This window comes from Solea senegalensis, linkage group LG18 (genome assembly GCF_019176455.1).
Source record: "Solea senegalensis isolate Sse05_10M linkage group LG18, IFAPA_SoseM_1, whole genome shotgun sequence".
In the NCBI taxonomy this organism is placed as follows: domain Eukaryota; kingdom Metazoa; phylum Chordata; class Actinopteri; order Pleuronectiformes; family Soleidae; genus Solea; species Solea senegalensis.
Window position 1 is genome coordinate 15783863 of NC_058041.1, and position 72089 is coordinate 15855951.

Below are 72089 nucleotides of genomic sequence, written 5' to 3' on the forward strand. Positions count from 1 at the left end.
CCTGTTAATGTGTATATGTATATGTATATATATATATATATATATATATATATATATATATATATATATATATACATATATATATATATATATATATATATATATATATATTTATACATATATATATACATATATAATATTATAAGGTAATCTTTGTGGTAGAAAAATATAAAGCGGTGTTAGTCACGGGAATAAACAAAGAAAAGAATAAGAATGATACATTTCAGTGTAACTTTGCCCAAACGATCACAAAATGACGTGTTGTATATGTTATTGTTTGTTAAAAAGAAGTGTTTTCTATGTTTCACAGTGAATATGACGCCGTTCAAGGTTAAAGGTGAATACAAGTGACAGTAATCAGATTTTATGCAGTAATTCCTGTTGCAGTGGTAGAATAATTACAGCATTTACTGCTGCAAGCCTTCTGTGAAGTTATCGCAACTTACTTGGACTGTAAAAACATTCTATACGTTACATTTCTTCCTTAAAGTAAGTAAGGTTTGGTCAGAAAGTCACTTGATTTGTCCATCTACTAATCAATTCTTTTTTTTTATATGTAAATGTGTTAATTATATCGCTGAGTCGACACTGTTTGGTCAAGTTTCATCTTGGCAGCTATTTGCTCTCGCCTCCAACCCTGGTTTTGAGCGTGGAACTTTTAGTTTTGGAAGTTTAAGTTTTTTAGTTTAAGTGGGATGGGATCAGGCTACACGATATTTTTGTCTTTCACGGTCGTCACCATGTCAGAATATCAATCGCAGTGGCCTGGACTCTTGCCCCCACTGAAGTGTGGTGGGGTGATGCTCGCGGTTTTGTGTTCAGACTAGTGCTGTTAAATGATTAATATATTTAACCACAATTAAATCACATTAATGTCATAGTTAACTCGCAATCAATCACACATTTGTATCTATTCTAAATGTCCCTTGATTTGTAGGCTATACCTGGTCATATTGCTGTTGGTTATGTTTAACATGATAATCATATAGGAGAGTATAGGATAATCAAAAATATACATACTATAGGCTAATTATTGTGCCCCCCCATGCATTTCATATGCCCCCCTTAAGACGGAGATATGGCGACAGGTCTGAGGGTGTGACTGACCATCGTTTTCCACCCCCAACAACTCAAGCACAACACATAAAAAATTGATTTTATAAAAAAAAGCAACTCGCATACAGAAACACTAAAATTAGAGATTAAAAATTAGATTAATGCGATTAAAAAACAATATATGACTGTAATTAATACATTTTTTATTGAATTGTCACTAAATACATATATATATATATATCATTACTATGATCATATTGTTCTTTATCTGAAATGCATTTAATCTGTGTTTTGTGTTTGCGTTTAGAGCTTGTAGTTTTTTTGGCGATAGGGAGCAAAGTCAATACCTGCAGTATCTTTGTTGTGTTAGGTCAGCATAAGTAAAAATTCAGCTCCAGCTATTTTAGTCACTTTATCGCCACAGTGACGCTGCTGTGACGCGGGGACTTGAGTCTTGGATTTATTACTCAGATATGGCATCAAGGTCAGCTGTATGAGTGAGACGCTGCCTTGCATTTGTCATTTGTAAACCTGCCTAAAAACACAAAGTTCTCCCCCCCCCCCGGCACCACTTCAGTTCATTTACGTCAAGAACATATTAGCTTCTAATAAACCGATTAAAGCAAAGGTCACCCTTTTTGCACTCCACCCTGTTTTATTGGCCAGCGAGCGTCTGATAACAGTGTTGTGAGCGAGACGAAACACTTGTTTTCTTTGCATATATTCTTTCATGTCATTGCATCATCATGAGTGTATAGATATGGGTTACATATTCTTCCCTCTATAGCGCTGGTGTCAAACATACGGCCCGAGGGCCAGAACCGGCCCCCCAGGTGAATTTGTTATGAATTAGAATCTTATCGTAAAGCGAAAGGCTATATTTTTCACTTCCACATTACCTGTGACTAATTGTTTGTGCCTTTTTGTAATGCACATGTGTAAATGGTAAATTTAGGCATAATATTTCTGAAATTGCACTTATTTTCCTTAAGAAATGCTGTTTTGTAAAAAAAAAATATATATATATATATATATATATATATATATATATATATATATATATATATATATATATGTACTTCATTAAACGTACAACAACTGGGAAAAATGTGGAGTTCTTGTTGTTTATTGGTTATTATGCAATTATTTCACTGGTCTGGTCCACTTGAGTTCAAATTGTGCTCTATAGTGCTGTGTGCTGATTCAACCGGACCTGAAGAGAAACTGTTGGTTATAAACTTGTTGCAAAATGAATAAATAAAAAAGATAAAGTAAAATTGCTATTATTATACCACTCATAAATGACTGACAAGGGACGTCCTCAGTGTCCCTCTTTTTTTATTATGAGCGACTCCATCCGTCAGAAAACTCCTCATACTCAGAAAATGAATGTTTATTTGCTTTTAGTGTTCAGTTTTCTCGATCCGTGCACAGTGCAAACCTGGAAAAAAACAAAAGAATCCACTGAATATTGCCGTGAAGTCACGGAATAAAAAAAATTGGAACTGATTGTGGTCATGTGGTCATAAAGAAGAGCACTCCTGCACTCCATAGCAACATGCACAACATTGCCTATGATCACATATCCTTATCAAGGTCAAAGGTTAGCTATAATAGCACTTTAATAACACTGTTGCACATGCTTTAAACTGGTAAAGCACAGTAATATATATATATCAAATTATGAGTTAAGACAGAAAGCAGCCACTTAAGTCATGTAGAGTATATGTGGACCTGCTGAGGTTTAAATCTGAGCATCAGAATGAAGAAAGGTGATTTTTTCTTTTTTACCAGTTTTACAGAGAAACTGCTGATCTTAAACATCCAGTGAACAGCAGTTGTCTGAACGAGAAAAGCCCTTGCTGATGTCAGCGTTGTCACCATTTTCAGTTATGTAATTAAGTTTTAAAACGCTGTTGATGCGCGAGGATCCAGATTCAGCCGGTCAGCATGCAGGCCTAACATTACTCTATTTGCGCTCCATATTAATTTGTTAATTGTGAGTTTATGTTGATGGAGAATTATGACACAATTACGCTGTAAATTATTAATCTGTGTGAATTATTAAGTGAATTCTTCCATCCCATATCCCCATGAAAACAACTATATATATATATATATATATATATATGACATTATTGATCCTCGTCTCCTGTGTGAATCAGAATTGTGATTCAGGGTGATTTTGGATGTGAACCTCAGAGGATTTTCAGATTTCAAATCAGAGCCCAGCACTCATAAAGTTTGGGAACAGCTGTTCTAAGCAATAGAATATGAGGTGGGAAGGTGGAGCAGGTGGAACATGGCTTCTCCCCCCCACAAATGTTCTTTTTTCCTTCTAATCTACAGACAAAAATGTCAAATGTAAGAGATGTGTTGGATTAAAAAGTAACTAGAACTTGCCACAGAATGTTATTAGTGTCCGAGAGCAGAACTATGTAGGATTTTTAGCCTAAATGTGATGGTTAAATGTCTTGTTGCAATAACATCCAGTGGAAAAACCAGCCTTGCAAGATATCAGGGCCACCGACCGGAGATCAAGGCAGCGACGGCATTATTATAGAAAACTGTTGTCGGAGGAAGAGGAAACGACTGTCTGACCAAAGTGAGGGGCCACGCACACACACACACACGAGTAAACATCAGACGGACTATTTCATACAAACCGGATGCCGACTGAGAAGGAATCATTTCTCGCTCCATCTTAATCTCATTTGTGTGGAGTATATGTGAGGAAGAGGAGGAGGATGAGAGGATAAATCTGCCTCCTGTAGCCGACTTTGCTCTGTCTTTTTACACCACTGTATTTTAACGTTGGCGTTGGTGGTGACAACCATGACGATGATGTGCATTTGTACACTACACGGCGCAAAGTGTCTCCGAAACGTGAATATGAAAGAAGAACGAGGGAGAAAGCAGAGAACGACGAGAGGGCGAGATTAAAAATGCTTGAATCACAGAATTCCACCAGAAACATCATGTCATATATTACTTTATTACTGGCGTTGATAAAGGGCCACAACATCAAATCTTGCTTAGGGCCCCATGAAGTCTTGGGCCAGTGCTGTACTGGATATCTTTTCTACATCGGTGTCGCTTTTGCACACGGTCAGATTGCCTCGGATGGCCTCACTGTTGGAGAACGTGCCACACATCTACGTCTGACCCTGTCTTTGTCAAAACTCCTGTCAGGATCAAGTGTCGGGGCAAGTTCGCGGGAAACGAAAGTTCTCAAGTGGTCAAAGTTCTGGAGACGTGACAGGCCGCTGATAACAGACGAGTCTGATAAAGTAATCCGATTGTAAACCTTTAGGGTCAGACGTCAAAGGTATTTGTTCTTTTTATTTTTCTAATGTGAAGCCGTTGTCTGTCCTCATTGCCACATGAACCCTCAGGTACAGGTTTCAAGGATTTGTCCTTTCCCCCTGAAAGCGTCAGCTTTTACATGCATTTTCTTTTCTACTTAAACATACTTTGACTGGAGCGCTTCTCTAAATTTTACTGCACCAAGTTAACATGCATTTTCTTTCATTTTATTGATTTTGTCCATGACTTTTAATTGTCCAGTTGGGTACTTGTTTTTTGTGCACACTGCTCCAAAATTGTTTACATTGTGCGTTTGTTGTTGTGCTGGAAAAGTGTGAGAAAGGTGCTCGATAAAGAACGATAATTTTTACTCACAAAAACGTGCTCCATAAATGAGGTCATCGCTTAGGAAAGTGCTATAAACTATCGTTAGTCTGAATTATTATTAGCATTATTAGAAATGTGCTCGATAAGAGGTCATTACTTTAAAAAGTGCCATCAATCTAATATTATTACTTCAAATTAGCGAATGAGAAATGCTCTAAACTCAGATTATCATCAGTTTTATTAGAAAAGCACTTCAGAAATAATCATTGTAACTCAGAAAAGTGCTGTATAAAAACATGTTTCTTACAAAAAGAAGAAATAAATATAGCTTTTTGCTAAGTTTATAGAGCATTAAAGCTCTATATAAATGTCAGGTAACACTCACCGACTGTGCGTCTACCAGTGGATGCTGATGATGAGTCAACAGCTCCATCTACTGGCAGCTGCAGAGCCTCCACTGTGCTCAGCTCACACTCCCTGTGGACATGTGACATGAGAACACAGTAATGTGGATTAACACTCAGGAGGAGAAAAGTCTATTTTAATGGCAACATGACTCTGTAAAACTAAGTTGTTTTAAGTAGGAAAATGACTCAATGAGAATTAAGGCGTCTGTCATTCCCACTGCTAAAATGGGAACGCTCTCCTGGAAGAAGGCAGAGCTCGGTCTGAAACATCGTCCATTTTTGTGTACATTGACGACAGTAACGAAGTATTTGTACTTTGTTAGGAATTTTGAAGACCTCTTGAATGACACTTATAATTAAATGCAATACTACCATTACTATTTAAAGTATATAATGGAGGATCAGTGTGGATTCTTGGAGCACATTCTGATCGACCAAAATGCTACCTCTGAAATCCTGACTATAGCTATCAAAATAAAACTTTAAATGGGTTTGAAAGATCTGGACTGAGTCAAGAAACAGACAGTAAGTTTAAACCAACTCAGACTACAAACGTTAATGGTCTTTTAACGCAGATATCTTACCTGCAGACACACAGCAGCTTTGCCACACATCTACCTGGTGTTAATCACTAATTGCTCACACCTGTGCTTCTCCTAAGCACCGCCCCCTGCAGGCAGCTACAGGGGGCGGTACTTCTGACCACTAAAGACCACACAAAGAATGACAAAAATCGCCATGTTTAAACCATATCTTTTAGTTCTCATTATTGCATTAGAGCAGCGGTTCCCAAAGACTGGGTCGGGACCCACAGAAGGGGCATGGGATTTTTTTTAACAACTTTGCAGAATTTTCCCCAACATTCAATTTAAGATTTGTGTGTATATGCTTGAAATAACATCACGCACACATTTACTCTTGTCACGATTGATATCGTGATTTGACTTAAAAAGGAGGAGGTGCTATGTAGAATTGGAAAATGGCATGCCTAATACCTAATGAGAGACATTTCTGAGGGTTTAATGGTAGGAATTGCACGTTCTACTCATAAGGGCCGGATTTACATTTAGCGCTAGAGCGTTTAGAGCTCTGCTACGATCTGGGAGACGCACATTTTTTCATCTGCCCCACAAAAACATGCACACATTTCCAGTTTGATCCTGCAAGTGCGATACTCACTGACTGCACCCACTCCTATCTAGATTTCACCTTTTTATTATTTTATTATTTTATTATTGTCTTATACCCTTTACGTTGCTGCGCCTTTAACTCTTTAGTGTGCTCTAAAAATAAGGTTGACTTGGTTCCTTGTAGCATAGAACTTTTCCAGTCCACTCGGTGGCATGCTCCTTTTTTGGTAAGAAAAAAAAAAAAGACGACAAAGACGACGGTAACTATGGAAACTTGCTTTAGGTTATATGAGGACGTTCGCCAGTACCGACACACAGGTGCAAGTCAGCACTGGAAGTATACAAGGAATACAAAGGAAGTCCTGGTGGGAAATTCCCCGGATCATCGCTTGAGGGCCTGTACATGCCTGCAGAAGTCTGAAGCTGCTCCCCACGACACAGGAATACTTTGAGTATGACCTGGCTCTAAGGATGTTTGTATAGGTGCATGAACACATGATCCATTTTTGTAGCCATAGAACAAGTCGTATGTACTTGAAGAAAGAAATAATGATTTTGACAAGAACTAGTCGCCAAGGTCACCGAGCCTCGACCTGCTCGACTGACCTTTCAACTGTGAGCCGCTCAAACCAGACGTGTCCGAGGGAGCTATAGCATGGTTCTCTTCTTCTTTGGTAGGAATGCGTCCTATTTCCTTGTATCGCCACCTGATGGTGAAGTCAGATACTACAGGACCCTGAAGCGCAAGTATACCAGTGACTCACACTTCGGCATGTGTGCGGACATATACCAGGGCCTTGACAATGCTGCATTCCATTTACATCACAACTCGGAACTGGGAGTCATGTCACCCCACAGTTCACAGCATTCCAGGTGAAGAGCTGGAAACGCAAACCAGTCTCAGGATAGACATCGTTAGCCATTATTACCAATACTAGTTTGCTGTAAATGTTTTTGTACACTCCAACAGAGCAGCAACAGGTCTACAGTTAACAATTAAACAGTACTACGTTTTACTGATTTACTGTGAAACAAATACTGCAGAAGTGCTAAAACAAGCAGCGTTCCTGTAGTGGCAGCCATCTTTTAATCCCATGTCAAGGTTAGTGAGGTTGATCGGAGTTGAAAATCCTTGCAGAGTCCTCACAAATGGAACTCACCATCATATCCTACCCGCAGACTTGACTCATGAACTCTGGAAGCAGTCTTTCCGGGAGATTTAGTGCTTTGACAAAAGCAAACACTGTGTAGTTTCCATTTCTTTTGTAACAAAAAGTTTTTATTGGCTTCTCTAATCCGTTCATCATCTCAATAACAGGTACAGCCTGGGAAATCATATCACAAGGGGTCAAGAACAAATAAGACAAAGGAATGGGGAGGCTTCTGCTACAAAATTTGGTATTGAGGTGACAAGGGGGGAAAAAAGCCATACAAAAATGTCTTATCATGCATACTGGAGGAAAAAACTCAAGAAAAAAAACAAACAAAAAAAAACATTGAGAACACACATTTTTAGTGTTTTTGTACATTTTTGTAAACAATATCCTTCTAGAGATCATATCAAAACACATTATGGCAAGTAACAAAAATAAGGGATATAACATGAGAAGAATGAATGATCTATGAGGCATCTAGAATGCAACACTGCTTGGCGTGGATGGTTTTTGTACAGAAAGAAAAAATACATTTGCATTTTGAGTCATCTGCTCAATAATTGTAAACACAGTCAGTGTTAAATGATTATACAATATGTCGAACCTATACTACAAATATTTCCACTACATACATGAAACGCGTGTCCCTGCTTTCTTACTCTTTAGTGATATGAGGTATATTTAGGTCAATCTTATTGTCTTTTTTTTTTCTTCTCTCCTTTAAAAGCATAGTGTGTTTGGAGTGATGTGGCTGGTCAGTCTTTGTTCCCTGTGATGTGAGCAGCTTCAAAGTCTCTTGGCGGCGGTGGAGCTCACAGACATAGGAGGGGGGGAGGAAGGGGGGCTCACAGGAAATCAACTAAATTAAATATCAACCCTGGCTGCCGGGACAGAATGGCTCGAGCCACGGAAGACAAAGAAGGCCATTGTTTATTCTTGTGAGTGCAGGGCTCCATTTTTTGGGAAGCGGAGATCGGTACAACTCAGCTTTTCAGGTTTGAACATGTTTTTGTTGATGGTTCTTAAAAGATTAAAAACATGGGGTTATAAATAAGGAAGGGGGGGTGTGTAGGTCCGGTGATAACATGCCTGCCACTCGGTGTTGTTGTGGCTGGTGGAGAATAAATAAAAGGGTGTTTTGGGTATGCATCCGACACATCCAGGGGGATTAAAGATATAGGGGTTCCAGCATATCAGCCCGTCTCTCGAAACACTTAAATACAAAGAGGTACTCTCAAAATATTGTATAACAAAATTATGGCAAAAAAGAAAAACAAATCTTTTTACATCACCCGGCAAACCGTAAGAAAAGCATTCCCCCTGAGCCCTTCCCCTCTTCTATCATTGAAAAACAAACAAAATACATCAAATGCCCGTCATCATGCCTAGTCAAGCCCTATCAGACAATAATCCAGCCCTCCCACCCCGCCCCCCCATCACCCACCCAACCAACCTCCCTCCCCCATTCACAGTTTTCTCCTCTTAAAATAATATTAATGATCATTAGCATAATACTCATGTATCGCGTATGCAAATTGAATGGGTTGTTGTTTCCAATGATTTGCTTCATTGTTTGTTTTTTTTTTTCTTTAACAAAGTGCTTGTTTGATTCCATTGACACAAAAAAGGAACGGCAAGGAGTGGAGCAGGTAAGTGGTGACTTTTTTTTTTTTAATTTACTTCAACCACACTGCGATAAACCGATCACAGATATTTTGTTCATGCTGCAGCAGCCACAACGCTCACTGCGAGGACTTTTAGGACCTGCTGTTTTGAAGCCGTGTTTCCACAGAGTGGAGCGGTTTGTTTTCGGTACAGTACGGTACATATTTTTGGCGTTTCCATTAGAAATTGTACCAAAATAACCATCTCTAACCGTTCCACCCTTCCCTCGGGATACCAGAGTAAAATGGTGAAGTCAGGGTGGAGCTAGACCAGCTCCAACCACGACAGTCTACTTGGGCAAAAGAAAAATGGCCCTCCCTTACGATCGGTGCAAATATCCCATGGATGCCACAAACCCAGCACGAGGAAAAAAAAGCTGCTGGATGTCCTCCAATGTTGTCTTTTGTGTCGCATGCCTTGTGTCGCAAGCCTGATTGAGGGTTTGTTGCACACCATACCTACTGTACCAGCCCAAACCGTACAACGAAGGAAACACAGCATTTATCTACTGGCCACTGGTGGGCGTGAGAGGAGTGCACGGTAAGACGGACTTAGCTGCCCATCACTGTGTGAAAGTGTGTGTCGATAAAACAATCCGTTATGTTCGACTACCTCGTTTTATGTCCGTGACTCTCAAAAGAAATGTGGATGTCCTCGCGTTAACACAACAGTACCATTATCTTGACAAAAGCTGCTCGCAGTAGAGAACCAAACATCAAGTATTGTAATTTGCTGTTCTGTTGAATTTCTTTAAAAAACACACAAAAATAAAAATCAAAGCTTTCTACTCTGAAAATACACCTGTAAAAACTGTGCTAATTGCATCTCATAATACATAGTCTTATTACACAATTTTGCCTATTTTCCTGAGTTAAAAATGTTTCTTGTAACAGACAATATATACTTTTTTGCCATTTGAATTCTGGGCCTTTCCCTGCCACAACTTGTATTATTATTGAACGTATCAACATTATTTCATTATTACTTTACAATTAATGGTTTGATGATTGGTAAAACACAAGAGTTCAGGATCGATAGATAGAAGGAAGAGAAAAAAAAAGAAAACCAAGCATGTTCATAGCTACCCTCTAAATGTTTTTTTCTTTTTTTTAAATTACATTTAAATCTACGGTTTGTTCATGTCAAAAAATTCACTACTAAAAATTAAGCGACTAAATACATATTAAAAATGAGAATAGTTTAAAAAAAAATTGCATTTGAGGCCATGGAAGACCCTCCCTGGTCATTTCTGTATCAACATTAATGGCAGTGTTTAAAAAACAAAACTTTGCTACAAGAACAAAATTAGGATGATGTAGTGAGACTGGACAGTAACAGAACAGTCCCCTACTCTATTCACCTTGTTTGACCCTTATCTGAAACTTTGGCTTGTCGGGGTTTTTGATCCTGTACTCACTGGCGCACTGACGTCAGCTAACAAACTGGTATACCCTGAGAATTCTGACACTGGAGTTCTTAATCGGTGGTCGACCTCTGCTGCAGGATCGCTGCCGTAGCTCAGAGGGGTCCGCCGCCCTGATTTGAACTGGGAGCCAAAGGCCTGGGCAAAGTTCTCGATCTGGTACGTGGTTTCTTTAGGGGGGTTCAGCGGGGACAGATCGGGGTAGCTGGAGCCGTTGGTGGGTGCAGCGCTTCCTCCAACCTTGGGTTGCTGCCCCTTGGAACCATCTGCCTGGGTGGTCAGGTCCTGGGGAGGGAGGTTGTAGGCGCCAGGGGAGTGCTGCTTCTCCAACTGCTCGGTCAACTCCTGAGATGGAGTCAGCTGCTGGTGACTGGTGGATTCCAAGGTGATGTGGTAGCCTGCCTGAGAGGGAGAGCCCACCAGCATGCCATAGTGGGACTTTGAGGAGTTCGAGGAGGAGGTCGATGAGGGAACGGCGGTGATGGGCAGCGGGGAGGACACAGCAGGCGGGTAGCCACAGTCCAGCGGCGATGTGGAGTACACGTGTTTGTCAGAGAACAGGGGTCCTGTGGGACTGGAGCTGCTGGACAAGAGTGGGAAAGGCCCAGTGTGGCCAAGGGTAGGGAAGGGTCCACTATGGCTGGTGCGCTCCAGAGCCTGCAGGAGAAATTTCGAGTACTCGCTCATCACGACTGTCTTATCGCCGCCATTAGGCGAGTCGTCCTCCAACTCTGGGGTAACAGGGGCTGCTGGTTGGAGGTCAACATGGTGTGGGTGGTCAGGCAGGTCAAAAGTCACGTCATGGTGGTGTGACCCTTCTGGTTTATGGCTATAATGTTCTAGCAGGCTTTGCAGTACCTCATCTGGAATGCCAGACTTGTCGTGCTTGAGCTCCAAAGGAGACGAGTCCAGCATGGCCAGTGTGGGCTCTGGTCCGAGGGAAACCTGGATGACACTGTTGCCCTGGTTTGCCATGTGCAGGGGGCCGGCTCCATAGTCATTGTTAACTGCATGGAGGTAGCGCCGCTTTTTCACAAACTGCATTGCATCATCGTAGTTGCTGCTGGTGGTGGGCCCCTGCTTGTTGCCCCCGGCTCCCTGGAGTAGACCCATATTGTCGAGACCAGAACCCTCCACATGATCCATTGAGCCAGGCTTCTGGCTCAACAGTTTTTGTCCATCAGCATCGTCTTCCAGAGAGAGGAGGCCCTTATCAAGGCCCTTGCGGCCAGCTTTTTTGAAGACCAATTTGGGTGTGCGTCCCTGCATGGCAGGGCCCGAGCCTGAGGGGTGCTCCATGCTGAAGTCCTGTAAGCCCAGGTCATGGGCCATCCCCCGAGAGGATGAGGCTCCTGCCACTGATGCAGAGGCATTTTTCTTCCGCTTGCGCTCACCGCCCTCACCGTTCTTGGACCTGGCCTTTTTGCGTCCAGAGGTGTTCGAGTTTCCCTGAGTGAGTGAATAGCTGCCCTGGCCTAGCTCGGATTCGCTGAGCTCCAGCATGCTCGGGTCTAGGCCCTTCTTTATGGCTTCTCCACAAGTCCGTTTGTGCTTCAGTAACCGGTCTGTTCTAGAGAAAAACTGAAAGGAGGCAGAGGGGTGACTTGACAAATGTATTTACAACTGCTTACATGCTAATAGTGAGAATATATTACACTCATACACACTATTCCATAAAGCAGGGTGCCCCAAACTTGCCCCCCTGTGACAACAACATTTTATATTAGACAGCCTTTTCAATCGGGATAGTTAAGTTTGTAAGTTGCTCTATCACATGTGCCTTTTAGTTTGAAAGGACACGGGAACTGCTTTGTTTGGCAATTTTTTGTCACCGAGATAAATTTCAACATAGATTTGAACATGGAATTTGTTTTGATGTAAAACCGCTTATTTTCCTCGACAGACTTTGGTGTAAACAGCAGGTTCCAGTCAGAAAAGATTGTTTAACAGAAAGATAAATGGCAAACATAATATTAAAATATTGTACACTTAAGCTAACATAGGTTTCATTGAGTTGAGTCGAGAAAAAAGGACCAACTTAAAACATTATACAAAAGAGGAAAATATTCTAAGGGGAACACAACTTGGTTATAAAACTAAAAGTTGCTTACTTGTTGGCATGTATCACAGCGATATGGCTTCTCGCCACTGTGTGTCCTTTTGTGCCGCTCCATATGGTACTTCTGGATAAAGCGCATGTTACACTGGTCACAGCTGAAAGGCTTCTCTCCTGCAAAATACAGCAGTTACTCCAATTGAGTTTCTATGAAGGAGAAATGACACTGAATACTTGACTAAACACCAGAAACTCACCACTGTGGATCTTTTCGTGCCGCTGGAGCAGGTACTTCTGAATGAAGCTCATGTTACACTGGCTGCACCGGAAAGGCCTCTCACCTGTGCGATCAAGAATACAACCATCCCCATATCACATTAATATTTGCCCAGCCCATCGCTTAATTGTGTCCACTTCATGTTTAAAATGATAAGCAACGTCAAGTATTCTGTAATAAACTTTCTTTTGTAAGAATGGAAAATGTTGAAATGTAGAAAAATGTGGAAAGAAGGCAACACACAATATTTATGTCACTAATGCAGTGGCTACAGGTTTTAGCTTGACTATGCCATTAATTGGACTACTACTACTACCTTTTTCAGCTGACCTGCTTTATCACAACTTTGGGTGGTCTGCACCTTTCTACCATCCAGTAAGTTCAAAACATTTTGCCCTTTAAGGTGACTGAGCATAAATGCGTCCAAAAATACACTGCTCTAGATTTTGCAAAGATTTTCCTCACCATTTTCTTCTTTACCCTGGGTCAGAGTCACATGTACCTTGCTGTGCCGGTACCAGTAGTGGAAAAGCGTCATTAGTCTGACTTCGTGAAAGTGCCTTCAATTTAGTTCCATTTCAGTCAGACTACCATGTTTACATGTATTTTAAGTTTGGCTTTAATTGGACTAAGAGTCCAATTAGTTGAAGTTTTTTTCTAACCTGCTTAAAAAAGATGGTACAGGGGATCAAAATAAAGGTGGATGGTGGTGTTTTTCTATCAGCATTACACTGTGCAAAGACCTTTAACACAATAATGACAGGTTCAACACAGCAGGTTGTCTATTTCAGCATGAATAAAACAAGAGCTGCAATTGAATTATTAATAATTCCCTACTTAATGAACTGCCAATCATTTTGATAAGCAATTAATCTGTTTTGCTGTCGTTTTTTTGGCTTCCCTATGACAGGAAACTTTGGTTTGTGGACATAACCATGAATTGAAGAAAAATGTTTTACTAAAGAGCCACTTATTTCCAAAGCACATTATTATACCTATCCACTAGACTCCACAGACTTGACATACAATTAATTTGAATTAAATGGGTTTCTTACAAATGAGGACTTAAATAAATCAAGTGTGCAAAAATCTGAAAGTTCCTTATTTACAAGTGCAAATCAAAGAACCATGTGGGAATTTCCCAGCATAGGGAGTGACTAATATGCCTGGAAATACACGAGTCATCACTGACTCACACCTGGTTTCAGTAATTGTCTGGGTTTTTTTTTGCAGTAGTCTTAGGCCCTCATGGTGAATGGGAGATTAGATGGTGGAGTCACCATCATTTTTAACTTGTGTCTGTTATGTTATGTTAATTTCCTTTGTCAAACCTTGGAAGCATAAAATGGAGGAAACAAGAACACAATAACAATACCTGTCTGATTTATCATGACATGTGAGCACCTGACACCAACTTCTTTCCAACTTTCAGAGTTTGTATTGCTTATCAACCATTAACAGCGTCAAAAAAAAAGCAAGGCACTATCAAGCAGCGAAAGTCTCTTACCTGTGTGTATGAGCACGTGTCTGCGCAAGTGGTAGGAGCTGCGGAAGGCAGCGTTACAGTGCTCACAGATATGTGGTTTCGAGTTTGGGGACAAACAGGCTCCATCTGCATCCAACATCATGGCCTGCAAGATGTATACATAAAAGTTTTGTTGACTTGACCCCGGCACATTAGCACTGTTCAAAGTAATTTAAAGGCAAAGAGCATTACATTTTCTTAAGACCATTCATGTGTGCAGATCACATTTTTCGGTCTTAATAAAAGGAAACAATGGGAAAAAAAGAGAAATTAACCTTTGAAGCATCGCGTTTCTTTCGTGCTTTGCCTCCCTGTCCGTCCCCATTGTTCCTCCGCCCTCTTCTACCTGATGATTCTTTTGGCTCTTTACCCGGTCTTCCAGGAATCTAAGGACAACAATAGCAGATGATGTATACGTTGGCAGAAAGAAGCAGCTGCAAGATCAAACAACAGTCTATAAAAGATAAGAGAATGACCAAATTGAAAGAGACCGCAATAATGAGGAAATTATGAGGAAATTCTGCAGTGCTGCAGGAATTCAATGGCCCAAATAAAAAACACATTTTCTTTGTTGACACCAAAAATGTCAAATATTTATGACTGGTTTTTTTCATGAAAGGGACTCCCCTTTCATGAAAAAAATTTAAATTCATCCACTTTTAATGACATCGTCCGCTTATGAATGATATCTGTTAAAATATTGTCAATATTGTGGCCATATCATTCAAGTCAAAAAATTACAGCTACACAATGTAAGACTTACGACAACATTTAGACACTCACAGGTTCTTCCATGCTCCGAACATTGCTGAGGCTCAGGTCATGCAGGAGCATGCTCTGGTGGTTTTGGTGGTGGTTGCCGAAAGACATGTCCACCATGTCAGTGCCACTCTTCCCCGCGCCCCCTCCAGTACAGTTTACCCCGACTCCTCCACCCCCACCGTAGAGGGGCATGCGGTAATCCAGCTCAGTTAGCCGCTCCTGCTTTATGCCCATGCTGTGGAGGAAGCCCCCCGTGTTCGCAGCAGCGACGCCCTGGTGGTCTGGAGGGGAGTCACGTTCTTTCTTGAGGATCATCTCCTGGGGAAGTTCGCCCATGACGGACTGGGAGGCAAGCCGCGTGAAGCTGGTGACTGGCGGCAGGTGGCTGAACATGAGCATGCCTGGTGCAAAATTGGGGTCCATGCCACCGTTGCGCAAAAACTCATTGCCTAATTTGTCCTGGATAATACTCATGATCGTGTTTTTGCTTTGTGCAGGGGGAGAAGGAGGGCAATAAATCTACAGAGAAATGCAGCAGGAGAATATCCTGAAAGCAAAAAAAATGTCATATTAGTGTTATGTTTACATATAGGAAGAAGTTTGTAATCCAACATTGTTGTAACATCTCATCTCCTGTAATATGTTTTCTGGTAATGTATTTACATTCCTGGATTTATAAGGTTTTTGCACAAATGCCTACAATATAATAAATTAAAATAAATAACCAATAAAACAAACATACAATGAATCAATAACATTGTGAGTCCCAACTAAATGTATAAGACAGACCATAAAGGCACAACTCAATAGTTTTCTCATTTTTCCAAATCTGAAAGTGATTGTCTTCTGAATGCTATCATGCAAGACTTTCTGAACAGTTAGAGTAAATTACCTGCCAAAGCTGATGTGCTATGAAAAATTAGTCCACCATAAAAATGTGAGAGATTGAACAATCAATATCTTTTGAGGTCAGAAATCTGTCCTTTTAAAACATTCATATACAGCTATAGGTTGGTTTCTTCTATCAATCTGTTATATTCAATTCATCATCAATTGTTTGGTGACTCTTTTAAATTTCACACTATCTGCAGCTTATTTTTGGGAACTAGATCCCAGTCTTCCCTTCATAACAGTAAATGTAAACACACCAACTCCCGTTTTCTTTTAACCTATTTAGCGATACATTCAAATACATACTGTACCCGGTTTTCCACATAAACCAACCTTACTCTGCAGTTGTATTGTTGTAATTGGGACGGTTTGCACCAATTATGGTTATGGCAGATTATGACCAACATCTTAAAAAATTGCAATATAGCTTTTCATGCAAATACTTTTAGTGTTCAACCTCTTCGCTTCATCTTGGAAAACACCACTTGCCATTTCTGGTTAACAACCCAATGTGAATGCTAAAAGCTGAGGGCATCTTTTCATATATAGACAAATTAACCGGTAGACTACACTTGTCTAAAACAAACGACATGTAGGTCAAATGCAGCGAGACATTTTAATGAGTTCGGGACCGGCAGTGTGGAAACGAAGAACAGAGCAACGACTACAGTGTGGAGTTTATTGTTTAGACTAGACCTGCCGACCATTTGGCTGCGCCACACTCAATTCAACAGAAAGCGGATGAGCTTTTGTGATGCATAATAGTTAGCATGCTTAGCTAACCGACTAGCCACACCGAGACAATCAACTATATCTTCACGTCCTCGTTCCAAACAATGATTTCAAAAGTCTTACAGACCTCATTTACTCACCATAGTAAAATAACACAAACTAACGTTACCGTGAGGTCAAAATAAACCGCATATTCTAACAAGGACATATTAAATTGGATTCATTTCACCGATGTAAGGGAGCGTTTAGCATTGTACACAATGTTGCTATCAAGCTAGCTAACGCTAAAACAAAATCCACGGGTTTGATTATGACGCATATGATGCACACTCAAACGGCAATACTACATGCGTGGGAGTATGCTACAGCGGTATGTTTAAATAATTGAAATAAATAGTAAACTAGCGAAATTGTGTTTGGTTTTAAACAGCACATTAGCTTCGAGGTCAGGTCAGTGGCATGAATCGCTCATACTCCGGTTCCCAGGCTTTGATGACGCTCGTGAAATCAAATCTGTCTGGCTGGAAGTAACGCTGGCGCTCTATTTATTGATAGCTAACTTTAGCTGAAATAACCACCGCACATCGCCCACCAACATACCGAGCAAGCAAAACATTCCCCGGCTATTACGGCACATATCGGCTCCAGGTCCAGTGGTGGGTTTAAATAAAACGGTGAGCGTTTGTGTTCATAACAATCAATGTGCCACGAGCTAGCTCTGTAGCTAGCCGCTAGCTGCCCGGAATGAAAACCCGCATTACGGCCCATGCAACAGAAACAATGATGCTGCCTCTCATTACATCTCCCGTTTGCGCCGAGCTACACGACTCCGTCGCCTGATTCCCAACAAAAGCTGAGCGCTCACCACGAATAAAAAGTCACCTTAGCTCCTCACTCACCTACACATGACCGCAGTTGGTCTCAAGCGTGCCTGTATTGTCTCCGTAGTCGCCGTTTCGAGGTTTTATTGCCAAAACATTGTTCTCCAGCGGCCGCTGCTTTCTTCCATCTTGTCGTGGCGCGGGGGATTATGGGTGTAGCAGACGGACGGGTCGTGAGAGGAGACAGGCGAAGGCTGTCGAGGTTTCAATTTTCTTTTCAAAATAGCGTTCATATAAAATGACAGATTCTGTAAATACAACACTAATAACAATAATAATAATAATAATACTTATAATAAAACAAATACACAAGGCGAAATGAAACGAATAAAATAATGGTCAAGCAATTCACTCTTTATCTTTATCTTTATTTCGAACATGCAAACAGTAAACAGAAGTAAAGAAAACAAAGAAAGCGAGTGGCTGCACTTTGCAGACCTTGAATCACACGTGGAGGAGAGGAATGGACTGAAGTAAAAAATATCTTACCTACCTAACCCTTCTCCAAAACTCAACCAAAATGAATTAATCATACAGCTTTACTTTTAACCCTATAGGTCAGGGGTCTGCAAACTGTTGCTCTACAGCCACATGTGGCCCTTCAGCCCCCCTACACTGGCTCCAAGTAGCTTTGCACTGTTGCCTCACAGCAAGAAGGTGCCGGGTTCAATTCCTGGTCTGGAACCTTTCTGTGTGGAGTTTGCATGTTCTCCCCATGTCTGCGTGGGTTTCCCCCGGGCTCTCCGGTTTCCTCCCACCATCAAAAAACACGTTAGAATGTTAGTTACATTCTGTCAGGTTGGTCCATAAATGCAACAATGGCTCTTTTCACCCTAAAGGTTGCACACCCCTGGCATAAGTAATATATCAAAGAAGACAAAAGTACAGAAATACACAGTAAACAATTAACAGATTACATACATGCACAGTAAACTCCTTGTGAAAATCATGTCTCTATACATCCTGTGCTTCACGTTGGGACATCCCTTTCATTTAACTTATTTCCACATCTTCACCTCACAAATGGAAATACAAAAACATTTCATTGCAGTGTGCACCCTTCTGTGTTTAAAATTAAATGAACCCCTTCATCTAGTGAATTTTGTTTTATATTTTTAAATATACATACATATATGTGTGTGTATACAGTATATTAAGGTATATTAATTGGTTGTTTTCAATATTACTGATTGCGGAAGTTAGAATCTGTGAATATCTTTCTACGTTAACTTAGGTAATAATGATTCCTTACAATGCCAGGCTTTTGAGCATATCTTTGTTACTCATTCCCAACCTAAACTCAATCACACACAGTCTCTGTGCATCGTGCAGCTTCAGTACCTCTTGCACCCATTTTTGCTTACACAGCTCTCGAGGTAATTCATAGCAATGATATTAATATTATTAATCAGTATTTCGTGCACACATTATGCCTATTTCCTGGCCATTTTTTCTGTGGCTCCGTACATTTTCAAGTGCTGTAAAATGTATGATAATGATGAAGAGAAAGAGCATAAGCCAAACTAAGCGAATACCTGGGAACCCGTGACCTCCAGAGGGCGCCTCTAGAGCATTTGATTATCTTTTTTTGAATTTAATTTAATTTAATTTAATTTAATTTAATTTAATCTTATTTATTTAATTTTATTGTTTGTGCATGATGATAACACATCAAGTTATTCATCAAGAGGCATGATACCGGCCCACATCAAGTTAATTGGAAATTAGAAAATAAATCTAAATAAGTTAACATCATGCATGTTTTTATTTTGAAGCCAAGCTGTGTGTTTAGTTAGTGGAGAAGAGGTTGTCATGCTTAAGGATTAGAATTTTAATAAAAATTGTATTGAAAAATGGTATGCAGATGTTGTCCACTATTGTTATGGGGAGTTTTGAATTCTTACCAGTTGCAGTTTGTCAAAATGATGCAATTTACTGGCTTTTATAAAGAGATACAATTAATTTAGTGGTAGTCACAACCATTCATGTGTATTTGCACACTGCGCTCATCAGTGAATGTAATTGACGAGAGAGAGGAGCAGGCAAAATGTCTCAGAGACATGTATATCCCTCTGGAGCTGAAAAAAAAGAGGGTGAAGAGACAAAAGAGAGCAAGATAAAGGTATGCTTCAATCACAGAATTCTCCCATTAAACATCATGTCATTTACTGCTTTATTATTGCCGTTGATAAAGGGCCCCAAAATCAAATGTCGCTTAGGGTCACAAAAAGTCTTGGGCCAGGCCTGATCACCGTATACCTTGTGTGAACTTGACTCTAACGCTAGTAAGTGAGTGCACTGTACTGTGGTTGAGCCATCAACACAGCTCAGATTTACATCCACTGCAGTAACACTAGGGGGAACCAAATAGCCATCCATCACCACAGGTAACCGACACTTTCAAAAGCATATTACAGAGCAGGAACAGCGTTTTTATCATTGGGATGATGGGAAACACATTTAAAAGTAAGATGAGGAAAAATGAAATAGTTGTTTATTGCTGATGTCTTTGATGCATTGTCTGCTCGCTCTAATGTTCTTACCTGATTAGGTGAATACAGAAAGGGAAGAAACAAGAAAAATTACTTAGTATTTCATACATATGACTTAGTATTTCATAATTATGACTTAGTATCTCATAATTATGACCTAGTATCTCATACATATGACTTAGTATTTCATAATTATGACATAGTATCTTAGCATCTAATATTTATGACTTAGTATCTCATAAATATGACTTAGTATCTCATAATTATGACCTAGTATCTCATAAATATGACTTAGTATCTCATAATTATGACTTAGTATCTCATAGTTATGAATTAGTATCACGTAATCATGACTAAGTATCTCATAAATATGAATTAGTATCCCATAAATATGATGTAGTATTTCATAATTATGACTTAGTATCTCGTAATCAAGACTTAGTATCTCATAGTTATGACTTAGTATCTCATAGTTATGACTTAGTATCTCATAATTATGACTTAATATCTTAGTATATCTTAATTATGACTTAGTATCTCATAATTATGACTTAATATCTTAGTATATCATACTTATGACTTAGTATCTCATAAATATGAATTAGTATCCCATAAATATGACGTAGTATTTCATAATTATGACTTAGTATCTTATAATTATGACTTAGTATCTCATAATTATGACTTAATATCTTAGTATATCTTAATTATGACTTAGTATCTCATAATAATGACTTAATATCTTAGTATATCATAGTTATGACTTAGTATTTCATAATTAGGACTTAGTATCTTAGCATCTAATAAATATGACTTAATATCTTGGTATCTAATAAATATGACTTAGTATCTCATAGTTATGACTTAGTATTTCATAATTAGGACTTAGTATCTTAGCATCTAATAAATATGACTTGGTATCTCATAATGATGACTTGGGTGTGCCATCTTTTTTGCAAAGCGTCAGAAACGGGCTTCCATACCTCCACCCTCTGTGACAGAGAGACATTTGCAGCTCCTCCACACGCTCATTTGGAGTCACTCCCACCAGAACGCGCACTAAAGCCCTGCCATTCACGCGCAGCCACTGAGGAGCAACATCTGCTGCAGCAGCGGATCCACAGCAAGGACTTTTGTTTCACATGTGATTGCAAAAGTGTTTTTTTTGCCTCCTCTGCATGCATGGATTAAACCTGAAAAAAAAAAAGTTGGCACCTGCTTCTTGGAGTCAGAATAATGCATTGCGCATGAATCTCTGCTCACTTACTGCGTTTAATTCACACGAGAGAAGCGCGTCTCCATCTCACAGGATGCGAGTGGCGCGTTGAGTGCTGCAGCTGCTGCGCGTTCTTTGGAACCAAAGTTGCGCAAAGAGCCGCCGGCGTTCTGCGCAATAATCCATCGCTGCAATGTCAGCCATACGGAGGAAATTTGGGGAGGATTACCAGGTGGTGAACACCAACCGGGGCATGAGTTTCTCTGCCCCGGTGAAGAGGAAGAGGCAGCGGTTCGTGGAGAAGAACGGCCGCTGTAACGTCCAGCACGGGAACCTCGGCGGAGAGACGAGCCGTTACATCTCGGACCTCTTCACCACGCTCGTGGATCTCAAGTGGCGCTGGAACCTGCTCATCTTCATCCTCACCTACACGGTCGCGTGGCTCGTCATGGCTTCAATGTGGTGGGTGATCGCGTACATCCGCGGCGACCTGAGCCACGCCGGCCACGACTCCTCGTATACGCCGTGCGTCGCCAACGTGTACAACTTTCCCTCCGCGTTTCTGTTCTTCATCGAGACGGAGGCGACCATCGGTTACGGCTACCGCTACATCACGGAGAAGTGCCCCGAGGGCATCATCCTCTTCCTCTTCCAGTCGCTGCTGGGATCCATCGTGGACGCATTCCTCATTGGCTGCATGTTCATCAAGATGTCGCAGCCGAAGAAGCGCGCAGAGACGCTCATGTTCAGCCAGGACGCGGTGATCTCGCAGCGGGACGGGAAGTTGTGCCTCATGTTCCGCGTGGGGAACCTTCGGAACAGCCACATGGTGTCCGCGCAGATCAGGTGCAAACTCATCAAGGTAGGTTATAGATGGTGGTGGCTCCATAATACACTTTATTGTGACCAATATGTCCAGAATTCACCAATACTGATATCAAGAGTTTTTTCTTACTGATATCTCTTGCATTTCCAAACAATGTCGAAGTCACACACTGATGCCCTAAGTCACCTGCCAAGTTTGAAGGTTGTCACGTGTTAGGCTGCAGTCACATGGACGCTGTGCGGATTATTTGAGCGGGGAGTATAAATATGCATCAATGCATTTAGCAAGAAACACTTTGGCAAAATCATTGCTTCATGCAATGACACTACAATCAGTCAGTGTTGAGATTCACCAATCCATTATGCTGCAGTTACTGGCATTTTTCGAGTGCGCAGATATGAATAAGACCAGTTAGTTGAAGTTAAAGATGAGATTCTCCAACTGACTCCAAAAACTTGAAGTTTGATCTGCAGAGATCATTTAAATAAAGAAAATGCTTGGAATAAAGTCAGCATGGAAGTTCGTCTACCTGGTCGACAAAAAGAGCACAAAAATGTAAGCCACTTTTTAAAGATGGTCAAATATCATAACCCAAATCACCAAATTAGGCCTGCAACCATTAAGCAAATTAATTAAAATAAGCTTTCTGATTTTTCAGATTCTTAAATGTGAATATGTTCTACATCATTAAAACGGAATCATTTTGCTTTGTGAACAAAAGACATTCAAGAACATCATCATTTCCAGGTTTGGTAAACACCAATCAACATTTTTCAACATTTTATAAGTACTCTATTAATCAAGAAAAAATCGACATGTGAATTGATTATGAAAGCAATTGTTAGTCGAAGCTCTACACAATAAAAATGCTGACAAGAGCAAAATGTATCGACGTCCGTTGAAAACATGTTTGGAACACCTTATATCAGAATTTGAATTGATAAACAAATCATTTCCACGATATTTCTGATTAAGTGGTAGAAGATGAAATGAGCGAGTGAGAGTCAATTACCAATACAGCAAATGTGTTTGGGAACCCAAAAAAAATCTCCCACGACCTATCTGTGGGTCCCAACCCAGACATTGGCAATTACTTTGTAATACAGTTCTGCAAATAAACGTCAGGCAGACTAGGGCATCAACAGAAAAGCCGATTTGTTGACACTTCGATGTCAGTGGCACAAGTTCCTTGACTTAACCAACTGTCATAGTCACTTCATAAAAAGGGCGGTAATGCTCGTGGAGGGGAAACGAACCACAAGACGACAGACACGGGCAGCAAAGGCACACATGTATGGATGTGCTTCCATAATGCTGTAAAAATACCAGCGTCTTGCACGCTGAAGCAGCATCCGTGCGTTCTGTGCACCTTTTCAAGCTTTTACCACTTTCTGTTATGCACTTAAATTTACCAGAAAAATACAAGCCTAGGTTTTGTTTTGTTGAAATGCCTTGGAGAAGGCATGTTGACTCTTTGTTTTTTTATGTGGACTGTTAATGACACAGAGAGTGTCGATGTACAGTTGTCGACTCGGACTTTATTGACCGACACAAATCAGAAGTCAACGCCCAAAGTTAACGCTGAAGGCAGACAGACAGACATTCCTTCCATTTATAAGTTGGTATAGTCTTTAATTATTTTTAAACAACATATGGCGTGTTTCCACTGGCTCGACACGACACGACTCGCCTCAGGAGAGCACGGTTAGTTGTGTACCATTAACATAGTACCTGCTCTGGCAAGGTTCCAAGCGTGCTGAGTAGGTACTATGAGCTACTAGCTGACAATCCAGAACATCCTGAAAGAACAATCCTAAAATCGCGGGTTAATCTCCAACAATTACCAGGGAAATGTCTAAAGTCTCAATATTTAACAGAGGAGTCTGGTGTATTTAGCGACAGCATCACAAACTCTGCCACTGTATTTCAGTCCAGGTTGTGTCAGACGGAGTCTGTGCTCCGATCACGGAAGTACTGAACAAATAGTTTGAATTAACTGAATCTAATGAAAACAACTGCTTTACAAGACCCCAGTCACTTGTTTGTGTGTGTCGCGTGTAAAGTCATGGCAGTTTCACGCAGCTGTGCAGTGATGACTCCGCCCACTTGTAGTGGAAAACCAACCTAAACCGTGCCGTGGGACCACAGTGTAAAGGCATGTGTGCTGGTGCAGACCAAACATGACCTAATCTCTTTTTACAGCATTTTCCCTGCGCTTTTTAGTGAAGCGTGTAAGTCATATAGGGTTTATGAATCATGTTAGATTTGATGTATTTTACCTTTCTGATGATCTGAATCAGTCACTTTGGAGCAAGTAAGATACGGAGTATCAAATCAGCTCATCCTTAGCTACAGCTGCAGGAGGTGGAGGAGGAGGAGGAGTGCACCATGGATTTGCTTCGGTGCAGTGCGAGCTTCTGCCTCTTGCTCCATCTCAAACTCAAAACGTTTGACTTATATATAAACGTTAGGCAATATGGGGCTGCTATATGGAGGGTGCCATCTTGTACAACCATCTTGGAAAATGGAAGGGTGAATGGAGGTATCCTCCCTTTGTTGTATTCTGAGGTTTCACCACTAGATGTCAATAATTCTTACCCAATAGACCTTTAAGTTTTGCCCTCAAGTGAAACCAGGATATTGTGGTTTTTACTCATCTGTACAGAGAGAAAACACTTGTTAAGCAGAGAAACAGTTCAAACACCATTCTATGTATGTACATTAGAGTTCAAATCATTCATCGATTGTCATTTACTAATGACCAAATGAACAGTCAACACTTTAGATACTCTTTAGACTTTTTTTCCAGCTTCTTAAATGTTCTTGTTTCTTTTCTCCGAGTAACAAATAACCCCTCGAAAACATTCAAACTGAATCATTTTGGTTTGTACATGAAACAAGACTTTTTTGAATGTTGTCTTTTCTTATATTTTATGGGACACAACAAACAGGTTAATATTATTAAACCAATGCAAAGCTCGACGCCATTGTCAAGGCTGCCTCTAACTAAAATTGCTCATTATGTTTCATGGGTGCACGCATTGAGTCTCTCTCTTAATTTGCTGTGAGGTTATGGCTTCATCACAAGTTTAATGAGTGACCATTTTATGCATTTACCCCCTGCAGCTGCAGCCGTTAGTTTCTTTCGTCCCTACCACCTCTTCATCTGAGGGTCATCACAAACTCCCAACAACCCCCCCCCCTCAATCCTCAGTCAGCAGAATAACTGTCAATGGGCTGTATATTTACCTTCAGATTCTGCTTCAACTGTCTGCACATGAGATTAATGTCCCCCCAGGGAGCAGTAAGCTAGGAAAGGACATATAGATCTAATGAACCAATTCCTTTACGGAGTGGACCACAATGAGGTAAAGACTACAGATGGTTCAATACCACTTTCACTGGTATAAACAATACCAATTATGTATAACATTTATTTAAAACTACCAACTCTACCTAGGATCATCGGTTTTATGCCATGACAACTAATTTCATTTTTTAATTCACAGCGAAAGACACTTTTTAGTTAATTTTTGAAATTTCCGTTTGGTCGTCCCTTATTAGAGAGCGTGAAAATGAAAGCTGCAACTGGCACAGACCTGGTTCATTTTTCCTCTTCTTCCTTCCAAAAGGCACTTATTTTTGGGCACTTGAAAAACATTTGGAAAGCAAAATTTAGAAAACTCAACTTTATTTATACTACATGAAATATGTAACTTCCCAGCTTTGTTAAACACTTTCACTTTAATTTCACCCTTATTCGCTTTTCAGTTACAAATAAAAATAAAAACAACAATGCTATTTTTTTTCATGCATGAGTGTAAGTGAGTGGTCAAGCAAGAGACAGGGAGCAGTGTGTGTGTGTGTGTGTGTGTGTGTGAACGAACATAACGGCGTGCATTATTGGTCCTCCAGGGCGTGTTTTCTGCTAAGGTGGAGGAGTAAATTGCTTGTGTTGCCGCCTACAGCAACAATCTTATTTGCAGTGAATCATTGTTTGGTCCCCGTCAGACTTTTTAAACCCAAAAACACCTTAAAAACGTCAGACTCCGGCTCCTCTTTGGTACAAATTCGCTTGTGTTGTCCTGTTTTGCCGCTTAAGTTTCGGAATCATCACGGTCCAGCCTGTCATTTCTCGTTTTGGATTTGTGTGGTGCAGCAGTGAAAAGAGTCCCCTCTTGAACAGTGTGTTGCTGCAGCAAGCTCCATTTGTTTTGTAGTATAAGAAAAAATTCATATTGTAAAAAATAATAAACATTGCTTTTGAGCTGCGATATCACCCAGCATTACGGAGAAGCCAAAGCTGACTGTAAGCTACGGATATAATATCTTTTTTTTTTCCATCTACAGTGGATAATAGTTCCAATCTGTCAATTTCATATTGTGTTTCAGCTGTTTGTAACTTCTACTGCTTTCATTCCATTATGTCAGAAAAACAATAGGAGCAGCTGGACATTCACACATGAGGCAGGCTCACAATATTGCAATATCACAGACACAATATTACCTCTTTTAATTGCACATGGGGCTTTAATTAGGCCCTGGGCTTTACACAATACTATGATGCCTCTAATCAGTTCCGATTCATAGCAATGCAACAGCACTGCAACAACTGCTGCAGTGCTGTTGCAGCTGAGATGCATTACTGAGAAGCATGTGGTTACATTACATTTACTCTTTAACTTTCCCACCGAGGGAATCTTCTCCTATGTGTTTTTTAGTTAAAACTGTGCTTGACTTTATTTATTTATTTATGTTTATTTCGGTCATGTCAGTTAGATCACTCATCATTTTAGTGTAGTTCACACAATACACATAACTGAAAGGGAAAGGGGCAGAAGCAAAAGCTTATCTAGTCCCGCCCCCATTTGCTCCACAGAGATGAGATGGCTAGATTTAGGTGATGATCCCAAACTGTGATTTCTGCCAGTAAATGATGATCATTTAAATGATTTAAATTTCCTTTTAAGCCACATTTACTCGTGTGCTGGTGGAAGGTCAGATGTCCAGGACGTTCCTAATTGGCTGTTGAAGAGCAACGCGCTCGATGCCATCCATCATGCTTAGAGGACAAACCGAAATTAACTTTCCAAACATCACTTTTCATCCGATTTCATATTGGGATTTTTGGATTATTGTCTTGTTTTGCCTTTTCTCTTCAAAGCTCCCCCTACAGTTTGGGAGTACATATTTTAACGCCGCCGCCATCCATCCTTCGTCTACCGCTTAATCCTCACTGTTGTAAAAATTCACTGCTGAGGCTCCGCCCTCCATTCCCCTCCCCTGCATTTGTAGGAGAGGGGTCCGATGCAAGCTGTAAATGATGATTTTTTTTTTCCAGTCAGAAAACTCACGCATATTTTTAAGATATCACAGAATTCAACTGGTGTATGTTTTAGTCAATAAGCCATTTGGTAAGTGGCTACAACTGAGTATTAGAAAAAAAAAATTCACAGACTTTGAGAATCAAATCTTAATTTACAAGATTAAAGTCGTAAATTTATGAGAACAAAGTTGGAATATTCTAACCTTTTGTTTTAGAAGACAAGACAACCCCTCTGAATGACCCACCCATGGTAACTCTGCAGTGGACCAGTTCCAGCTGGTCCACAAAAGCAGCCATTTCCTTCAAGTCTGCCTGGTTCTTTCTGCGGAAAAAATGCATTTTCTTGCATATACTTTTTGAAGTCCTGATACTTATGACAATGTGATGCTGATGTGCCAAAAGATGAAGTATCTCCTTATTTGTGAAACCTATTCGAAAGTACAATTCCACAAAATGCTCCACGGCCCTCATTTTAACAACTCTCCTCTTCTAAAACACCAGGTTTGAATATTACCACTTTATTCTCGTACATTTACGACTTTATTCTCGTAAATTTACGACTTTGTTCTCGTAAATGTACAATTTTATTCTTGTAAATTTACTACTTCATTCTCGAAGTCTGTGAATTTTTTTTTCTGAATGTGGCCTTAATACACCGTCGTAAGTGGCTAAAATCTTTTCTTATTTTTATTTTTTGTCACGACTGGAAGGCTGGGATGTCAACCACAAAGAACAGCAAACATGTTGAGAACTAAAGGACTCAACGATTACAAAAATAGTTGGCATCCAATTTAGCACACAAAAAAAAAATATTAATAATGATTAATAATCCAGTGTTGCAGGACTGGACTGCACTGTTGAAAAGACTACAGCATGTCATGCTGGATATATAACAGTGCCATTGGTCAATAGAGGCCACATTGAACTGTGTCTTTAAAGAACATAAAAGTGCTGTGGTAAAGTCCATAAACTGTGTCATTGACGGGTCACATTGTATTGAGTAACGGACTCTAAATCACTCCGTACCGTACTGTACTGTACTGTACCAGCACTTAGGAAACAATAGCTTGTGTTCAGGTAACACACATCTCAAGGTCACTGTCATATAGTGTGGCCATGGAGAAATGACGCGCGCTGCAGTAAATCCTAATGACGGAGCCATGCAAACGCACTGTGGTGTGCTACCTGCTATCAATCATCAGGGATTGGGGCTGTAGATTCTTATAGGATCTGAGAACTGTAGATCCAACCAAAAAATGAACTTTGGTCATGTTTTTAATCAGCACAAAAACCCTCATTTCCTAAAAAAAATAAACATTTCTTTAAACACCAATACAGTACTTTTTATAAAAATGCACAATGAGAGTGGTGGTTTTACACTACTGTGAAATTCTGATGCATAATCTGAATGGCACCTGTTGCCAGAACTCATTTAGATGTAGTCAAAAGAATGGGGAGTGCTGCAATTTAATGACTTAGGTCATTATTGTAATGCAGTTAGACTGCAGTTGTGTCAAGGGTCACTATTTTAATGTACGGAGTGACGGAGCAGGCAATTCTCAGTATAACCTTCAATTCCTATTAATATTAATGCACCTTTCATTAATAAACCAAACGAATGTAGTGTTGCTCTGACCCCTGCACTGCCGACAGAGTATGATTTTAGATTTCATACATAGATTATTTCATAATCAGGCCTTTAAATATCTAATTTCAGAATCAGAACAATAATTGCAATCTCTAAATCCACATTTGTTTTGTTTATTTTCCGAAGGCTTTTGATCGGGCTTATAGAGATTTACTTTAAAACCTTTAAGAGCAGGGGTGGACGGTAGATTTGCAATTATAATTATTACAAATCTAATCATAATTTAGATTATGTGTAGCCTGGCAAAAGTAAACCTAATAGCACAGGACACAGGCAACTTTCTGGGGTCTTTATTCTGAACAGAAGAAAAATGGTGTTCAGTTAGGAAAGAACACGGCTGATGAATAAAAAACAAATTAAAATGGATTACAAGGGTAAGAAATCAGTATCTTCAAAAAAAATAAATCAAATACCTCAAATAAACCCAATCCTGAAGATGGTTTATTGGCTCAAAATGTAAACTAAACTTCTCGGATGTGCCGCAAACACACTCGCAGTTCAACAGCTGAACACCTGGGCTACAGCCCGTAATCACCAGGACACAGTCCCTTCTTTATAGCAAAGGAGTGGACAAAAAACAACCCATATTATTCCAATTTCTACTAATAACTCGGTGCATAAGACAACACACACAGCAAACACCTTCAAAAGTACCCGCAATGTCCACCTGAAAACACTCCTCGAGTGCATTGAGTGAAAATCTATTGTTGTTTCCGGGTCTTTCCTGATATTACCCAAAAGCCCTTGCGCCCTCAGGGGATTACCACAGTGTAAAGATGCCCTCTAGTGGCTTTAGTACGTATCGTCTTCCCACCTGGCCACATATGTGAATGACCCCATCCTTTTGTTGCTTAAGACCCACCTGTAGTACCTTCACAAGCCACCAGGGGGACACAGAACGGTGTTCGCCATCTTTGCTAACAGTTACGCTAACCGCTAATGATCGAATGTAGTTTTCAAACCGATATGACTGCAAGGTAAATACCTACTTTAGAAGCCGGCGGGCACCGGTCACGGCTAGCACCGGCCCCTTGGCGGCCGCCGGTCATGGCTAGCACCGGCCCCTTGCCGCGGGTGACGAGTATTTTGTCTTGTATTTTTATATTTATTATGTATTTACGAGGTATTTGTGTGTTTGCAGAACTAGCGCTGTCTGCTTCGAAGCTCGAGACAGCGAGACTCTCACGGGGCAGCGAGCGCAGTGCATTCTGGGAGCTGTTGTCGTTCATCTACATGAGCCAAAGTTAAACTTTTCTGCCTTTCTCGGCCAAGAAGGCACTTGCTTCAAATATTAATTCACATTTCTACTACATAAATGACCCAGTTTTAATAGACAGTCGTTTTTCCAACGGTAAAATATTCCTTTAAATGTAAACGTTGCAAGGTGTAACCACACTTTTTCGTCTGGGGAAAAGCCAAACCAGTTCCATATCATGGAGGTCGACCAACTGCTCCATTTTGTTCTCATTTTCAGCCACGAAAAGCTAGAAAAGCTAGTTGAATCAGACAGGGTGGGGAAAATAGAAATCCACGGCACTGCGTGCAGTCCACTGCGATTGGTTGATTGATGTTTCTCTAGGGCGGGCAGCAAGACAAATAGCCAATCGTGTGAAGAAAGTGGATCACTGCATCTCTGCAGACTGAGTGACAGCTGGCCAGTGCTCATTAATGTCAACAGAAGCTTGTCACAGCAGGTTGGTCAACAGCAGGAGATAATTGATAAGGGCTAGTGGTAGCAGATAGACGAGTCACATCTGCCACTGTCTCAGTCTGAAGGACAAGCAGGTATGAGGGAAGAAGCGTGGACAAAAAGACAGTGGCGTAGTCGTTGGTGGGAGATTGGAGGGGTTCAAATGTTACATGTGGGCTTTGTTTGATGTCCAGCTGTAATTTCAAAGGCTACATGTGAACACATGAGACACATAGAGATACACAAGGACCAATGTGGAAACACACACACTTGCAAGTACAGACACACGTGTATATTTTTAGACACAATAGAAGAAAATTCCACCTCAATGGCTCCCACTTTGTGCAGAATAAATTGGTATGGTAATAAATAATATACACAAATATTGCACAGCAAAAATATAACTATGACTACATCTAGTTGGAAGAACACTTCATTTATCTTAAAGCAAATCAATTTATTGATGCTTTATTACATTTATTTTGTGTATTTACAGAATACAGAACTGAAGCCAGTGCTTGTTTTAATGTTGTGGCTCATTATTGTTTTGAAAAAGAAAAAGGGTGTATGCTGAGACGGTATCTTATTACGCCTACTCTTTATTCACAAACTTCATTTCATCTGCAGACCTGAAGCTGAAGTCTAGAACAAACCGAAATGAAATCTGCAAACCGCCATGTTGGCAGCCTAAGATGCAGCAAGAATGAACAGGGATCGATGCTGGAGTCAACCTGTCAGATTATAAACTGCACACTTTAAAACAACCGAGACCGACCAATATAGAGAGAGTGCATATATCTGATCCTTATAATTTCCCCCCGTAATTATATGGAGCAAAGAAACCAGAAATGAGATTCAATTCATCGATTATCAAAATAGTTAGACGATTAATTAAGTCATCAATTAATAATCTATTATTTGAGTAACTGCTCCAGCATCATTTTATCGCCCAGGCCAGTCTTGTGATTTTTAAACGTCAGCTCTTTTTTTCTCCCCCATTTATACATAAAACGTTTGTTTCCCTCAAGGGTCAAAAACTATGATGAGATTCTTATTTTTATGTGTTTCCATTTAGGTTTTTAATGCACAAACCGATAATGTGCACAGAAACATGTTGATGGAAACGCACCTTGTGATGGTTTTGAGCCAAAAACAAATGTCCTCACAATCTGAAGACACACACACACACACAGAGAGAGAGAAAGAGAGAGAGGTGAAGTGAATCACCAGGGGAAGACCCTGCTTCTACTCCAGCTGAATCTCAGGTGACTTGGTAAATCAAGCACTCTGTATGAGATCTTCTTCCAAAGGCCATTAATTTCCCCTTGTGGCATGGAGCGTTTAGGGGCAGTGCGAGAGCAAAAACACTCAAAGCTTTTAACGTGTTAAAACCCTTCTGTGTCAAGCTGCTCTCTCCCTATATGGCACAAGAATCTTTATTTTCTTTGCCACGACACCCAAAAAGGAAAAAGAAGTAGCTCTGCTATGAAAATGGGTTTCCCGTCTCATTGACAGATGGGAGCCTGGTCTGCTGCATCTCAGTGACAATTTACACGTTTAAAAACCTTCCAGGTGACATCAGTGATTTAACGCACGCGGCACTTGCATGACAGGCTCTTAAAAAATGACTTTGGGACCAGAGCGGAGATCAACGCTAATGTGAGAGAATCCATTGCAGCACATGGACTCGCATACAAAAATGTGCTACTCGTGTGTGTGTATATATTTATGTATATATATATATATATATATATATATATATATATATACACATATATATAAATAAATACTGATAAATCTAATTTTTCCAACAGCCTTGACAAATGGTGCTGTTGCAGGACGTGGCAACAAGCTGATAATGAATAAATATAGCGAGACTTAACTATTTTACATGGAAATGTAAGAGGGACACTTCTTTAAAATAACTGACGAAGCATCAATCGGAAATATAACAACAATATTACTTTACTTTTCAAAAACATGATGCACAACCTGAATATGGACCTTTCAGCCTAATTCTATTCTTTCTGCATATCCCATCATATAAAACTGAATCAAAATTTTCAAAACTGCCATTTTATTAGTTTCAATCCTTTAACTTTATGCACATTGCATCAAGCAAAAATTAAATTAAATATTTTAATAAACTAAAGCAAGTCTGTCTTCTGTTAAATTAGATTTCGGCATATTCAGCGACGAGCTCCTTCAGTCCTGTCGCTCTATTTTCACCTGTGTAGCAGTGGAATTGGATGTGGTAGGTGCAGCAGTCATGTCAGTGGGGGGGATCTATGGGTTTCTCATTCCTGTGTCATGAGGAACACAGCCGTACAACAACAAGCTACTTTTGTTCTCTATAACATTAACAGTCAATATGTATAGTTTAAAAAAAATAAATAATCAACATGCCTTCTCAAAGACATTTAAACTACACAAAACATAGACTAATACTAATACATTTTCAGGTCATTACAACAGAAAGTGATTAGGATCTCGCCCACCCTGCTCTAGTCTGGACTACATTCGCACCTGGAGGTGTGCTACCCCCGATCTGTTCGTCCGAAACCCCCCACCAAAGCTCAGCATCCTCCATCGTACCCTCTCCAAGGGTTGATGGACTCGACGGCGTTGCCTCCACCCCCCGGGCGGACTCACCCGCTGCCACACTCGGAACCTCTAACCCCAGCACGGTGTGGTGACCGTGACCCAGCAGCCCTCCGCGTGCTGACTGGGTACAGAACTCTCAATTAAATCAGAGAGATTGCATTGTGTGCACAAGAGAGAGGGAAAAAAACCCAAAATATGTTCTGTTACTAACCTAACCCAAGCAGCCCTCTGTCAGATTTTAATACGAAACCAGCGTTTCATTTCCATAAGCTCAGCTGGTAAGGAATTGAGCTTTAAAACCAGAGTCCTGGGTTTGCATCCCAGCCATGACAGCATTCACCTCCTAACATGATATTTGACTAGAGATGTGAAAGAAAGGCAGAATTTTCATTTGTAAGTCATTTCAAATCTGGCCCTCGTTAAAAAAAACCTTTGGACAACCCTGCCCTATACTGTACTACTTCGTTGTTAAGTTTCATTTGTAATGAAAAAGAAGATCATTAGGGCTCTAAACACAACAAGGAGGACTTAAATCCTCAACTCCAAAGTAGGGTAAAAAAAAACAAAAGACGCTCTCAAGGAGGATCAAAATCTATACTCAAAAAACTTACTTGGTGACGTGGTTCTTGGACGTCAGGAACAAGGGAAACGAGGACTGTTTATACATGAGTTAGGGGAACACAGGTGAAACCAATGAGGGGCGGAGTTAGCAATCTAACTCCGCCTGGGAATAGGGAAAAATCACTCAAAGGGAGGAAGTCAGGATCTGAAAACCGAGGGAAAAGATAAGAGTACAAAATAGAACAGGAAGTGCACGACAAGACTGGACATTAACTAAACATAAAGGACCAACATGAACTAATCAGGACATGACAAAACGGCAAACTGTGGCACACACGGACGAAGAAGACGCGACGGGAACACAATGCACAAAGAGAAGACAGAAAGAAGGCTGCGCTCGTATTGTAACATCAAGCTGCACAAAACAAACCGTGATGAGGGAAGAGAAGGGACAGCCCAAAGCTAACGCTAACGCTAACGCAGAACATTCCTGCAGCCACTGTTTGTAACCTGAGTGTGATCTCATAGCAGTATATGGAGGCACACCAGTGACAATAAAGTGATATTTACATGTGTTTCAAAGGTCATTTAAGAACTGCAGGGAGTGATTCAAAGCAGTTTGAGTGAAGATAAACACCTTCACTATGAGGAGGTTTGTGTTTGTTTATTGGTCATGTGACTACTCAAATTTATGTTAGACTCTGAAAGTTAGGATGCACAACATAAAGGCAATGGTTATTTTTTATATTCATTTTCATTTAGATTATGACTTAAATTCAGTTTGTATTTATATCTGTTATATATATATATATATTATTTGTTTTTGCTTTGTCGAAATATGTTCAGAAATCTGCAATCAAACAATTAGTTTAAAAAAAACTTGGTTTTGGTTGCTCATTTTAAGAGACACGTCTTAATGCATGGAATAATCGGTTGAATACGATTGGTAAAATAATCGATAATTACATTGATATTTATGTAAACGTCTCCCTTGTTTGTTATGACGCTACCTACTGTTTGCTAAGTACATACATCAAGCAACCCTGCGTTGCTTGATGTACGTACTTAGGACAAACGTGGAGTCATAATTACTAGCGTCGTTGTGGACACTGTCCACTGTCTCTCTCACTCCACTGTCAATGTGAGATTCCATGCAGGACAACGAGCGAGTAACGTTAAACAAGAGAGAGTGAATAGCGACGTGGTGCCTGGGAAAATACAAATACAAATTCCGAAAACTACAAAGACTGACTTTGACTATGATCCCACTCAATAAAAATGGAAGTCATGGGCGAAGCAGCTCCTACAAGCTGCCCTCCCACCTTAAACTGTGTCAGCACATTCAGTCCTTGAATATTAGGGAACTGGTCCTGGAAAGTCCTTGAATTTGAAATACACTTTTGCGTTTAAATATTTGAATCGTTTGACAGCACTAGACCAAACGGTTGTCTTTATTCTATTTGAGCAACATTTGAGCGCCCATCGCTGGCAACAGTGTGGTGAGTGACACTTTGCCTCAGCGACGCGAGACACAGATCTGTGCACGCACACGTCTTCCTGAGAAATGTCACACTCCTCTGTCCTCAGCATCGCTGTGAATCTAAATGACAGTCTGTTTGCCATCTGTGGAAATGACTCCGCATGCATGTTTATATGAAGTGACAGGGGAGAGTTATTTGATTTGAGTTAGAGATGGTCCGATACCATTTTTTCCCTCCCGATACCGATTGCGATACTTGTGCTGGGGGTCGGCCGATACAGAGTACCGATACCGATACCAGTGTGTTATAAAAAAAATATATATCATACTACGCCTGCATGACTGTGATATGATTATCATTGGTGGTAAGGTATGGCTCAGGTTAAACCCTCTGTAAAACATGAACGAATACAGCAAATGGACGCCATTTATTATTTACCAGTGATATGTTATTTTGTTTTTCAGCTTGTACGTTTGTTTTGACTCTGGTCCAAACACCGCAGCACTGGCAGAGCTTCATGTTTCCATGACGACTGACCGAGAAGGGACGCCCGTGACATAATTTTTACATGACTCCAGATTGTTAAAATGAGTCTCTGAAGTAACGCTAAACTTTAAAAACAGAGGCATACATACGCAGGACACAGGTACGCTGGTTAGTTGTAGCGCTGCTCTTTTCGTTCAAAACGAGCCGCTCCAGTTTGACTGTAGGCGCGCTAACAGAGCTAGCGGAGCTAACTGGTAAATACTGCCAAACCGCCGTGCTAACGTTAGCTCCTTGTCTACAGGTGTCGGGTGATCAGTTCCTCTTCACACCTCTAAAACAGCACAGCGCAACTGTTTCAAGAGCGGCGAAGAAGAACCGTGTCAGAGCTAACAGAGCTCTATTAAATAACGTGGTATCGGTATCGGTGCACGGACTCCAGTGCTCGCCGATACCGATGCCCACATTTTCAACAGTATCGGAGGCATTTCTGATACCGGTATCGGAATCGGAACAACTCTAATTTGAGTCAGAGAGGAAAGTAACTTGGTGTCAGTTATAAATCTACGGGGACAAAGGATTTAGATTGACGGTGATCGTGGTCATGAATTCTGCCCCTGCTTAAGTCTACAATATCTGAACAACAGGACTTACACAGTCTTCTACAACTGTAAACTGAAGTTTGTTAACTGCTCACACTCAAGCACCAAAGTCCAGAGAGAAAATCAGCATTTTTAGCTGGCAGGGGACACAGGACCTGCTGATACTGATGCTGCCTCGTGTGGTCACTTTCGGTCACTTTGCTGAATCCAAATGAAGGACTTCAGTCACCAAAGTTACAAAATAACACATTTGAAGTTACTGGTGTAGACTGCAGTGCATCAACCCCTCCTGTGCACTGTGATGTGAAATCCATATGTTTTTCTATGGAATTTGGTGCAGGCGAGAGTGGTTTACAGACTTCATTTTGTGGTCACAGAGGCCATCTATCGGGGCAGATTAAACGTTTTTTAAGACACTGCAGACTTCATTGCTGAAATCCAGAAAACTACCTGTTAAATTTCCTTCTTTTCCAACCTTTTCCGCCAGTACTCAGTGGATTTTAATGGTTTTTCGCCTCCTGGGGGATAACAAACACATGTTCCTGTGTAAATCATTCTTGACGTAACAACTGGAGCAAGAGACATGCATTTGACACGACCAGCGTTTTATGAGCTCTAACTTTCCCTTTTCCACTTCCTTGAGCCTCCCCTCCTAATTCCATCTTTTAAGTTAACAGCTACTTTACTTGATTGCAGCGCTTCTCCTCTTCACTGGGCTTCTCAAGAGGGAGTACGAGTGTCCATAATCTAATGATACTTGTTATTGGGGGCCGGCCAGAGTTTTTAAGTACCTCAATGTTCTCGCAACAAGGAGATGAACACGCCTCATAATATCAATCTTAGTGATGCTAAGCCAACATTATGCAAACATTACATTTGTACATTCTGTAAAGAAAAGGACATTTTGAATGTCATGTTAGGGCTAATGCTTTCATTTCATTCTCTCGGAGAAGAGATTGGGTAAGTGGTGGTGGTTAACAAGTCTGCAGGCAAGCAGCGGACCATCTTAAGGCTCCATCCACACTATTACAGTTTCATTTAAAAAGGTGTGTGTCTCAACAACAGCCAGTCTAGCTGCACCCTAACCACACTGTAGCACGGCACGTAAAAAACACGCACCGTACTACACCGTATACCTAACCATTCCACTCGGTGGAAACACGGCCCAATACACATTTGTTGTTTTTCTTAGTTTCAGAGAATATTTCTTCCAAGGAACTGAAAACGATGTGAAACATCGAGTTTTTTTAAGAGAGCTTTTCATTGACAGCTGATAAGAAGCTGTTCCTCCAATACTGGGTGTGTATTGTTACACCATCTATCACTATATGAAAAAAAACAAAACTGTATGTCCAGATTTGCCTTAGTGGGTGTCAGTGTGTGTGCTTTAATACATTTCCATCATCTGACAGTGCAAACTGCAAATAATCCTAATCCTCCAATAGATAACAGAGCAAAGTCTCGTCCTACTGGACAGTGAAGTGGGTCTTGTCCTCTGCACACCAGCCATCCTCTGGGTCATAACATCCCTGAAGATATCAGTATCAATTTTATATTTGAATTCAAATAGCATTGAAATATTTGACTTCCTGAATTCCAGTCCAATCAGAGCAACCTTTGTTATCAGTCTGTCTTATTTTTCTCATTAAGATTAACCACATTTTGAATGTGCACGTCTCATTTGAAAGGTACATTTATATATTTATATTGGAGTGTGGTTGTATGAGGTAATGCCACGGACCCTCACACCAAGAATCAGTTTGAGACACACTGCCATGGCTGCCGGGGACAACAGACGTCAGCCGCTTTATGAAACGCTTATCCAATAAAAAATGAATGCCAGCTTAAGTCGTTGTTATCTCTAGAGTAGGTTTGCCACTTTATCTTACCGTTAGACAGCCTCTTCCATCTGGAAACCAAAGTTTGTTTTGCTTTGTTTACCTTTTACTCCCCGCGCTATAGAAAGTCCATAGAGAAAAGCCGCAATTTTACATCCTGGCACACTGGAGTTGTTGAGCCGCTGCAGCTTCCGTCACAAGGTTCTGATGTGATATATTGGGACTTTGGTGTTTGGGATTCTTTGTTTCGATTTCACTAAAGTGTCACAACCATTTTCAGAGAGAAAAAGCATATTCTTAAGATCGCAGACTTTGACTATCCCCTAAACTCTGTGTTCCGACTCAACATTTTACATTTGAATCTTAATTGTGTTTCCAGTCCCGTCAGACACCGGAGGGCGAGTTCCTGCCACTGGACCAGTGTGAACTGGATGTGGGTTTCGGGACGGGGGCGGACCAGCTCTTCCTGGTGTCGCCTCTAACCATCTGTCACGAGATCAACAACAAGAGCCCGTTCTTCGATCTGTCGCAGCGCTCTCTCATGAACCAGCAGTTTGAGATCGTCGTCATCCTTGAGGGCATTGTGGAAACCACTGGTTAGCAAATCCTATCTACATATACATACAGTATATATACATATGTATATATATATAGATATATATACATATATATATATTTATACTCATGTACATATATATATATATATATTCATCCTGACACAGCCTAAGGCATAGAGCTTTTCCTACTAATATGAAAAAAATCGTTCTTTAAATTTTAAAATAAAATTCTTTAATCTTTAAATATTTAACAGAAACTCTTATGTCAGTCTCCTTTTCCCCTCTTTTTCCCCCCTGAAAGGATTTCAGCGCTGCTGCTTCCTGTCTGCCAGTTTGTCCCTTTTTTTATTGAATGTAAAAGCCCACTTTCTACAGATTTGTCTGTAATATCCGTGTCTGTCTTTTGTCATTTCCTTGTCTCTATTTGAAATATTCCTTAAGACAACGGCCGAGCAATATCATATCAGTAATCTCATGACATGAGACAAGATATCGCTCTACTGTGACACGGCATCTGTCATGCCTTTTCCTGGATTTAAAGGCTGCTGGAGCGCTGATTAGTTTCGCATTTAGTTTGTAAAGGAAAGGAAATATTGATTAATACATCAATTCCAAATTGAATTACACAATAAAACTCGGTGTGTGTTCATTTTAAACCTGATTATGGTCAAATGTGTTCATATTTATCTCTGTCTTAATTGAACATTAAAAAGCCAAAATAAATACTTTAAGTATGTATTATACTTCATGAACAAAACATACTGTATTTTTATGGTTAATATTACAGTATTAACGATTTATCCTCATGAGAACAAACATTTAAAAAGAAAGGTATTCATGAGCTCAGAAAACTTCACACTCATGTCTCGTCTCTCCATCCAAGGCATGACGTGCCAGGCGAGGACGTCCTACACTGAGGACGAAGTCTTGTGGGGTCATCGCTTCCTCCCTGTCATGTCGCTGGAAGAGGGTTTCTTCCGCGTGGACTACTCCCAGTTCCACAACACCTTTGAGGTCCCTACTCCGCCTTACAGCGTCAAAGAACAGGAGGAGACGTCCTCGCTGACCTCGCCCAATCCTCTGCCCGTCGCTCCTACCCCCACCTCTCCTCTGCTGGGTAACGGTGCCCGCGGGGGCCGCAGGGAAAGGCTCCTGTCAGCAGACTACGCAGACCACGTGGAGGACCACTATGCCTCCAGGCTGCCCAGCAAACTTCAGCGCATGAGCTCAACGAAGGAGAACTTGTGGAGGGGGTCGAAGACAGGTGTGGCCTTGCCGGGAGGGAAGGCCTCCAGCACCGGAGACCTGCCGCTGAGTATTCAGAGGTTACGGTCCAGCTCCATCCCGATAGTGAGGCAAGGGCATGCAGAGGAGCAGGTCCAGCTGTTGTCCTTGGATGGAAATGCAGAGGAGGTGGAGGTGGAGAAGCACAGACTCCCAGCGGCCGTGAGCACCATCACTGCTGTGAAAACAACACTCATCCAGATCCCGCTGGTAGGGAGTCGACCCGAGGACAACCTGCCCCCGAAACTGCGCAGAATGAATGCTGATCGTTAACTTCCTCTCAGACTTAAATGAACTTTTAAAAATGAAGGGCATTTGTGTGTAAATAAGGATTACTGCGATCTATTGATTCACTTTTTTTGCAAACTCTCTCCAGTATTTATATTTACTTTCAGGCGCTCGACAGGTTTGTCCGTTTCTGCGAGAAAGAAGGAGGACAACGCCAATAAAGCCATCCATCCGCTCATACTGTGAGTCATATTTGATAGATCACCATCTGTGCCCCCCTGCTGACTTCTAACACTTCTGCCCTTGTGCTCGTTTCTTTCACTTCTGTTCATGGAGTCACATCAGAGCGTTTATTATAATTATCATTATTATCTCCGCCAGTAGCTTTCGGTTAATCAGGCACCAAAGTCAAAGTCATCAATACCACGGACCTTAAGTGATGACTGGCAAAACATCTCCATCAAATCTTCATTCATTAACATCAACACAGATTTTTTTTTTTTTTTACAGTCAAACATTCAAACCCAATGTTGATTTAGCTGATCAGTTCCCGAGATTTATTACATTGTTTTCTCGGCGTAACATAGTTCCTCACTCAAATTGGAAATATACTGAGCACTGGCGTATCACCATCCAGAGAACAGAAAAAGAATAATTCAGTCTAGACTGCAGTGTGAAAACTAATCAAACGTAGGTTTTTAAGTGCAGCGTTGCAGCATATTACTCCCTGAATGGGACAAAATCCAGGTATGAAAGCACCCTCAGTCAGGTTTGATAGTATTGCCTTGCCTGAGCCTGTTTTCAGACGTCGGACGCAGCAGGAAGACCACACAGAAGCATAATAACGTCTACAGCAACAGAAATCACCAAAAATGACGCACTGCATCTTTAAGATTAGCAGTACACGTCGTCAACGTAAAACTCAGCATTCAAAGTAGTTGTCATGTTCAGTGTTAAGTGACATTTGGGGTCACATGAGCAAATAAACACACGCTGATATATTTGACTTTTATTCGGTTATTTATTTCTGTAACCGGTGACACAAAAATGGATGTTTCAGACTGAGCTCCCTCTCGGTGTCTCCAGGTAGACTTCCAGAGCAGCTTGTGTCCTATTCAGGAGAGCTGAGCTCCCCTTCTCTCCGTGGTAATTCAAACCATGGTCACGTTTCATCCTCAGGTTATTCAAATACTCACATTTTGGGATTGCGGCGCTCTTTGCTCAGTTCCTCTCATCAGATGAGCACAAGCACGTGACAGAGGACCTGAACAAATCTCCCCAACTCTGAAACTCACAAGTGATATTGACACGTTTTATTACATTTATTGGATCGTGTTTTATTCGCAGGAGTTGTTGCTGGTGCTGAAGTTGCAAACATTCAGCCAAAAGGGAACTAAATGCAGAGTAGTTGTAGAGTAGTCCGTACATTGTGATCGATATAAACGCACAGGGCATTTTTCTATCCCCATTGCACTGTGCAACAAAGTTTTAACATTATGATAAGCCAAAAAAAGTTGTCTACTCCTGCTTTTTAAATGTATTGTATATGATATGAATGATACGATTTTGGTAAATGATAAAATGTGCATCCCATGTTTTGCTTCTCCTCCTGTTTTCCACCACAATCATCCCACATTCCCTCCATCTACTATATGAAGAGATCTATGCTGTTTTTGGTGTGTGTTTTTTTCCCCCCAGATATTCTGAATTTGCATCCAAAGTAAGCAAACATTTGTTTTTCTATTGCAATGTTGACATGTAAAAGTAGAGACCTGGGGAAACAACTCTTCTGTTGCGGAGAGTTTTTGGAGTCCTCAAACAAATTTGCAGCGTTTTCCCGTTTTATTTATTTATTTATTTTTTTAAATGACATGCCTAAAATTAAGCTTTAATTAGTTTATCAAACATTATGCACAAATTTGCCCCTGTTGGGATTTATATAACGATTTAGGTCCCAACAGTTTGCCGTCTTTAAAAAGTGGGTCCCCATATAGAATGTTTGGGAAACACTGGACTAGAGTGTGATTCTAGACTCTGCAGCCTTTTAGGTCACCTCCTTATGCAGTGTTACCCAGGCATGACACACCAGTTGTACATGAGATACATGAGATCTCAAAATTAAACCTTTGAGTGGTTTGTGTCCTCCATGGCCAACAGTGTTCTCACTGGGTCATTTGTATTTTCCATCTGCTTCACTGCTGTGGTGTTCCACAAGGTTCAGTCCTTGGTCCTATTCTGTTCTCACCTTACATGCTTCCCTTAGGTCAAATAATTAGCACATCTGGTTGTATATCCTACCACCTCTCTGAAGATGATACCCTACTCTATCGCTCAGTAAAAACCAGATGACCTCAGCAACCTGAACGCCCTGCACAACTGATTTAACTGTCACTTTCTACAACTAAATTAATAAATTAGTACAGACAACATCCTCCAGCATATTGGTCCCAGCATCCATATTAATAAACTGGTTCAATTAATTCAACTGAAACACATTATTCATGCTTTTCGCTTTCCAATGTTCAGTTAGCATTCACCCCCAAAGCTTTTACAGCGAAAAAGTTTCCTTGGATAGCTACTGCAACGCAAGAAAAATAAATTTCTTTACTTTTTCACAGTCATGTACACTTTGTGGGCATTATGTGTGACTTGGGCCCCTTTATTTCATCTTCTTTTCTTTTATTTTTTGCCAATATACGAAACTTAAACTAGCTTATATGCCAGCTAGTGTACAAAGTCCATGGGGTTAGCTGCTAGAAACAAGAAACCTGCTTCTGTCTACCTCTGTATGAAATCAAGAATCCACTGTTTTTCACAATCAAAGGACAATTTTGAATTCACTATAGATGTGGCAGCCCTGCAAACTGAATTAGACCAAAAGTTCAGCTGCTGCACCATATTTTTTCATCACTTGTTCTGAATATGTGTTGATTTGAATGCATATGAGTTTACTACTGTACAGTTTGAACTCTTTCTAACCTACGGTGCAGTGTTTGCATTGGCCCTGCCTGAGCAAATGTAATCACATAAAAATGTTGGACTACGTTTGACTTCCTTTCATCACAAACTGATTTATTAAAACTTAAAACAAATATCTTGGAATGCAGGGATGCTGACATCAGGGGACACATGTATTATTGCTAATATAAAGGCAGACTTCAAATTCATACTGCAACTGATAATAAATGCTTTGAAAAAAGACAACCGTGTCCTTGAATGCAGATTTCTTTTTATGTTTCATACACAAAATATGCTGCATCAGCTTTTCTCTGTGTGTCTATAATGTAATGCCTAGTGGGTTATCACAATTGTGGGTTATCACAATTGTGTTAGTATTAGTGCGCATGCGTCAACACGCGTGCAGCCTGTTGTAGTCGCTCCGTGTAACTTTCCTATTCTTTCGTATTTTATTCGTTTTTTCTCTTGTTAAACTTCTTTACTTTTAAACTATTTTATTTTATTTAAAACCCTCTATTTAATTATGCTGGTTGTTAATATTATTGCCTTTTTGCTCGCTGTGATACTGCTACAAACCGGCATCGCAGCACAACGAGTCCAAGCCGATCAGATTGTTTACTCCAGAGAACAGCTGATCGACCTGAAGCCGGCTGGCCCAGCGGACAGACCGGCAGAGGTTCCAGCGGAGCTACGGAGAAAAACGCATCGGGGACGCAGAGGAGGATTGAAACAGAAGAAAAACGACGGGTTGAGACAGCGGAGGTTAGAAAAGCGGAGATTTAAGACGTGTCTCCCCTCTCTCATCATGGGGAACGTGAGGTCCCTGGGCAACAAGATGGACGAGCTGACAGCGCTAGCCCGGAGCCAGAAGGAGTATCGGGAATGCAGCATAATGTGTTTTACAGAGACATGGCTGCACCAGGATATTCCTGATGACAACGTCTCCATCGCGGGCTTCCACACCGTACGGGCCGACAGAGACTGCGCCAAGAGCGGCAAGCGCAAAGGTGGGGGTGTCGCTGTGCTGGTAAACAACCGATGGTGCAACCCCGCTCACATCACCATCAAGGAGATCATCTGTGACCCGAACATGGAACTTTGTGCTGTTGGACTTCGACCTTATTATCTGCCCAGGGAGTTTTCACAGGTAATCATGGTGGCTGTTTATGTCCCCCCCTCTGCAAACCCGACGTCGGCAAATGACTCTATTCACTCTGCCATAGCCCAGCTACAGACTCAGCACCCAAGTGCATTCATTGCTATCTCGGGTGACTTTAATCATATCACCATGGACACTACACTCCCCACATTCACACAGTATGTGAGCTGTCCCACCAGAGAGGAGAGAACCATTGACTTGCTGTATGCTAATGCTAAGGAGGCATACAGCTCCTCTCCTCTCCCCCCACTTGGCAGGTCAGATCACAACCTGATTCACCTCAAACCCTGTTATGTGCCGGTGGTGAAGAGCCAGCCTGTAACCACAAAGATCGTGAGGAGATGGTCTGATGAGGCCTATGAGACACTGCGGGGATGCTTTGAAGTGACAGACTGGCAGACGCTCTGTGAGCCGCATGGAGAGGACATTGATGGGCTCACAGTGTGTGTGACGGACTATATCAACTTCTGTGTTGACACCATCGTCCCACCGGAGACTGTCCTTTGTTACCCAAATAACAAACCGTGGGTAACAAAGGAAGTCAAAACCATCCTCAATGAGAAGAAGAGGGCTTTCACAGCTGGCAACAGAGAGGAGGTGCGAACAATCCAGAAGGAGCTGAAGGTGAAGATCAAGGAGGCCAAACAGAAGTATAGGAGGAAGCTGGAGTGGAAGCTCCAGCAGAACAACATGAGGGAGGTCTGGAGTGGAATGAGAACCATCACTGGCTTCAGACCAACCAGCAATAGAGGAGTTGGGGGCAGCATGGACTGTGCAAACGCGATGAATCTGTTTTTTAACAGATTTGACTCGGTGACCCCGGCTCATCCTCCCATGGGCTCCTCTCCTGCATGCCTGCAGTTAGCGCCCACTCCACTCTCTCTCCCTCCCCCCTCCTACAGCCACTCTTCCCCCAGTGATGGCCCCCCACACACCTCCTCCTCCCCTGGCTCCCAAAGTGACAACACTCTCCAAGACAACACCCCTACCCCTCCCCCACAGGTCACCCCCTCACTCCACATCACTGCTGACCAAATCATGAGGCAGCTGAAGAGACTCCATGCAGGCAAGTCTGCAGGACCTGACGGTGTGAGCCCCAGGGTTCTGAAAGCTTGTTCCCTCCAGCTATGTGGTGTGCTACAACACATCTTCAGCCTGAGTCTGAGTCTTCACAGGGTCCCCGTGCTGTGGAAGACGTCATGCATCGTTCCTGTGCCCAAGATACCACGCCCCAGCGGATCCAAGGACTACAGACCGGTGGCACTGACGTCACACATAATGAAGACCCTGGAGAGACTCATCCTGGATCAGCTCCGGCCCATGGTGAGACCACTGCTAGACCCCCTCCAGTTCGCCTACCAGCCCCGACTAGGAGTTGAGGATGCCATCATCTACCTGCTAGACCGTGTCTACGCTCACCTGGACAAGCCGGCGAGCACTGTAAGAGTCATGTTTTTTGACTTCTCCAGTGCATTCAACACCATCAGGCCAGCTCTACTGAGTGAGAAACTGACAGCTATGCGGGTGGAGCCCCCCCTTGTGTCCTGGATTGTGGATTACCTGACTGGCAGACCACAGTATGTGCGCCTGCAGCACTGCACATCAGACAGACTGATCAGCAACACCGGGGCACCGCAGGGGACGGTTCTCTCTCCCTTCCTCTTCACCCTGTACACCACGAACTTCAGCTGCTGCACAGAGACCTGCCATCTTCAGAAGTTTTCTGACGACTCTGCAGTAGTTGGACTTATCAGTAAGGGTGAGGAGACTGAGTACAGGGGTGTGGTGGACAACTTTGTCACGTGGTGTGAGCAGAACCATCTGCAGCTCAACGTGACAAAAACTAAAGAACTGGTGGTGGACCTGAGGAGGACCAGGGCTCCAGTGACCCCTATCTCCATCCGTGGGGTTAACGTGGACATAGTTGAGGATTACAAGTACTTAGGGGTGTACTTGGACAATAAACTGGACTGGACTAAAAACACAGACGCACTCTACAGGAAGGGTCAAAGCCGTCTCTATTTTCTGAGGCGGCTGAGGTCCTTCAACATCTGCCGGAAAATGCTGCGGATGTTTTACGAGTCTGTGGTGGCCAGTGCCATTCTCTACGCTGTGGCGTGCTGGGGCAGCAGACTGAAGGTGCGGGACGCCAACAGACTTAACAAACTCATCCGCAAAGCCAGCCATGTTGTTGGAGAGGAGATTGACTCCCTGACAGCAGTGTCAGAGAGAAGGATGTTGTCCAGGATTAGGTCCATACTGGACAACTCCCTCCATCCTCTACATGATGTGCTGACCAGCCACAGAAGTACATTCAGCAAGAGACTTATTCTACCACGCTGCACCACAGAACGCCACAGGAAATCATTCCTGCCTGTGGCCATTAAGCTGTACAATTCCTCTATATGATAAATAGGCTTATACTTCCTCTGTATATATTGTTAATATGGTGGGAGGGGGAAGTACAAGTCGTGAAGTATATTCTGGAAATGTTGTAACTCTGTAAATTTATTCTTATTTTAATAGTATTTTTAACTCTGTAAATTTATTCTTATTTTAATAGTATTCTTTAATTTTGTAATTTTAATCTTATGTTTACTCCTACTTCTTCCTATAGTTTGTAATTTTGTAATTTCCAAAAAAATTGCTGTTACAACATTCGTTACCTTTGTACACTGGAGCGCTGTGACGAAAGAATTTCCCGCAAGGGATTAATAAAGTATTTTCTATTCTATTCTATTCTATTCTATTCTATTCTAATTTCAATGATTAATTAACATACAAATAATCCCTTATTGCTTTGTAATAAGCCTATGAAAATGATGGATAAGAGATATACATGTGGTTACAGTAATATATTGATGGGTGATGGGTCCGTGTTGGTCGGTCAGTTGTGTTACACCTGTTTGCGTTAGCTTTACAGGGTAAGCCATAGCCAAGCAGAAAGAGGACTTGTGACTGAAAGGTTGTTTGTTTGAGTCCCTGCCAGATGAAAGGCTGGGGTACCCCTGGGCAAGTTACCCAATCCCTATTGCTCATTGTTAATGGGACACTCTAAATTGACCCCAGCCACAAGGGGGTCACATCCAGTGTACTCCTTGTGCCGGTCCCAAGCCTAGATAAATTGGAGGGTTGTAGAGCTGAAACGATTAATCGATTATTAATCAATTACTAAATTAATCGACAACTATTTTGATAATCGATGAATCGGTTTGAAGCTTTATTCATGATTAAAACAACATTTTCAATTGTTTAAACTTCTTAAATATGAATACTTTCTTCATTTCTTTGCTCTGGATAACAAAGAAATCATCAAAAGTCAATCATTTTGGTTTGTGGACGAAACAAGACATTTGAGAAGAAGTTGTCTGATATTTTATGGACCAAGCGATTAATCGAGAAAATAATCGACAGATTAATCGATTATGAAAATGATCGTTAGCTGCAGCTCTAGAGGGTTACATCAGACAGGGCATCTGGTGTGAACATCTCTACCATCATCTGCTGAGGTGACCCATTGCCGAAAGACATTGTATCATCTTTGATAAAGTTGGTCATTTAGCTTCAAACCAACGTAATACCACAGTGGTGTTGGGTCCTCAAATGCCTGTAGTTTTATCGTGCGATTTGAGTCAGTGGCGCTGAAGCTACACTGTTGAAGTCATAGAAGAGACAGCGTTCTCCTTGCTCTGATTATTAATGAACTCTGATAAAAGACAAGAGCTGCACGGGCTTATATACTGTGTTTCCACTAGCTCGGGTGAACACTTCAGAATCTCCAAAGAAATGGAACCAATCACATATGGGTTTAATTCAATAATGGCAGGGAAGCATCTTTCAATTTGACTGGTGCTTCCATTTCAAGTGACTTGCTCCACAGAGTCAACACAGGTTGTTAGACGCCATTACTAGACAGTCATTGCTCCTAGAAAACTACAACAAGCACGTTTGTTAACACGTTTTCCGTCGCTCTGCATACGTCTGATTGGTTGTAGGTCTTTTGAATTTGCGTACGGTGGCATTTTCATCTATGTCCGTTGGTCACGCCTCTTGGAAGTGGGAGGTGACTCGTACGCTGAAGTTTGGCGTTAGCCGGGCTAAATTTCCACTCTAATCGGGAAACAAATCATCTTAAACAACACCTTGGCTTGTGGTTGGACGAGAAGCTGCACTCCTCACGTACTCCGCTCTTGTGACATCACAGCCTTCACCGTTCTCTCCCCTGGGATAATGACTTTATCGTTGTAGCCGCAGAGATGGATCTACTGTAAATTGCACATCTGAGAATGTCCACAGCTACCGTCACACGACAATGAGCAGCATGAAACAGAAATTTGATTACGTAACTCTCCGTCTTGCTTTAGATAAAATTAACTGATACAAATGGCGGGCGGGGGGGACAAATAGATCTCAGACCATTCTTCATGCAGACATAATGCTGCTTAATGATGGATTCACTCGCAAAGGGAAATCAGTTTTGCTTCTCCCCATCATCTGTCATCAAATTGTTCTTTGGAAATGGATTAGACTCATTTTCACTTCGGCTGCACTTCCTTGGTAGAATGAAGGTCGTTACATCTTCGGAAATTATAATACAACAGCGAGCAAGGCTCATTTTTTAATTAAATGGGCAAGATCCAAGCAAACCAAAATAAATAATACAATAAATGAATTTTTTACATTTTTTTATGAAAGATTGAGGAAGAGCTCAATAAACAGTGTCCTTAATCTTTTTTTCACCCCAAAAATAAGAAACCCTTCCAGGCCAACAATAAATAACTTTTGTAGTTATTTATTTAAGTGATTTAACTAATTAACAATCAATTTCACTACACATTGCAGTATAATTCATTTTCAATTGATTTCCAGTTTTAGTAAAGTATCGATCAATAAAAGATAGTGTTCTTGTGTAGCTTTAAGGGTAAGTAAACCTCAAAACCACTTACAATACACCGATGAGAGGTGCTTTACATTATCAATAATATCAAAACTAACAGAATATGTGAAATAGAACTACATTTTCCCATAGACTTCCATTCACATGGAGTTCTATTTGTTACTACGTTCACTTTTTGACATACGGTCTTAGGATTTTAATTTATGAATCACTGACAGACCACTTCCCATTGATCTCAGAGGTCTTAAAGGGTTATGTGGCATTTTCATATCATTAATATATTGTACGCCAGCTCCATTAAGGGATTTAATGCCAAGTAATAAATCCTTAAAAAAAAGGATTTTTTTTTTTTATTACCCCCAGAATGTGTCTTTTAGAGGCCACTATTTTGAACCACCGTGTTTTTCCCGTAGCCCACAGTGGACAAACTAAACATATTAGGAGTTCTAATGCTCACTGAAGGCTACATATACATTTTTCCACACACTTAGAAAGGTGAGGTGATAATTGTTGCAACATTTTACGCACTGTACCTTTAAATATGGCAGACAACTGAGGCGAAAGAACAAAGGCTCTCCATCTCAAGGTTCAATTATATTATGACTTCACTTCTCCTGCATAAAGGCAAACCTCAGAGATAAATAGGCCGTATAATTTCCCTTGAAGTTCAATCTTTCATCAGAATCAAAATGGGTTAAACTCATTTTGTTATTCTGCGCACTTGTCTCGCACATCAGACAACTCCGTTAGAAAGAAAGGATAACAAAAACTAAACAAAGTATGAGTTCAACAATGGTACGAGAGAGTAAGTAAAAATAGAACGCCTGTTCAATATGAACATTTGTTGTCTGGAGAAGTACTCTTGAAAAAAGTGTATTTTATAGGGTATATTTGAATTCTATACCAATTACAGTAAGGGAAGATGTAATTAGCTCAGCTAGAATTCCTTTTTGTTGTCTTTTATGTCTGTAAGGTGGTGGTTTACTTGTGCTGCTATCTGTGTTGACTGGGTCTCCCTTGAAACATATAGGTTATTAATATATTGCATAGAGCAATTGGTGTCATGCAGTTAAGTTATATATATATATATATATATATACGTATATATATATATATATATATATACATATATATATACATATGTACATATATATATATACATACATCACCGTAGTGACTCTTTTCCAGTTGCTCAATGCGTCGTCGTCATGGCTAAAGTTGCATTTGTGAGGCAGATGTTGTGAAGCAGTTGTGGGTGCAGAGTGCGACTCTGTGCTTGTGCCTGTTAATGTGTGTGCATAGGGAGACACAGCGAGACGCTCTACGGGAAGGAGCATGGCCGTCACACCGCACATCCGCATTAAGCAGATGCTCATCCATAGTCAATGAGCATAACAATGGCTGCCTTTTCTAAACTACAGCACGGTGCCATTAGCTGTGTGTGTGTGTGTGTGTGTGTGTGTGTGTGTGTGTGTGTGTGTGTGTGTGTGTGTGTGAGAGAGCTGGACCAGACTACGGACTGAGAGACTGAAGCTGGCGCTCTGGTGTTTTGACCTCTTGACATAAACACAGTCAGTTATTGCCAAAGCTGTGTGTGTATGAGCTGTAATATGACTTCACTTTCATCGATGAGTCTTGAACTATACTGAACATGTGCATTAAACTGAAAGTGCTCTTTATTTTATCCTTAAAGCTGCAACAATTAATAAATAAGATACAAGCAGTGTGTGGGTTTTTTGATTTTGATTTTTGTTTTTTATGAGTGCAAATTTGTGGAAAATATAATGTTTGACTGTTTTTTTTACTGACATTTGTAATATTATTTTAAATAGATAAAGCGTACATTTCTGAAAGATATGCTTGTGATAAATGAATCAGAACTTAAGACAAGACAAGATAATCACTGACACAACAGGGAAAGTTTGCAGTGTTGCAGCAGCAAAGACAGTTAGACCAGGTAAATGTGGTGATTAATAAACACTGATCCTGAATTGAATAACTAATTACTAAATTGTCAACTCAAGAAGTAGTCGCCAAGGATAGTCATCCCAACGTTTTCTGCACAGTGGATGTTGGAAACAATCTTTATCTTTCAGCTCTCAGGATTTGCAATATCATAATATGGCAAAATAATTGATATTAGATGTTTAACTGGCCCTAGTTTGCATCTTCTGTATAACACGTAGGCTGTACTTCACCGTACTCACCAAGCTCCATTTTTTTTATCAACAGCAGTATGGAGGCTGAACTTTTCTGCAGGTTTTCTTTTTCTTTTTTTTACCTTAGACGTATTTTCCAACAGTCTTTTCTAGCAGAGAGAACAGCCTGTCCAATCTCTCCCTGCCAGAAGGTAAATAAAGAATTTTATTTTGCTGAGTAACACAAGGAACCCTCTAAGGCTTTCTTATTATTATCATTTCTTTACTGTTCTTCCTAATGTGTGTAAATACACCTCTTTTTTTTTTTGTTCATCAAAAACAAGAGACGAGTTTGGCTCAGGTAAAAACCAAAGTGCTGGTTGTTCTTGAAAAAACAGGGAAAGAATTGCACTTCAAAACAAAAAGGTGATCCAAAAAAGTGGCAAAATAAAGGAAGGCCAAATCTTCATATTAAAGTACTTTTCTGATCCATTTGTGCTATTTAAGTGTTTTTAATAAAGTTAAAAAAAACAAAATGCATGTGCAAAAGAATGATGACACGTATACTGTCTACTGTTGGAATGGACGCATCCTGTGCTTTGGATCAGTTCTTCAGCTGAGTCAGATGGCATAGTATCCTTGACATGAGTCAGTATCCTATACAACCACACACAAGGGTGATATGTGTGTGAAGTGTGTCGTCATTGAAAACAAGCACACACTCCGTCAGGATATAGTTCTTGTTCAAGGAGCTGGGACCCTGAGATGCCTGCTGAAGATGCTGAAGATGCATAAGATGCTGAAGATGCATAAGATGCATAAGATGCTGAAGATGCTGAAGATGCTGAAGACGCTGAAGATGCTGAAGACGCTGAAGACGCTGAAGACGCTGAAGAGCGCTGAAGATGCTGAAGGCGGCTGAAGGCGCTGCTGAAGATGCTTAAGATGCTGAAGATGCTGAAGACGCTGAAGATGCTGAACATGTTGAAGACCCTGAAGACGCTGAAGATGCTCCGACCATCTTATCTTACAATGCTACATCCCGAGTTTCTCGTGCAGTATCTGCTTGTGGCAAGGCACCTTATCCTCTACATGAGGGTCACGGGCAGAGTACACCCTGGACAGGCTGCCAGCCCACTGCGGGGTCAAGGAAAGCCCCTCGGTCAAACTTGGAATCAAACTCGGGACCTTTTTTCCTGTAGCTACTTGTCTACACCTCCAATGCTGGATTTAAATGCGACGCCTTATGTCTGCCATTTTGGAAAATCTGCCAACCCACATTAACAGCGTCCTCGCAGTGGTCTCAATTGGGATTAGAATTGAATAAAATAACTGTTTGGAACATTACAGGACAATGTCCACACATACGCACTTTGAAAGACAGAACTGTCCCTAAATGTGAAAAAAATGTGATAGATTTGGAACCTTTACCACAAATCCTTTTAGTGGATGGTTCAAAATGTTCCAGAGAAAACCCTTCCAGTATCAGATTAGATTTTATTAGTCAGTAAATTTCCAGCAAATGTTCATGAGAGAACAAGCCGCAGTTGAAATTTCCTTTTGATCACCATATGAGAGCAAAGTGGGTATCATTCACCTGTGGTGTCAGCTGTGTTGCTCCCACAGGCTTACTGAGAACAGCCTACAGGTAAATAGTGCTGGGCTCTCCTCCGCAGAATCTCAATTGCTCAGCTTTCTTTGCCTTTTCCATGACTCACCATACATCACCTCAATGGCTCTTTGCTGCTGCTAAAATTCCGCACAGGGGAGAGCAAAAGATTTAGATTTTGTTGCGGAGAGAATAACAAACGATAAGAATTAATTTGACACGGTTCAATGAGTTGCAGCTGCTGTGTCACTGGTTGAGAATACATGAGGTAAATAACAATCTTTATTTTCCAATTAACCACCCAAGCTGTCCCTGATAAGTCTAACACTTTTTGCAGTAATGAATATGATGCAAAACTATTTTGTATAATTCCTATCATTTACTGCTCTGTGAGGATTAAAGAGTTTGTTGTTTATCAGTGAGAATGTGGCATTAGTTGTTACTTATTCTCATTTGACCTTCATCGTCATCCACTTATAGATCTGGGTCTGGGTCTCAGGTGAGATGCCCAAACACTTCTCTGCCTGGCCACTTCCACCTGCTCCTTGACCCGGAGTGGGCACTCCAGGACCATGGCCTTCACACTCAAACGCTGCAAACCTCCCCAGTACAAGTTGGAGATCACTGTTCGATGATGCCAGCAGGACCATGTCATCCTAAGGCCACCAAACTCGACACCCTCCAGATACAAGTTTGGAATTAAACCAGTGACGAGGTGTAGCCTTGAGTTTGACTCACTGCCGTCAATGCGAACCAGACTCTGACTCCAACAGTACAGAGATTGGACGGCCCGCAGTAGGGAGTCATCCACTCCATACTCCCCGGACCTCGAGGGGACATGGTCATAAGCATTCTCCAGATCCACAAAGCACATGTGGACTGGTTGGGTCCACGTGTCCATCAGATCTATACCGTCGCGAACCCTGCAGTGTCCCACGACCTGGACAAAAAAACGGCATTGTTGGCAAGATACTGCAACCTAACCCGTTGTTAGCTATCTTTGGTGTAGTCAGTGATGAGCTAATGTTGTCACATCTCCACAAAACTGCACTCGCCTATGCGTCGTTACATGCCCGCCGTCTGATACTGCTGAATTGGAAGGGAAAGAATCCCCCTTCCTATGTTCATTGGATCAGAGAGGTGTACGGTAAAGGGGTTGGAGGGTAAATATGACAAAACTTGGTCACAATTCATGACCCATGTCAGGAACTTGCCTTTTACGTGACCTCTTGTTTTTATTCATTTATTTTTATTTTTATTTTGCTTGGGTAGTGGCCCTGGTCTTCTTGATACCCAGATTCTGATGTTGCACTATTTTTTATTTTTTATTTTTATTCCTGTACCAGAAGTCCGAATTGTTTGTGTTACGACCATACTCGTCGCTATAGATCGTTTGAGTAATTTTTGTTGGTTGTGTGTTTTTGTATTTGTTTATATCTATTTGTTTTTGTGTTTTCCCTTTCCGTGTTGTGTTACCGGGTTTGTAGTTTGTACAGTGTGAATGTATTTGTGGGGATGCCACCTGGATGGGGGGTGGGGGGGTGGGGGGCAGGGTTAACAACGTATGTAATAAATGCTTGTATAAATACTTTTGATATGGAAAAATGATAAATAAAGTTGAAAAAAAACAAAAACGGCATTGTTCTTCCTGAATTTGAGGTTCGACTAACAGCCAGACTCTCCTCTCCAGCCTAGTCCTCGGGGCAGACCAAGGACTAGGTGGAGAGTGATATCACCTCGCTGGCCTGGGGATCCCACAGTCAGAGTTGGACGATGTGGCCAGGAAAGCAAAGTCCCCTTTACTCGATTTTGGATAAGCGGTTGATGGATAGATTAACTAATATTTCAATTATTAGGCACCTTATATAGATATAGAAACTTTACTATGAAAACTATATCCTGTTGTATCCTATTTGTGAGGCAGGTCATGCCTCTCAGGACGACCCTGATGCAAAAAAGTGCTCAGAGTGAAGGCTCAACATGTGCCACTCTTATTACGAGCGCCGTCATTCCATTACAGAGTGACAGAATCTCATTACACCCCCCCCTCTTGGCACTGAAATTGGCTTCTCCCACTAATGCTTCTTCAAACCCTCTGGATTACAATCGCACCTCTGTGAACGCGGACTCACATCGGAAGATGATGCACCTCGGGAGCAGGCGCAGCGGCTTTGAATGTGTAATTGTCTTTCTTTGCTTTACATGGAGGGGAAGCTGAATTCTTCGGGACATGATGAAGAGCCAGCACAGCGGACGGAATCATTTATGATTCAGATTCCAACAGCTACAAGACTGAAAATGTATGAGCATGTTCCTCCGTTGTGCTTGTCTAATAAATACTTGATCCATCTTTTAATAAGTGAAAAGCACTACTTTGGGAAGACACTCCTGCGTAAATGTGTGACTTCAGCTGTCTAAAACCCTAGGCAAAACAGATGAACTACATATTTGAAGTGAATGTCCTTTGCCCATGAACTACAATATTAAGACAAAAATAAAGACATTTTAGATTAGATTTTAGCTACTTTTCAAAAGGCTCACATAATAAGTCTAACTAATAATAATGTTTGCAGAATGTTCCAACTGAGAACTTAAGATTTTGTTGCTTTGCAAACCCAGCAACTCCCTGCACCAAATTCCATAGAGAAAAACAGTGATTTTACATCACAACACACAGCAGTTGTTGAGGCACCGCTGCTTTAAGCAGTGAGTTCAAATGAGTCATTTTGTGCTTTCGGTGTTTGAAAACCTTCATTCACATTTACCAAAGAGGCACATACTTACTGAACAAGGAGCTCCTCTCTTATTATGAGATAAAAATGCAGATTTTTATCTATGGGATTTGGTATGCAGTATAAAAAGCTATACAAACTTACATTTCCAGTCAGAAAAGCCTGTCTCAGGGTACAGATATTCAAAACACAGACACTGTTGTAAGTCATTACCTCCTACAATCATATTTCCAAAAAAAACCTGAAGTGAAAAAGAATTATTATTTTTTTGTCTGCTTTTTAATCTTTGAAATCATGTCAATTGAAATCATTTCCAGGTACATATTGCTCATCGTTCAGTCAAATAAATTGTGCACTTTTCTGTCTCGCTCACACACGTCAACTCAGGTAAAACATTCAGACTCATCATTTTCCTGTCCTTAATGTGTTGAGAGAGAAAAAGAAAAAGAAAAAAAATCAGATTTTGCTTCAGAACCACCTCGTCCAAAGACTTTTGATGTTCCAAAAACAACTTGCTTTGCTCAATCCATTTGCAGCCTTCATCACATTGATCTTCCCCTCTGGATTACCTAAGTAACTAATTCAGCAAATAACACGTTGGATAATTTAGCCGTCTTCAAAGAGAGGCCTGAGAATTGAATTCCCAGAACATTTGCATAATTTGTCAAGGTAATTTACATATTTTCTGGGACACAAAGAGATGCCTCGGCTCATCTTCTTGATTTCCCTTGTTTACGCAACCTGATTGGGAAGATTTTTTTATTCAAGAGACGACACATCTGATGTCAGCGAGACATTGTCTGTGTCAACAAGCGAACGGCACATACAGTACAAGCATACACATCACTCAAATACCGACAACAAAGATCTAAATTCAACTGAGCTTCCTTCAGATGCATTCCATCTGCTTCCGACACAAATGAACGCTATTAGCTTAGCACACAGACCTAATCAGCACAGTGCTGAGACGGCTGATTCAGTGTTGGATGTGTTAAGTTGGATGAATAATTCAAACTTTTATTATACCCAGATGCCAGGGAAGCAATTCAGTGAAAAACCAACGTGAGACAGGGGTGATTGCTGATAAGTGCCTCTTCGAGGAAGTAAAGTGCAACAAACAGAACGTACGTGCTCACCTTCCTGCATGTTTTCATTCAAAATTCATAAAGCCTAGAATACGCAACTGTGATGTACCCACTCCAGCATCACCCCCCGTGCTCACATAAATGTGTGTCAGATGGTTAGAAACCCAGATTGTGTCGTTTAAAAAATTATATTCATTGAAACTAACGGCTGTTCTAACCTTTACTTTTTGCAGCTTCCACAGTTGATCCACTTTTGTGTTTTGGAGACTAGTTTGATTCAACATATGTTCGCCTACCCTTATCTTGTTCACCTATTTGTCCATTGTTGATCTCTATAGGTTACTACTGATTGACTAGGATGGATACGGTCAACCAATCATCCATCAAAAATTGATTTATTAAAAAAACAGTTATCAATGAAGTCGAAAGACATGCACATTTGGGGAGTAGGCAGATTTAAATAAATTGACCGTAGGTGTGAGAGTGGTTGTCTGTCTCTACATGGGCCACTGTGATGGACTGGCGACCTGAGAGTGTACCCTGAGATTAGTACCAGAATTCAAAATGGGGTCGTTTTAACCATGTTCCATGAAAGGAACCCATTAGAAAACTTCCTCGTCATATTCATGACCTATTAGGTTCTCAGTCATTCAGGTCATAGTCATGTCCAGGTGTGGTATTTAGCCTCTGTAGGCTAATGAGTCTTTATGAGAAACAATGCAGGTCATTCAGCCCCCTGTAAGCCAGTTTCAGGTTGTCAGTTTCACCTGAGGTTGGTCTTTGAAAAAAGGGGACGCTCATTTCAGTCCCAGTTATTCATACAGAAAATCTGCCCTCTTTTTCCTTTTTGTTCCTTTTGTTCCTCCATGACCAAACCCACGTTTTTGAAAAACGAATGAACTGGGAAATGCTATAAAAGTGTTTTTTTTTATTTCCAGTGTATAATATGTACAGACAGAAACGGGCTATATCGCAGAGCAAACCGCACACAACAAGCTGCTGTCGGTTTCTAGACTGGGACGCATGGGACTGAGACTGAAAAGGCTCCAGTGTCATGTATTTTTCTACAACACCGTCAATCAAAAAGTGGTTCCGCCTAAAGACAGTTCCTCCAATCATCATGCAGTGTCCACACCCGTCTACTGCTGTAGACCATGGCCATGGCCCACACTTTGAGAATCACTGTTTCACATTGAACACACAAACAGCAAGGCAACATGTCTTCTGTGCTTGTGTGTGTTTGTTTTCCTCTAGGTAATGTTCAAGACAATCATCATCACACTGCTCTGTTATTTGCCCCTGAGTTTTGTCCTTTGGGTGAATGAGTTTCTGTCTTTAAGTGTTGCAGGGTTTCAAGTGTCCAGAGTCGTTGAAAATTTGTTGAAAATCTACCAACAGTTAATCAGAACTGAAGAAGCCTCTTGAATCGGAGGCGAAATGTCTTCAACTTAACTTAACTCAAGTCCTGTTGCTGACAGCTAACTCGTGTTTTCTGAAAGGTGCAAGTTCAGAATGTTCTGCATATGATATGTGTCGTCATGAATTCACACTGGCAGATGCAAATCAGAATTGGATTTCAACCCACAAAGGCGTGCACACGAGGCTGGAGAAGCAGTAGGACTGCATTTTGGCTGACTTGAGGCTCAAGAAAGCCTCCTAAACACAAGGCGACAACTAAAACTGGAACAAACACTAGGAAAAACAGATTGAGTGCGTCCAAATCTTATCACGAAAGGTGGCCTGGGCGTTGAGTGACTAAATGATCTGGTGAAGAGCAGGAGAACATCCTGGAGCTTAAATATTGTCACTAATAGAGAGCAGGTGTGTCGCAGCCAGCCCGTCAGCAGGAGAGTGCAGGTGATTGGAAACTCGACACACCTGCAGCACAACCACCTACACACCCTCACACTCACACACAGGAGGCACGGCATTCCCACCATACTAATGTTGTTATTCAGAGTTCCACTTAAAGCTCAGCGAGACTCAGCGAAATGAACCACTCAGTTGTGGCAGAAAATGGTACTGACTCCAAAGAGAGACATTATTTGGCCTAAAAGGACTTCAGATAAGGACAGAAATAAAACCAGAGTTATTATTGGTCTGGCATTTCTGCTGTACAAACCAAGAGAGACAGAGTTCCAACATGACACAGGGCGAGCACTTCACCCTTTATAGAATTATGAGTAGTTTAATGCATATGTAAATAAGCCATCAACTGTCATAATTGCCCTTGTTTCAATTGTGATGACTCGTGGTGCTTGAAGGAGCTGTGTGTAAGAAATGTGTTGTGTGAATTAATAAAATAACCATGATGTGTCATCAGAGATTAAGGAAAATATAATTAAAAAAGTTAATTTACAGCCTGCCAGAGGATATACATGTTTCGGTTCATTTGGGATCTGGCAACCTTGAGTCTCTGAAGGGGGGGTATTGTGGATTGCAGTACCCCTTTTAAACTGTAGTTTCATATTTTAGATATATATAACATGATTTGCACATAACACCAGAACTTTCCAGTAGGTTGTAGGTGTAGGTGGCAGTGCTCTTACTCAGACCCACTCCTGCTCTTTTAAATACATGTTGTTCTGGTTTGAAAAACCAATATAGCACTGAAAAAAACTCAACTTCAAAACCGTAGCTCACAAACCAATAGTTAAGCAATAGGTTGGTTGGCGCTTGCTTCCACACACTTTCTACATCTGGTGGTTACACATCTGGTGTTAACTGGAAAACACCAGAAACGTAGGACACTTGAAGCCAGTGCATCTAGTTCCACATCAGTTTAGGGCCAAACTTTTTTGGGGACACCACACTTCACAGTCACGACTGTGTGTGTTTAACCACCACTGATCTGCTATCAGTGCAGCCAAATGACCAATAAAACGCTGCCTCGCACATGTGCCATTTTCAAGCAGCTGAACAAACAGGCCGTTCAGTCTGGCAAACACACAAATGCACACTCCCAGACCGGCTATAGTGACACACACACTCTATGAGCTGCACAGGAGGTCTAAGTTACGCACAAGCTGCATATGTGGCCCAAACGTCCGTTCTTATCCAGCTCCTTATGTCAGGTGGATTTACAACACTGTGAGGTTAAATGCTGCACAAATCGCTGTGGCAGGAAAGTGAGTCATCACGTAGCACAGACTCTGACCTCTAATTTTTAGTCCCTAACCCTGACAAAGCAAATTACTCGCTCAGAGAGCATTAGAGTGTAATACAGCAGTGCCACCTCAAAGTCAGCCCCTTTTGTGGTACAGCCATTTTGCCATGTTATATAGTCTATTATGGTATATCACAGTATTGTATACTACAAATGACTTAATATGTTATATTCATTCATTCATTCTTTCGTTCATTCATTCATTATCTAATGCTTTATTGTCCACATGAGGGTCATGGGTCACTGGAGCCAATCCCAGCTGACACAGGGCAAAAGGCAGGGTACACAGGGTAGAAGAATTCACTCTCACATTCACACCTACAGTTAATCTGGAGTGTCCAATTAGCTTCTGTATGTTTTTGGACTGTGGGAGGAAACCGAAGAACCCAGAGAGAACACATGCATACATATGCAAGTATTTTTTTTAATCCTGTAAGTATTGTGTGTTTGTTTTAGGGATTAAACCTACCTACACCAACTCTTAACTTAATTTCCCTTTGTGAATTAAACCCACCTACCTAACAATTCACCTGCCTACTTACCTACACATAGCTACCTACCTACACATAGCAACCTACTTACCTACACATAGCTACCTACCTACACATAGTTACCTACTAACCTACCTACTCATCTACACATAGCTACCTACCGACCTACGCATAGCTACCTACTCATTAACACATAGCTACCTACTCACCTACCTACCTACCTACCCACCTACACATAGCTACCCACCTACACATATCTACCTACTCACCGACACATAGCTACCTACTGACCTACCTTTCTACACATACCTAGCTCCCTACCTACACATAGCTACCCACCCACACACATAGCTACCTACTCACCCACACATAACTACCTACTAGCCCACACGCTACCCACTTACCTACCTACCTACCTACCTACCTACACATAGCTACCTACTTACCTACCTACCTACCTACACATAGCTACCTACGGACCTACCTTTCTACACATACCTACCTTACCTACCTAGTGTGCTACCTACGGACCTACCTTTCTACACATACCTACCTTACCTACCTAGTCTGTGAAATGGGCTAGCAGATCAGGTAAAAGTGAAACAACAGCAACATTTGTGGGTATATATTTTTTAGGATCTATGAACCCAGTAAAAAAAACCTAGTGATTAACACCAGTGGTTGTTCTACGCTGTTGCGTTTCTTTCTACTCTGCATAAAATGTGATCTCACAAATGCAACTGAAACAAAACAAGATGGAGGAAGACAACACAATGGAGCTCAGTGACAACATCACAGTCGTTACTACGTTGTAGCTTTTAGTTCAGTCCCTCATTCAAAGTCAATGACAAGTGAAGGATTTTATGACACAAATTAAAATAATATTAAGCTCTCGACCAGGCTGTAAAAAAGTAAGGTCCTGATATACTGTTACTCCTTTCTGCTGCAGTAAAACAAAGAAGTGGAACATGTGTGTGAGCCTCTCCCTAATGTCTCTGTCACACACACACACACACACACACACCAATGCCAAATGACGTTTTGAGTTTATTACACTGGCTCCTGTATCCCTAATCAATAGGGAATAGTTCCAATCAATTAGCTCTGTATTATTTACCCGAGGGATCGGCTCAGACAACAGCAATTACTGTGCAGCTCATCCGATTCAGCAGCAAAACTGAATGCAGCTAATACTATGACACTACGAGTGCCACTTGGCACAGCACAATGTATTATTCCTCATTTACGCCACTGTTCACAATACAAGATGACAACTCTTTATACAGTCGTAAGTGTAGTCTTTATGTGAAAGTGACACTGAACGTATACTGTGTAAAGTCTGTCATAGTATGTACAATAATTCTATAAAAAATAAAAAAATACTAAAAAGGAGCTGCTTTTGTCAAAGCAGTGAGTTTTACACACGAGGTCTAGAATTATGAAGCAGACTAAAAAAATAATAATTTCAATGACCTCAACTGTGTGTGTCCTTGTAGTTGTTTTTCAGGGCATATCCGTACAGTGTATCAGTGGTACTGTGAGACGCGTACCGTGGAAGGTTGTGGGTGCGATTCCCAACTCCGCAAGTCTACATGATGACGTGTCCTTGGGCAAGACGCTTAACCCCATGTTGCTCCTGACAGCTGTGCTGGCAGCGTGTGACTGGGTATGAAAGATTTGTCTGGCTGTATGAATGTGTGAGTGAATGGGTGTGGCAAAACAACAAAAGAAAACGATAATATAAAGTGCGTATATTAAAAAAATAAGAGTCATGAATCTAAAAGAGAAGCATATCAGAAGCAAAGAGCACATTCATCAAAGACCACTGCAGAAAATAAAAGATTTACAGCTCAGAGGAAGCAATGACGCGTGCCCTTTCATTCACCCTATATCTGCTGTCGAGGTCACACCAAGTCATTTATGTGGGACAGTGATAAAACCAGAGAGAACTAAAGTGTGTCCACGTCCAGGAGAGCTGCTGACATCCGGTGACCTACTGTGGTGTCTGATATCTGAGGTTTGTGGAGTTATTTTTCAGTCTGTGGTGGTGATGCTGCTGTTATGCTTATCATCAGCTGTGGAGAAACAGTGTTTGCAAAAAGCAGCGTTATGTTCTCATGCAGACATTTTCATGAGCAAGTGATAGACAGACAGACAGATAGAGATAGATATGATTTATTTGCTGCATGTTTTTTCCCTTTTTGGTTCATTTCTATGGCAGCATTACAGCGCCACATATGTAGCACATATGTAGGGAGAACTTATTAAGAACAGGATGGTATAGGGAAAACTCTTTTACCAATTGTGTCAGAGCAACAATCTCTCCTTGAATGTCTCCAAATGACAGGTAATCACAGTAGACTACAGGAAGGGAGGGATGACAATAAACAGCACAGCAGTAGAGAAGGTGTCAACCTTAACAAGGGCCTGACATGGACCAATCACAGCACAGCTGTCAGGAAAGCACAGCAGGCACCGCTGGACCTTTGATCTAAGGCCACAGGGACTTGTATTGGTGCATAATTGAGAACCTCCTGGCAGACCTGCTTCACCATGTGGTGTGGGGAGCTGCACCAGCAACACTGGATCAACACTGGCCTAACAAGGCCCTAATGCTGGCACAACCCACCACTGGCTGTAAGCTCCCGAGCCTTCAGGAATTATCATACACATAGGGTTGTCTTAGGAATTCCCTCATCCAGCTCTCATCACACTCTCACCACAGTCACAGATACAGGAGCATGAAAACACCCACCCACAGACTCAGAGACAGTTTCTGTCCCTGGCCGTGAGACTGTTAAATAAATAACTCACCCAGAACAGTTTCATCCCTGTACAGTGCCCTGTATACAGTGCTTTCACTGTGCTCCTCACAACTTGGGTAAAGGTTATTGTAAGCAGATAGGGGATACATTATATCTATGAATGTCCTCACAACTGTGTAAAAAGCTGCGGGTTTCTTTACCATCATCACCTGTTCCTCCAGGAAGTGCACAGGTTGTAGGACCTCCCACTGCACTTCATTCTGTTTTCATTGGAATTTGAACCAACTGGGAAAAATACAAATACTTACAGTGAGGATAAATCAAAAGATGCAAGGCACAATTTGAACGATGGCAACCAACAATCTCTGCAACTGAAATGTTTGCAGACAAAAGCACAGAGGAGAAAGACATTATGCATCCCAGTTGTAATTGGAACTGAGAATTTCCGACTTCCTAGTTGGAAGTTTCAGGTGGAACACCCACTTGAGTTGGATTTCTAACTTGGAAAGGTGTGGCAACCTCCCAAACCCCAACAAAGGATTCCATTTCCAGTCACGTCAAATGTAAAAACACTCTTATTACTACTTTTATTGTTAAATGCATTTTTTTTTGTTTCACATTCAGTCAGTTGGGCTACACTGAGGCTACGCTGTCTCTGTGTGCAAAATACTGTGTTGCGTTGCATCAACTGGCAATTATTGACAATGGCTTGCTTGTGTTTTTTTCTGACTTCTCAACTGGAAATGTTGTCAACTCGGAGGTGACATCACTTCCTATGTAAATGGAACACACCAAAAGAGACAGAGTGGGAGCTCCTACAACCTTCCGTCATTATGAGGACATTTTGAAGTTGAGGGTCTAATGGCTTTTTAAGGGGTTAAAGGTTCTGACGTGTGGTTAACATGGTTAGCACAAGGTTAGCGTAAGCAACTTGGGAATGCATTATGCCTATGAACGTCCTCACAACTATAAAGACGTGTGTGACTGTGTGTGTGCGTTATAACCATCTGTCTCTCTGTGAGGTAATTGTTTCACAAAGGCAGGTGTGTGTGTGCGTATGAGTGTGTGTAATTTGGATTAGCATTAGCTCGGTGTGCGTGTGACACAATGACCCGCAACATGCAGTCAATGTAACGCAACAACGAGATGCAATTCTACAAATTGACACCGCCGTCTCCCCTTGAGCCCTGAATGTATATCTGTTACGCCGCTTGGTTAAAATCACTGTTGCTACAAGGCTTTACTTGAAATTCCACTCAAATGTCAAACAAGGTCTTTGCATAACTTACTGTAGACTGCCATCTAATTGATTGAGTTCGCGCTCATTGCTCAGTGATCAATGTGCAGAAGCTTGCAGCTCATTAGATTTGCATTTTTATGTCCGAATGCAAAGAGGATCAATGCGTCATGTGCAAATATGCATCTCTGGCAACTCCAAAATATGGATTTACAAATGTCCACTTCCATGTAAACCGGTCTCCAGGATAAAATGAGGCCATTGTGCCTTGCTGTAAACCACAGATGCACACAAGCTAATTATTCTAAGCCAGGGGTGTCAAACATACGGCCCCGGCGCCAGAACCGGCCCGCCAGAGGGTCCAATCTGGCCCACCGGATGAATTTGTTAAAATTTCACACTAATCTAAATGTAATGTCAAATGCTCCAGATACCCGTGACTAAATGTTTGTGCCGTTATAGAGCCAGTGTGTTGTGTAAATAGTAAATTTAGGCATGATATTGTTGAAATTGCACTTATATTTCTCAAGAAATGTCATGTTTTGTAAAATTATCCTTCATTAAATGTAAAACAAAGGAGAAAAAACAAAGGAGTTCTTGTTGTTCATAGGTTATTATTCTATTATTTTGCTATTTTTACTGGTCCGGCCCCCTTGAGATCAAATTGTGCTGTATGTGGCCCCTGAACAAAAATGAGTTTGTTGTCTTAGTGATACGGACATATGCACGTCAATGTCAAGCATTTTCACAGAATTGCTAAAACACTGTAAACTGCAATTTTTATCAATCTACAGTTGGCAAACTTGAAACACTTCATCTGGTCAAAATGTGCGAGGGGTTTTTCACTTGTCAGAACATGTGAATGGTGCCAAAAAAAAAAAACTGTCCCTGACGCTGCTGTTGGACAGTGTGGAGCTTGACACGGTCAACAAAGGGGATGGAATCATAATGCTGAGTTCACACGATGCTGACTAAACCAATCAGCTTCACATGACTCTGTCTGTGTTTCTCACTTTTCGTGGTGCTTAGATCCCGTGTCGCCCATCCTGTGTGCAGTGTGGGAGTGTCGCACTGCAAGTAATTCATTTTATGTCAAGAGCTGGTAGCGACATTTTGACAGTATAAACACTTCTTGTCCCTGTCCCTGCTCTACTCTTGTATTGTTACGACCAGGCCTGAGGGAAAACCTGATGGCAACATGAATGTGGGGACTCCCGCTTCCAAACTCTCAAGAAACCACAAGCAACAAGTCAAACCAACTATTTTAAAGGTAGAAAATGTGGGCAGTCTGGCTGTGAGTGGGTCAAGGGAAGTCCACTGCAACTGGGATCAGGCCTCTTGCACTGGAACCTCCTTTGCTGGACTAATCGGCTCCCAGGAATCACCGAGACACTCACACACACGTCAACCAAGCATGCGACCCATTTCACACTCGCATGCAGACACACAAAAGGAAAAAGAAACCGCAGAAATCACGCAGGACTCAAGGCCTTTGTAACAAATACAAATGTCAGCACTCGGCCGCTTTTTACTGCGTCACATTGTTCTTCTTCTTCATTGTTGAATTTATAAGGCTTTGCTGTTGTCGCTGTACTGCACTGTACCTCTGAGAGGAAATGGAACACACCATTAATAAAGGTAACGTGATAAGCCTTCTCAGCTCAAGTTTAGCCTCTCACGTCAATGCAGAGCACCCAGTCGCGAGCGCAGCCACAGCTAATATTAGCAGCGAAGACGTTAGCAATTTAGCGAGCCATAGCAAAGCTCCTCACCAAAGTTAACTGGAGGAGAACACCCCGCGTATGAGCTAGTCTGTGACCGACAGGCTACTTTATATGGACCTGATGTTTGATTTTTAATTTGTATTTTATAGTTATTTGGAGTTTGACAAAAGAAACAATAAATGACTTTATAAAGCCACTTTTTCTGTTACATCATTTTTGTAATTTTTTGATGAGATTAAAAAAAAGATTAATTACAGATCATAATTCATCAATCGCTCAATTTTTTTGACAGAACTAATTAATACACTATGAGTCAATTTTATGTCCAGTTAAATAACAGTTGGGTTGTGATTTTAAGAAGAAGAAGAGGAGGAGGAGGGGGTGTGACACTGACAGTTGTGTATTTTAGTTTTTTGTTCACAAGTGCAGGAATTGTCATGCAGGGCAGCAACTCACAGGTGAGTGCGGGTTAAAAAAAACCAGGTCGGAGTAAAGAAAATTATACAAAAACAAAAGGCACAAGGGTGATGTCAAAACGTCAAAAACCACGGGGGGAAACAGGATCAGAGACGCCAACGTGACGCAAAAACAGGCATTCTGACAGAGAACAAAGGGGAAAGGAGAGACAACTCGGCACAGGTGAAGCCAGTTTAGGTGGCACGGGTAATCACAAGAGCAGGAAAGCAGAGAAAACCCAGGGAGTGGTGAAGTGACATGAAACAAGACTTCAAAGGAACACAGGAAGTGTTGAAATATAACAGGAAATCCACCAAATCAACGAAAGCACTAGAAATAAAACAGAGGTCAACGTTAGGATCGTCTTTCTCCATTTAAGTAATGTGAAGTGTTTGCAGGGCAGTGTTTATGAATTGATGTGTTAGAAGATATGATATTCAGTACGGACCAATACTTGAAATTAGAAAAAGATAAAGAAAAATCCGATGTTATACGAAACCCTTAAATGACACGTTAATGCTTCACAAAGAGAGACATAACTTCATATCATAATGGCATGCTGCAATCAGTGATTACACAGGCCACTGTATATGAACCTAGATAAACGTTAAAAGCATCAGATTGGTATTGGTGCATAGTGAAGTTCACACAGAATTAATTCTGAATCAATCAGTCAAAGGTTTTGTGAGAGTAGCTTTTGTATTTCCAAGTGTGGGTTGTGTGAAAATGTGTTACGTCAGGGAAACGGGAATCTTGTGGTGCTTCTGGGGAAATGATGACAATAAGCATCCCCTGGTTGCAGTTAGGTGTCGGCACAAGGGTTAGTGCTTCAAATAAAAAACATGGTCTTTCCACAGTGACAAAAGAAAATGGTTGAAAAGCTAAATAAAAATACTTCCATTGGTAACATCTTAATGACCTAAGTACAGTTGCACGAAAAACCGCCGCGCTCTCCTCATATAATTGTCTGATTATAGTGTGAATAAAGCTAATTGGTTGTGGTTTGGTAAACATTTCAGTTTTTATTGCAACATCTTTTCCATGAAAAAATGTGTGAAAGTCATAGCAACAAGTAAAAATGTGGACTACACCTGGCCTTGCACTGTGTGCTGTTGCTTGTTGCATATCAACTTGTTAAGCACAAAATGTACAAACATAACATTTCTTTGGGTTTGTAAGATAATAATAATTTCTTTTTTCAAATGGACAATATAAGATGATGCCAATGGATACTATGATCCATACAGAAACAGATCTCCATGGGGACGAAGACGCTGAGCAAGTGCTGACCATGTTTCATGACGAATGATTTCCTTCTTTGAGTGGATTTGTCCTGAAAGTGACTCAGCTCCAGATTCGGGGTGGAGCTGCTGCTCTTTCCTCCCTCTCATCAGTATTCACAGTGCGTCCTGCGTCCTGAAATGCACTTGATAAGACTTGCCACACTCTAATCTACCGTAGAGGGGAAACAGGCAAATGAAATTGGTCCTCAGAATATCATTCCCATGACGAATCAATATTCCACTAAAAACTCTTTTGATTATTATTTTTTTTTTTCCTCAGGAGATGACCTTTTGAACTGCTGCCAACATAAACCTATTTCTTGTGGCTATCGCACAGCTGTGAGAGGAGAGCTGGTCGCCGACTCCAAAGACAAAACAAGTGCATAATTGCATTAGCTTCAGTTTACGTTATTTCAGGAAATACTCCAGTATGTGTGAGTGTTCTTAACGCGGCACAGATCTGTGCCTCAGGTGCACCCGTGGTAATTAGCCGTGGGAATAACACACAAATCCTTATATGGACATTTTTGCGTTGATTCATTTTATATAGTATTTTTAGTAGTGATATAAATTCGCAATAATTGTCCAGGAGTCACAAAATTGAACGTTTTTCTTTTCTTTTTGTTCATAAAAACGAGCCAAGACGATTTTAAACATGGATAATTTGAGCAGATAATCTGTTCAAATCAGTCTAAAATCTGATGATTGTGATGATTATCCTCTCAGATTAGCCTCTGCTCTCATCTTATGTGTCATGGTATCAGACAGCTCAGACGTCAGTCCTCTCATCAAGGGGTCAGAGCTCAGCAGGATGTCGGCAACATCCCGGACGTTCGCTGACTGATTCTCATCCTGTGGCGTCTCTACCTGTGAGTACCGGTGTTATTAGCAATATGACAGGAGTGTCAAACACAAGTCAGTGACTCTCTCGCGCATCCACCGCGGCTGACTGCGTTTCACCGGTTATGATGTGTTACAGCTGCCGCCGCACAGTTGTCCTCGGTGACAGAACATGTTACTGTCTGGTTCAGCTGTCAAAGCCAATCTGGATTACTTGATGCCTAAAGGCGAGTAAAACGCAGCATATGGTATCCGTGCAACTACCGGTGTTTTCAGTTTATTTATTATTAGAGCCTCAGAAGACGGATGAAGAGAACAGAAATAAGGAATTATTGACAAGTGTAGTCACTTTGTTTGATAGTTGTTGAAGGTTGGGGGTTCGATTTCTGGTTCTGCTTAAGCCCCATGTGCTGAACGTAGATGCAGCTGTGCTGTGCACACCTTATCTGAATCATTTGTAAAAATTGATGACTCACTCGCACCAAACTCCATAAAGAAAACAGCACTTTTAGCTCAAGGGGACACAAGGGGTGCTGATCTACTGCTGTGCTTTGGTAAGTTTGTGTCATTTAGGAAAATCCAAACAAAAGATTTCAAACACAAAACAACAAAAGAGAACATGTAGTTACTGATGGAGGCACCAGTGGATCAACACATCCTGTGTGTTTTGATTTAAAATGACCGATTTCTACTTTCTGTCATTTCTCAGCTTCTCCAATGTGAAAAGTTTCTACTTTCTGTCATTTTCAGCTATTTAAATGTAAATATTTTCTACTTTCTGTCATTTTTCAGCTTCTCAAATGTGAATATTTTCTACTTTCTGTCATTTTTCAGCTTCTTAAATGTGAATATTTTCTACTTTCTGTCATTTTTCAGCTTCTTAAATGTGAATATCTTCTACTTTCTTTCATTTTCACCTTCAAATGTGAACATTTTCTACTTTCTGTCATTTTTCAGCTATTTAAATGTGAATATTTTCTACTTTCTGTAATTTTTCAGCTTCTTAAATATGAATATTTTCTACTTTCTATAATTTTTCAGCTTCTTAAATGTGAATATTTACTACTTTCTATAATTTTTCAGCTTTGAATATTTTCTACTTTCTGTCATTTTTCATTAAATGTTTTCTACTTTGTCTTTCTCAGCTATTTAAATGTGAATATTTTCTACTTTCTATCATTTTTCAGCTTCTTAAATGTGAATATTTTCTACTTTCTATAATTTTTCAGCTATTTAAATGTGAATATTTTCTACTTTCTATAATTTTTCAGCTTCTTGAATGTGAATATTTTCTACTTTCTATAATTTTCAGCTTTTAAATGTGAATATTTTCTACTTATAATTTTTCAGCTATTTAAATGTGAATATTTTCTACTTTCTATAATTTTTCAGCTTCTTGAATGTGAATATTTTCTACTTTCTATAATTTTTCAGCTTCTTAAATGTGAATATTTTCTACTTCTGTCATATTTCAGCTTCTTGAATGTGAATATTTTCTACTTTCTATCATTTTTCAGCTATTTAAATGTGAATATTTTCTACTTTCTGTCATTTTTCTTAAATATTCACATTAAAGAAGTTGAATGTCCTACTCTATGGAAACGTTGTGACTGGAGACGAAACAGCCTATCTAAATGTATATAGTCTCCAATTGTTCCTTCACGAATGTGGCCCAAATATAACGCCATAGATTACATTACATTACATGTCATTTAGCAGACGCTTTTATCCAAAGCGACTTACAAAAGTGCATTTAAACATTTGGGTACATATAAGAGCTAGAAGTAAGTAAGAGCTTCAAGTAGAACAAACAATTAAGTGCTAGTCATAAGTGCGATGTACAAGTTTTTTTTTTTGTTTTTTTTGTTCGTCTTAGTCGAGGTAGAGTCGGAAGAAATGTGTTTTTAGTCGGCGTCGGAAGATGTGGAGGCTTTCAGCTGTCCGGATGTCGATGGGGAGGTCGTTCCACCATTTGGGAGCGAGGACAGTGAACAGTCTCGAGTTCTGCGAGTGCCTCTGTATCCTCTCAGTGAGGGGGCAGCGAGCCGGTTTGTCGATGCAGAGCGGAGTGGGCGGGCTGGGGTGTAGGTTTTGATCATGTCCTGGATGTAGGCTGGACCGGATCCGTTTGTAGCATGGAACGCAAGCACTAGAGTCTTGAAGCGGATGCGAGCAGCTACAGGAAGCCAGTGAAGGGAGCGGAGGAGCGGTGTAGTGTGGGAGAATTTTGGTAAGTTGAAGACCAGTCGAGCTGCTGCATTCTGGATGAGTTGCAGAGGTCGTATGGCACATGCAGGAAGACCAGCCAGGAGGGAGTTGCAGTAATCCAAGCGTGAGATGACAAGAGCCTGGACCAGAACCTGTGCCGCCTTCTGGGTTAGAAGAGGCCGAATCCTTCGGATGTTGTGCAACATGTATCTGCAAGATCTAGCTGTTGCAGCAATGTTGGCAGTGAGGGAGAGATGGTCGTCAAGTGTCACACCCAGGTTCCTTGCGGTGTGAGAAGGAGTTACCACAGAGTTGTCGAGGGTGATGGTTAGATCTGTGGTGGGAGAGCCCTTTCCTGGGAGAAAAAGAAATTCAGTCTTGTCAAGATTGAGTTTCAGGTGATGGTCAGACATCCACTGAGAGATGTCAGTCAGACAAGCGGTGATCCGTTCTGCTACCTGTGTGTCGGAGCTGGGAAAAGAGAGAATGAGTTGGGTGTCATCGGCGTAGCTGTGATAGGAAAAACCATGAGAGCGAATAACCGAACCAAGAGAGTTGGTGTATAGAGAGAAGAGGAGAGGGCCCAAGACAGAACCCTGAGGGACCCCAGTAGCTAGAGGACAGGGTTCCGACACGGATCCTCTCCAGGTTACTCTGTATGTTCGGTTTTGAAGATAGGACGAGAGTAGGGTAAGTGCAGAGCCTGAGACACCTAGTTCTTGAAGGGAGGAAGTCAGGATCTGGTGGTTAACTGTGTCAAACGCTGCAGAAAGGTCCAAGAGGATGAGCACAGAGGAGAGAGAGGTTATAGATGTTCTCTATGGACGTTGGTGCAGGAGTTTACAAAGCAAACACAAACTTCATTCCTCAGGTGAAACAAAAGGTTGAGAACATCAGTGATTTAGATTTTATC

At 41.1% G+C, this 72089-nt stretch overlaps 2 protein-coding genes and 1 long non-coding RNA gene across 4 annotated transcripts; 1 reads left to right on the plus strand and 2 right to left on the minus strand.

Annotated features, from left to right (window-relative positions):
- Nucleotides 1-2166: 2166 nt before the first annotated feature.
- LOC122758829 lies at nt 2167-5728 on the minus strand. The gene is made up of 4 exons (XR_006358198.1): nt 5681-5728; nt 5075-5166; nt 2349-2497; nt 2167-2269 (listed from the first exon to the last, which is right to left on the minus strand). It is a non-coding gene; the product is annotated as an uncharacterized LOC122758829 (long non-coding RNA).
- A 3107-nt stretch (nt 5729-8835) lies between these two features.
- Nucleotides 8836-17754, minus strand: znf281b (zinc finger protein 281b). 2 transcript variants are annotated; one of them, XM_044014474.1, is made up of 7 exons: nt 17611-17754; nt 15110-15635; nt 14602-14712; nt 14309-14432; nt 12782-12865; nt 12580-12698; nt 8836-12049 (listed from the first exon to the last, which is right to left on the minus strand). In XM_044014474.1, exons 2-7 carry the CDS (start codon nt 15560-15562, stop codon nt 10418-10420), a joined length of 2523 nt encoding a protein of 840 aa, XP_043870409.1. In that variant the 5' UTR covers nt 15563-15635; nt 17611-17754; the 3' UTR covers nt 8836-10417. The 2 variants fall into 2 exon arrangements, with proteins under 2 accessions (XP_043870409.1, XP_043870408.1); XM_044014473.1 differs by having other exon boundaries at nt 12782-12874.
- Nucleotides 17755-21018: 3264 nt separating this feature from the next.
- Nucleotides 21019-43632, plus strand: LOC122758856 (G protein-activated inward rectifier potassium channel 1-like). Its single transcript, XM_044013234.1, has 3 exons — nt 21019-22162; nt 38739-38955; nt 39800-43632. Exons 1-3 carry the CDS (start codon nt 21494-21496, stop codon nt 40471-40473), a joined length of 1560 nt encoding a protein of 519 aa, XP_043869169.1. The 5' UTR covers nt 21019-21493; the 3' UTR covers nt 40474-43632.
- Nucleotides 43633-72089: the final 28457 nt, after the last annotated feature.

Excerpts from the sequence above, each read along its gene's own strand:
- znf281b (XM_044014473.1), bottom strand. The coding sequence starts at position 15,562 with ATGAGTATTATCCAGGACAAATTAGGCAATGAGTTTTTGCGCAACGGT. Across the intron at positions 14,713-15,109 it reads TTCGGAGCATGGAAGAACCT|ATTCCTGGAAGACCGGGTAA; the intron begins GTGAGTGTCTAA and ends TGTTGTCCTTAG. Across the intron at positions 12,050-12,579 it reads GCTGTGATACATGCCAACAA|TTTTTCTCTAGAACAGACCG; the intron begins GTAAGCAACTTT and ends GCCTCCTTTCAG.
- LOC122758856 (XM_044013234.1), top strand. The coding sequence starts at position 21,494 with ATGTCAGCCATACGGAGGAAATTTGGGGAGGATTACCAGGTGGTGAAC. Across the intron at positions 22,163-38,738 it reads TCAGGTGCAAACTCATCAAG|TCCCGTCAGACACCGGAGGG; the intron begins GTAGGTTATAGA and ends TTGTGTTTCCAG. Across the intron at positions 38,956-39,799 it reads GGGCATTGTGGAAACCACTG|GCATGACGTGCCAGGCGAGG; the intron begins GTTAGCAAATCC and ends TCTCCATCCAAG.